Below are 70,826 nucleotides of genomic sequence, written 5' to 3' on the forward strand. Positions count from 1 at the left end.
GGGCCGTCTGGTAATCTGCTAGGGTACACTCCATATTTCGGGGGCCCTCTGCACAGGGTTTGGATACTTCCTATTTGAATGGAGGGCCTAACGCTCTTTTTGGGCATCTTCTGATAAGCTGTTGAGGTGCATTTCATCGTTCGGGGGCCATCTGCGTTGGGTATTGAGTGGTTCCTATTTGAATGGAGGGCCCTACGCTCTTGTTAGAAGCTCTATCTGTTAGACGTTCGGACACACTTTATCTTTCGGGGCCCCTCTTTATTGGGTCTTGAGGACTTTCTTTTGAATGGAGGTCCCTGGGCTCTTGACGGGGGCCCGATGTAATAACCTGCTCGGGAACTGGCCACGCGCTCATGTCGCCCCCCCCCCCCCCCCATATGCTACCTCCTCGGGCACACTCGATAAGGAGCTAAATAACTATCTAGTTAAATATATTGTCTCGAAGCATAAGTGTCCGGGGTGCGATGGGTGTCATATATGCATGCCTGGGTTTTAAGGGGTTTGCGCGAGAAGAAACATGGTTTACGAATTCAAGCGTAAACTGCGCGAAAAACATGGGAAGTACATGGGCTATGTTGAGAAGTCCATGCGTCCTACTCGTTTCATTTGTGATGAACACCTGCGAGATGCTCAAAACGAAACGGATGATAAAACGAACTCTTCGGCGACCGTCTTTTTGACAGAACACGCTAAGGTTAAAATCCAAGGAAGTACGGACCATTTCCCTTTAGAGCTCAAAGGTATCTTCAAAGTACGCGACCATCTAGACAGGAAAAATGGTGAACCTATTTTTATAAGAAGCTGGCGACCAGACTTCAGTGTACAGGACTCGTCATGAACGATTATTTGAATGTGACTAGTGTCTTGATGTGTTATGCATGCTGGCTTAAAATCGCCTTCATGTATCACTGTTGTCTGACGCTTGATACACGATGCCTGTTTAATTAAAATCGTTTGCGTGTAAAAGTGATGCGTGATGCGACGTGCCTGTTAACTTGAAATCACTTGCAGAGGTAAATGATGTGTTATGTGTGACGCCTGTTAACTTGAACTCATTTGCATATGCAGGTATTTTTCGCGCATTTTAATTCTCAGTTAGATGTCCACTGTATCGCAGAAATGACTGGCAATTGCTCCTTGTTTGATACCCTGCATGTTGGTGGTCTGTAAAAACTGTGTCTAGCTGGTTTTTTTTTTAAGGAAAAACCGAAACGTCGAGTAAAATCGGCAGATAAATTTGAATTTGCTATTCTTTTCGATAAACGCATGTAGCCGGAATATCACATTTATCTTCCCATTTTCCTCTTTCTTCTTTGAGAAATAAAGTGATTAATGTTGTTGTATCTATACGCATAATGTTCCTCACAAATGCACTTTACAATTTGCGAAGCGCTGCCATCATGTGGATAATGATGGCGGCATGCCTTCTACATAACAGTTTAAGCGTAATATCAAGATTTTGTCCGGTCACTAAGGTCAGTCTAGACCAAAGTCATGCCATAACGCCTGGTCGACTTCAGTTACAACTGCGTTGGGAGCTATGGCTAAATGCCTATCCTGTAAGTGAATCGTGTGCAGGGTTGATGTGTGGTCGTATATGCAACTCCTGCAACGGGAAGAGCGTTCATTGCAATTGTCGATGGATGGGACGGCCAGCATCGTCTCGCATAGGATTGCGTCGCCGAAGACTCGCCCCGCAGTAGAGTTTCTCTGTTGCCGGCGCAGTATCCCATGCCTGCCGCCGTCAGCAACTACAAAGCCCGCCCCTACAAACTCGAATTCAGTTAGTAGCCTGTGCCAGGGAACTCAGTTGAAATCGCCGGGCGTGACAGGGTCCGATACCTGCCAGTCAAACACGCGATTTCAAACAGCAAAACCAATGTGATGCAGATGACTTCGTGGACTGGAACATATATCAATTTGGTGTTTGGGAGTTGCCCTGTCGCCTACGCCATCTTTTTTCCTTTCTCCTCTCCTTCTTACCTTTCCGCCCACTTCCCCTAATCCCTGAGTCCCCCCCCCCCCCGCCGAATTCGCCGAATGTCACCAGCTTTGGCGCGGTGGCTGAGCGAATCGAAGAGGAATCTCACTAATACCATCTCAAGACCACACCGGCAGAAATCCGAAAACTGTGGACAAACGTAGCCATCCCTGTCCATGATCTAAATTACGTCACAAAATTGATCGAGGGCGATTGATATAATTCCAACAGAGCTATCAGCAAGAAATCAAAGAAAGACAGTAACACGGCAACGCCGTCACCGCGAAATTCAATAAGCTTCTCGATGTCGCGAAATGCGAGTGCAAGTCTCAGCGCAGCTTTGCATGCCCAGTTGTCTGCACAGTGTATCAAGAAGAGGCTGCCTTGAAGGACCAGTGCATGCGCCGGAAGCTTACCCTGGGGTCATATGACCGGGATACGACTGTGACTAGGGAGGCTCGCGAGGTGCGGAAGATGGCTAGACAACCGCTGGGGCGTCATGGCTCGGTCGCCAGTGGGGCGGTGTCTGCTGCTGAACCTGAGTCGCCCTCCCCGCCGACTGCTGAGCCCGCGCCGCCTGCTAAACCAGTCCTGACTGCTAGTGCTGAACTCAAGCCTGCTCCGGGACCAAGTGGTCTCAGCGCTGGCGACTCAGCCGAGAACACAGATTCCTGCACGGTTCCGCATATGGTAGAAGGTGGCGACTTCTTTTGTAGAACGTTGATTGTTCGTTCCTGTTGAAACCACTGTCACTGTAGATTGTAACGTTAACAATCTGACTAACACCGCTCAGGCGGCTGACAGCTACGGTGGCTCGAACCGGGCCGCTGCCGCTATCGTCAATGCCTTTCAACAAGACGGCAGAGACGGACTGGCTACATGAAACCAAATGTTATAGATCTTAACAAGACATGCTGGTTCGTCAAAATGCAGGAGCAATCCACGAATCAGGTTTGACCATCCTCGACTCCGACAGCCGCGAAGGCAGGAGCTACATGAGTCGCACGGAGCCAAGCGAATGCCTTCGAAAAACGCGTGGTTGTCTTCGCTGAGCCAGGCAGCCGCTACGTGAATCATTTTACGTCCGAGTTCGGCCGCGGCCGCAACTTTCTCAGCGAGCTACACTCCGTGAGCCTGCATTACGACGATCATATCAGTGTGCTCGGCTGCGATGGCACGGCCGTCAACACCGAGACGATAAGCGACGTGTTCCGGCTGCTTGAGCTGGCCACCGAGTCACCCGTGCAATGGTTCATCTGCCAGCTGCACGGCAACGAGCTGAATCTCCTCCATCTGCTGCTGAGCTTGAACGGCACGACCACGGGGTTGATTTTTTGGGGCCCATCAGCAAGACCTGCGCCGAAGAGGTTTGGGAGAGAGAGAGGGATGTTGTGACATTCAGGCCTATGCCGAAGCACGTGCCAAACCTGCCGGTAGACCTGATTCAGCAACTGAGCACCAACTAGCAGCTGCTCCACCTTCCGGCCTCCGGCGTTCAAAACGGCCCTGTCCGAAACGTGGCACCCCAGCGGCGAATCGGACCTCGAACCATGCCAGGTAAATATGACAAAGCATTTTCTTCGAATTTATAGCAATGAGTGTTTAAACTTCATCTAGTATCAAACGATATTTCATGTGCTCACTGTTGAAAATTTGCTTTTTATCATACCTTGCGCCGCATTATGTCGTATCATCTGCTCGTTGGTTCATGTTTACTAGTATATTTGTATATATATATATATATATATATACATATATATATATTCCGTCACATTTAAGGGCTCTGAATATTGGCATAATTACATGCACTTCAGAGGCGCAATAATTTGTGTATGATTTAATGCCCAGTTCGTAATAACTTGTTCCAATATATTCGCTTTTGCTTCCAGATGGTTGACACTGGCCGCTCGCCTGCTCCTAGTATACATCTCTATCAGCTCTCCATCTCCACATCTCTCCATCAGCGCCCTCGAGGGCCTCGCCCAGTGCGTGGTCGACCACTATGTGACGGCATGGTCCGCCGTCCGGCAGAACAGCAGCTGCGACTTTTGCTTTCGCAACTTGTTCCGGAGCATTGCGCTGCCCACCGAGCTGCCGCAGCAAACGTAGGCCACGGTGCAGCCAGTCCTCCAGCGTTACGGGTACTAGGTCACTCCGAAACAGCGCTGCTGGACATGGTGTGGTATGAGAACCGCATGGTCCGCGAACAGGTGGTTCCAATCGTCGCGCCGCTCGTGAGCAGCAAACCGAGGGTCTTCTTCTGCCCAGGGTCTCCGCCATCTCAGATTTAAACGTCGAGGCCGTGAGATACACCAACTTGATTCCCCTGGCACGGACCAGTTACAGCCTCCACTGCGAGACCCAGCTAATGCGAGCTGCGGAACAAAGTGCAGGCTCCACTGGCAATCTCGCCCTATCTGGTTCACACAAGGGGTGCAACCAGCACCGCACCGCCGAGGACGACTGGGCCTGGAGTTGGAGCTTCGACAATATGTGGAACCCAGTTTCGACGGTATTTCTGTTATCTGCGATCTCCGCCAACGCGCGTTTTGAGACTCGTCTGTGAGCAGCTGCTGTTTGGGCCGGTGCATCGAATACGCAGGCTTGCCAAGGAGCAAGATGTGCGTGGGGTCACCCTAACCCCCCCCCCCCCCCCCCCTCTCTGCGCCCGCGGTACAGGCCGCAGAACTTGCCATATGTGTTAAGTTGTACACCGGACAGTGTATTCTGAGTCATATGCTATGCATGGTTTTGTTTGCATCATGTGAGTTGTCTTAGAAAAGCGAAAGTCTAAAGCAATACTAAGCAGCATACTCGTACGAGTTCGTACTCCACAGCATATAAAGTTTCTGCCATAGGGCGATCAATTGGACAATGTCTGATCCGCACATTAGACCCTAGACCAGCACATTCTCGTACGACGGCTCAAGGAGCGCTCGATAGCATTGTTTCCATGCGCAGAAGTATTTTGTATCGCTTACCGCCCGGAGCTTGATGTTACCTGCGACAGCGGGCGCCGCCCAGTATAGAATGACTGCAATGCCGTGTGTCGGTTTATGGCGTTATCTCGATCGGCTCGCGCATCACGAATTTAAGTTTTTGGGAAGAACTTTTGCTATGCCGTGTACTTTTGGACTCCTGCGCCAAAGAATTTCCTTGTCTCACTTGGTTTTGTTACTGATGACGCACCCTAGTGCACATCATGAAAAGTTAAACTTACGTCTAGAATTTAAACTTGTCACTGAACTCACTATAAGTTGTAACTTCAAACGTGTGATGCCTTTTTGTCTAATACCATCACGATAACCGGGCGCTCTTCAACTAAAACCCAGCATTTTGCGCGCATACGTGTGTGTGCCAAGCAAACTTGTGTTTCATTATCGGATATGATTACCGGAGAGATAATAAACGTTGAATAATTTTCCCTGGAGCGAACGCGCCCTATACCCTGCGGCTTTTAGCACAGATTGGTACTTAATACCGGTCTACTCTTAGTAAAAATTAGTACTAAATATGCTCTAGGGTAAGTTGGCCGACTGCCGCAAAGTAGTGCCGTGTTGTCTGTGCGCTCTTTTTAAGATGCTTGAAACAATAGCGCCATTTTTGTAGCGAGCTTGGTCCGTAGACCATTTGGGGAGGTGTAGGGACACTGCCGATCATGTCAAATTAAATAGGAGATTACGCCTCTGGTCCTGGATCGAACATATCAAGGTGGGTATGATGTTGCCAAAACATCATAGTGACGCGTGGCGTATCAATCACAACGTTGCACGGATGTGCTCTGGGGAATTGTGTAGCAGGTGCGGTATACAGGCTTTAAAGCATTTGTTTCTATCTGCTCCGCAGTTGTCAAAGGTGCAGGATGTACGAATAATACGTATGTTGAAATGGTGGAACAAACATTTTTGTCACAGTTAAGAAGCCAGTGACTTTCAAGACTCCATGCTGCTGATTTATAATGCTTGTTGGCAGTCACTGAAATATGCCAGTGCCCAGTATTTGCTGTCAGCTGTTACCTAAGATTTATCCCACAGTGACAGTTGTGTACATGGTGCAAATTCACCAGGAATATCTTGTGCCCAGTATGTCTCACAATTTGGAATTTTTCCCACTCTTCAGGGGGAAAAACCAAATTTCAGGTGCGGATTTTGCTTTCATGTGAACTTAACTGAATTTATATATACAAATCAACACCCCGGATGAAGCCTGATACCTTCAGAATAGCAAGTTCTTGATTTTGTATATTTGTGGTTGTGTTTATCAATGTGGCTAGTCAGTGCTTTGCATTTGCTGTCACTTCTTCCACACAATGTTCCCACAGTGTCAGCTGTGTGCACAGTGCATGTTTCCTGGGGATATGTTTTGTTCTCACTTGAAGCCTCATTCACACAATTTTTCACTCCAGAAGGGCTAAAGCCTCTTATCACACACTGCTTGGAGGATTGGCAGAGTGCCTGCAATGTTTGCTGCTAAGATGTAATGTTATAAAGCAAACTGCCTCCATCCCACAGCCATGGCTGACATACATATGGAGCAGACCTATGAAAAGCAGCTGCCAGCAGAGGTCAGCAGCATGGTCTGGTCACCAAAGATGGATCTCATAGCCTTCTCTCTGGCAAGTGGTAAGGGAATTCACCAGTAGAAGTGGAAGTTGTGGCTCTGCATCAAGTGACATGTGGTGTATGGTCTGTATTTGATACACTCTGGCTCTGTATCAGACAATGCTGCATTTGGATGGTATTTCAGGTGGCATGATTAGAACACAATATTATCATTTTTTGAAGTGGCTCAGTTATTGTGCATTAATGATGCAGATGGCACATATATCAACAGAGATGTTGTTCTGTGTGTGTATGGTCCATTTTTCAGATGGTGTGGCTCTTTACCACATGATGTTACACTGTGTGTTCATGTTTCAGGTTGTGTGACTGCAGAGGATGACATTACACTGTATGTTCATGTTTCAGGCTGTATGGCTCTGTACTGGATGCCTTTACACTGTATGTCCATGTTTCAGGTTGTGTGGCTTTGTACTGGATGATGTTACACAGCATGTTCATGTTTCAGGTTGTGTGGCTATGTACTGCATGATGTTACACTGTATGCTCATGTTTCAGGTGGCTGGATCTATACTGTGTGATGTCACACTGTATTTTCATATTTCAGGTTGTGTGGCTCTGTACTGTATGATGTTACACTGTATGTTCATGTTTCAGGTTGTGTGACTCTGTACTGGATGATGTTATGCTGTACATTCATGTTTCAGGTTGTGTGGCTCTGTACTGTATGACAATACACTGTATTATCATGTTTCAGGTGGTGTGGCCCTGTACCGGATGACCCTACACCGTGTGTGGTCTGTGGACCCACCTGAAGAAGGTGTGTCGGTCAGCGCCCTCTGCTGGCGACCCGACGGCCGAGTGCTGGCCGTGGCATACACATCAGGTCAGTGACGTCGGGCCAAGCACTGCAAAGACTAGCGGCCTTGTGTCCTCTGGCTCTGTCCAGTTATGTCCAGCAACTGTGTGGGTCATGAAAACCCAAAGAGAATGCCGCTGACCGCGCTCGTGCCTGCTGGCGGCAGGCCTGCTGTCGTATCTGGACCTGGAGAGTGGCGAGACGGTGCACTCGGAGACGTTCGCGACCGTGGCCGTCTGCCTCAGCTGGGCTCAACGGCAGGAGCCGGCGCCAGACCCGCCTGATGGGAAGGTACGGCCGCCGCCCCCGACCCGGGCACGGCCGGGGAAGTGGCGGAGGAGGCCCGATATGTGCCGCTTCCTCCGAGGTGGCCGACGTCGAGTGCGCCGCTGATCACAGTAGGCTGGATAGATGCCGCTCCCTCCGGGTCAACCGACGTCGCGGACGCCGCTGATCAGAGTAGGCCGGATAGATGCCGCTCTCTCGGGATCGGCCGACGTCGAATGCGCCGCTGATCAGAATAGGCCGGATAGATGCTGCTCCCTCCGGGTCGGCCGACGTCGAGTACGCCGCTGATCATAGTAGGCCGGATAGATGCCGCTCCCTCCGGACCGGCCGACGTCGAATGCGCCGCTGATCAGAATAGGCCGGATAGATGCTGCTCCCTCCGGGTCGGCCGACGTCGAGTGCGCCGCTGATCAGAGTATGCCGGATAGATGCCTTTCCCTCCGGACCGGCCGACGTCGAGTGCGCCGCTGATCCGAGGAGGCCGGATAGATGTCGCTCCCTCCGGGTCGGCTGACGTCGAGTGCGCCGCTGATCAGAGTAGGCCGGATAGATGCCGCTCCCTCCGGACCGGCCGACGTCGAGTGCGCCGCTGATCAGAGTAGGCCGGATAGATGCCGCTCCCTCCAGGTCGGCCGACGTCAGGTGCGCCACTGATCCAGTGCCACCCATCCAATACTTTCTGAAGGCAAAAAAGCTCATCTTTGAACTGAAGATCTATTTGTGTCTTGTGGTACTAATATGCAGAAGTTGGGGCTTTCAGCTATTTTTCTTATAAGCGCAGTATAATTTAGTGATTATCACCGACCAATGGTTGGTCGAGCAGGTTCTCCTTCACGACAACCACGTCAGTTTCGTAATGGTTTAAGTTTTCCTTTGTCCTGTATTTCAGACAGAAGGCGAGGAGGACTCGTTTGACGAAGATGAAGACTTCCTGCCGCCGCTGCCCTCGCTCAGCAAACAGTACGGATCCGCGAACAGACACAGCGAGGAGGACCCACAGGACGTGCAGGGTATTGCCGACATGAAGTCTCTCACCGTTCTGGCCGTGGGTAAGACAATGCAGCTGGTGTCCTAGTTAATCGGGCTGTACGAGTATGCACCCAGCACGTGGTTGTGCCGAGCTGACTGTTCGTCTGTAACTGTCCGGCCTCCTCAGGCATATCGGGCAGATATTGTTATAGAACATTTGATTGACGCGGCCTGAGTCCTGCCTCAGGGACATGTAATACTAAGGATACCTTGTGTGAGACCCGTCGCCGGGGCCGGAACAGCCGTGTGACCCTGTACCGGATCCGGCGTCTGACCCGGGGCGACTACAGGCACGCAGGACGGCCAGGTGACGCTGCTGCTGCACGGTCTGCTGGTGTTCGGCCGGCACAGCTGCGGCGCTGGCGTCGCGCCACGCGCCATGGCCTTCTCGGCCGATCTGGCCCGCCTGATGGTGCTCTGCAGCGAGCAGGACGAGCCGGCCGCCGCCGCCGCTGCCGCCGCTGCCGCCGAGCCGTCGGCCGGCACCGCAGGTGGGAGGGCACCGGCGGGGACAGCGTCCCCCCGCTGCGGTCGGCGTGGGGAGGGAGGGAGCGCCAGCGGCGTACCCGGGGTGCAGCAGAAAGCCCGCTGCTAGGGGTGTCAGTCACGGGATGGGATCCCCAGACTTAGTCAATTATCCCGGGTTTCATAGCCATCCAATCCCGGTAATGGATATTAATAAAAAATACGTTAACATTTTAATTTTTTATTTGTCGCTTGTAATTTTGATAACTTTGTTTAAACCTCGAGAGCAGTGTGTTGTAAGATGGCAACTCCGGAGGGCAAGACTGCAGGTGTAGAGGAAGGTAGGCTTTTCGTTGGGCTGGCATTGGCGCGAAAAAGGCCAAGTGCCATGCTGCATGAACTGGGGATGTTTAAGCTGAGTGGACCTTATGCTGTCATAGCGGAGGGCGGCGACGCGCGGCTGCTGGAACCAGATCTGCCGGTGCTAAGCGAGCCGTCTGAGCAGCCGATCCTGTTACAGCAGAGGGCGGCGAGGCGTGGCTGCTGGAGCTGGACCTGTCGGTGCTGAGCGAGTCGTCTGAGCAGCCGATCCTGTTACAGCGGAGGGCGGCGAGGCGTGGCTGCTCGAGCTGGACCTGTCGGTGCTGAGCGAGTCTTCTGAGCAGCTGCGGCAGCTGGCCACGCTGTATGGCAGAATCACCAGCCACCTGCTGTACCTGGACCGCACCATCCAGGCCATCTGCGAGGCCTGGGAGACAGTGCTAGTCGAGATGGACTCGAAGATGGAGCGGTTTCAGGTGAGAGCCACTGGCGCGGAGGCGCAGCCCGGGCTCGCCTGTACATGCAGAGGCGCAGCCCGGGCGCGGCTGTACACGCCTGTGGGCTGTTACCATATTGTTTGTTGTTTAGATGTATACTGGCTTAGGCCGGCCTTGGTTTCCTTGGTGGCCGCTGCACAGTAAAGAACGGCATTTTTGTCTTTTGATGTGTTTTACGTGTTGTTTTGTAAAATCTTGTTTTTGTGATGTGTTTTACTTGTTGCTTTGTAAAACCAGATTGGTATCATGCTCTGCACAAAATATCACTTTATAGTTTACACACGATGCTTTTTGAGTAGCAAGGTAGCGATTTTTCTTGTGAAAGCCCATGCGTCTAAGTTCCAGTTTTTCGGCATAGCAGTCATTGAACTTTGGATTAGTGTTCTACACATCTGATTAATTAATGCTCTACTCGTGCCGAGCTGCTAGCAGCTAGGTATCAGATAACCTGCTTATGCCTCCTCGTGCTGCTCAGGCGTTGGTTGAGCTTCGCGCCTTCTTTATCGGGCCCGTCGCACGCGACTGCCGATCCGTGGAGGCAGGGCGCTGACCGCCGACTCCTCCGGTGTCCTCCCCCCCCCCCCCTCCCTGCCGGTCCCTGACTCCTCCCTACCTGTGATTCCTTCCCCAGCTGTGACTCCTTTCCCTTCCACCTTTGGCTCTTCCTCTCGCCCGTGACTCTCCCCCACCCGCAACTCCCCCTCCCCGGCTGTGACTCCGGCTACCCTGGTTCGGCCTTCAGGCGTCTCTGGGCGAGAACAGCTCGCTGTCGGTGGAGTTCCTGGAGCTGATGATGTTCGGTGTGCCGTCGCCGGAGATGGAGCAGTTCCTGCTCAGCGACCTGACCGACACGGGTCTGAAGAAGCTGCGCCACTCGATCGAGCTCAGCTACACCAACATACAGAGCCTGGTGTTGCGCCACCTGCAGTCGGTCGGCCTGCGCATCGCCGACCAGCTGGACCAGGTGAGCGCCGGGCGGCCCACGACTCGGTCGTCGTCAGGGGGCGGAGGAGGGAGCGGCGTCCAGGCCGGTGGTCCGATCGGCTCTCCCGGGCAGGGCGTGGATGTACAGCTGCATCGAGTTCAGTGTGTGCACGCAGCGCGGCACGGATTGCGATCCCAAGTGCCGGCAGGCTGCCGCTCCACATGCCCATCGATTGCAAGCCTTTTTGGTCTCGTAACTAATGGATGTGCTCGAGGTAGTGTAGATTTTGGACCAGCGGGCTCGATACGTGCTCGCACTTCCACAGGTGTGTTGGACGCATGACGTCATGACGTTCGCAATGGGACGTGCTCGCGCGGGACCCTTGCGCCGGGCTGACTCGATCTGGCCGAGGGTGGCGCGCCGGCCGCACTAACACCGCTCCCGGCCGCCAGGTGGCGGGCATGGCGCGTCACACGGAGCGGTTCGGCCACCTGGGTCTGAGCGGCGCGCGCGTGGCGGCGGCCCAGCAGGCGGCCGCCCTCTTCCTGATCAAGGCCACCGAACTGCAGCAGGTGATCGACAGCTCGACGCGCAACTTCAAGGCCTTCTTTCGCTGGCTGTACGTGGTGATGCTGCGTCTGGCCGAGGTGGCTGTACCGCCCGACTACGCCAAAGTATCGCAGAAGGAGCTCTCCTTCATCGCCGAGTTCATTGACACGAACCTGGGCGACAGCGTCACGGCGCGCGGCGTCCACCTGGAGCGCGTTGGCATGTACCTGCGCAGCGCCGAACTTGAGACGCCGCCCGCGCACGAGCGCAACGCCTGGCGCCGCCTGCTGGTGGACAGCGCCGAGCTGGCCGCCACGCCCGGTGTGGTGGCGCCCACGAATGGCGCTCGCTCGCTGCTGCAGGAGCGCGACGCGCTGCGGCGCGCCATCGCGCAGCTGTTCGCCGACACGGACGCAGCCGGCGCGCGCACGCTTCGCGCGGCCGCGCCGGCGTCGCTCGGCCGCAGCGGTGGCCGACTGGCGGCCGTGTCAGCGGTGGCGCCGGCCGAGCCGGCTGCCTTCCTGGCCGTACTGGCAGACGAGCGCTCAGCGCGCCTGACGCTGGCGGCGGGTGGCGGAGGCGCGGCGCCGCCGACGCCGCTCCACCTGTCGCTGGCCGAGCTGCTGCCGGCGCTGGGTCTGCCGTCACCGGCCGCCGCCGCGCCATGCCTCCGCCAGCTCCAGTTTTTCTCGGGGTCGGTGCTGTCGGCGCTGGTGACTGACGCTGGGCCGCCGGCCTACCTGCAGCTGGACGTGGCGGCCCTGCTGGGCGGCACGGGGCCGGCTGCATGCGGCGCCGCCCGCCAGCTGGAGAACATCGCCCCCGTCCGGCTAGCCGTCAGCGGTGCGCGTAACCTGGTGGCGGTGCTGTTCAAGGGCGGCCGGCGCGCGCGCGTTTACGACACGGCCGACGGCGAGGCGGAGGAGAGCACACTCGACACCACGCACGGTTCGGGCGGCGAGCTGATGGACGACAACAAGGAGAATCTTCTGTGAGCGAGGTCGGAACTAGGCTGGCGCGCCGCCCTTGTGAGAGGCGCCCGGTCGGTGGAAGGCGTGCTGAGAAGTGATATTTTCTTTGTGTGTATTTTTGTAGGCAGTGAGTGCTGCCAAATGAAATACAGGTGCTATGCTGTCCTTTGTCGCCTCGACGTATGGCTGCATCAATGGCAACGGTTCAAACCGCTGATTTATGGACAATTCAAGCTTAGGGAAGAGTGTCACGCTTCTGGAAGATGTTGAAAAATATATAACGAAGTGAAATTCTGACCACTATTGCTATACAGTGCGCCGTATCCCTGGAGGGCTATAATAATGGACAGTCTTGCAGCCTGCGAAATAGATTGAGACTAATTTTGCTTAAGACAAAACAATCGAATGCAGCAACAATCCTGTTACATCGGGTGCGTTTTGGAAACTTTTACGGTTCGATCCCTGTAGCACCACATGCCAGTCTCAACCTGAGGACTTGAAAGGCGGCACCGAGACATTAATTGGAATTCCTATGTTGCGGACAATAAGTGGAAGATTCCTGTGGGAGACCATCGTTAGCCATCCTGTGGGAGACCATCGTTAGCCATCCTGTGGGAGACCATCGTTAGCCATCCTGTGGGAGACCATCGTTAGCCATCCTGTGGGAGACCATCGAGAGCAGCACTCTTGCTCCAAGACTGACAACCTGACAGGTGCTTGAGTACCAGGCGCATATGCTAATGACTTCTTGAAACTGCAGGTGCACCGTGCGTTATTCGCGCCGACAGTAGCCCAGCCGACGGAGTTATCTAGAAGGGCATCCTACCTGTACACCTTTTTGGTTGGCATGCCATCCGACGGCACCGCTCATACGGGATCGCATGAAGGTGCACCGGCGTCGACGGCGCCTTCTGAACCCCTCATCTTGACATGTTCGGTGGAGGACCCTCCGGAGGCGCTTCATGAGGGGGCGCACTGCGTTTACTGACGGCTCGTTGACCAGATGAGATGGCATTCGACCAGCAGCCATGACTCACGTGGGCCACACCGAAAACTAGCCAGCGTAACTGCTGCCCAGCGTAACAAAAGATTCACCGTTGCAAATGTTCCCACAGCGTTAGCCAGCATTGGTGTAAACTGTGTGAATGAGGAAGCTGTGGAGTTAGTTTACTCTAGCGGAGTAAACAGCAGAGTGCTCAGGAGCCTTACTGGCATTGACTTCACATTGCCCGCGGTGACCCTTAGCCACCAAGACTGTCACTGGGCGTCGCCCCCCCCCCCCTCCCCCACCAAGTAACATTTGCGCATGTGTTGATGAGGAGGCCAGGGAGTTTAAGTTTGCGGCCACCCCTCACGAGGCTTGCTCGGCATTGACTTTGCATTACCCACGGCCATCAGAAGCTTAGCTCATCTGGGTTCCCCAACCGACGCATGCGTACAGCTGCGCCCCCACGTGCAGATGGGCAACACAGACATCGCGGCGCTGGCCGTGGTTAGCCAGTCACGCTAGAGATAATAGGCTGCAATCACGATCGCCGGATCATGACCGGTGAGCTTCAGAGCAGCTTTGATCGACGCTGCCATAGCACGCGCGGACCGGGGCCGATCTCGGCTTGGCCGTAACGACACGCACCCGCCCGCCCGCGTGGGCGTGTTGGAAGACTGCACCCTCGTCTGGAGTCCGGGCGCCGACCACCTGTCACGCCGCACTGCCTGTCCCCCGCCAGCTCCAGCTCCGCCGGCTCACGCCTCACGCCCCACTTGTAGGCACCCCCACAGGGCCGCCCATCGCTCACCCGCTCGCACTCACAGGCGCGGCGAGAATTCACTGAATCCGTGTATTGGCAATCGTAAATGTTCTAATCAAACATGTCACAATAACATTATCAAAGTCAAGCAGTCCGCCGGTTGAGTGTCGAGGGCCGGGGCGTACTTCAGCTTGCCTGCGCGGCCGTTAGATGCCGGGTCGGTCGCCTACTTGCGTGGCAGGTTGTATTTGACGTAGGGCACGTCCAGGTCCTCGCCTTCCGTGTCGTTGCAGACCATCTCCAGCACCAGCGCGCGCACGTGCGGCTCGATCTCCTTCTTGGAGACGGTGCGCACCACATCCGACATCTTCATGGCCATCCGCTCGGTCCGCTTGGCCGGCGGCATGAAGAACGAGTACAGCATCGACACGTTCTGGCTCAGCATAGAGATCTCCAGCTTGTGCTTCTCCTGGAAGTAGTCGATGAACTCCTTGAGGGTCATCTCGCCGTCGATGTCGAAGCGGTCCCAGAGTGTCCACTCATGGTCGTAGTACTTGTTCCGCGGACACGGGATCGGCTCGCTGAACGCGATGAACGGCAGCGCCAGGTTGGCGAACGCGTTCTTGTACAGCTCCAGCTTGGTGTGTCCCTGCGCCAACTTGATGAGCTCGAGGCAGACGAGGCCGGACACCATCGAGGTGGTGGTGGCGATGGCCGGGATGATCCTGCCAGCGATCCGCTTCGTCTCGTGCCGGTCGGCCGGCGCGATTTCGTAGTTCTCGGCGCGCAGGTTCGAGCAGGCCACCACGAAGTCGATGTGGAAGTTGGTGTCGTCGTCCTTCTCGAACTCGGCGGGCGTGACGGAGAGCGGGCGCAGCTCGGCCGGCGGCGGCAGCTCGGCGCGCAGCCGCTGCAGCACGTCGCCGTCCAGCTGGCCGGTCAGCGCCTCGGCCTCGGCCTCGGTGGTGGCGATGCGCACGCCCGACTGCGGCGTGAACTCCGGCACCTGCACCTGACGGACTAGCGCCACGACGGCGGCGCGGTCGCGACTCTGCGGCAGCCCGTACACGGCCGCCTTCAGGTTGGCCGCCGCCAGCACGTAGTCGACGTGCAGCGCGTTGCCGGCGTCAAACTCGATCGGGTGCGGACAGCGCTTGGGCGGCGACCAGAACGGCGTGCCGCTGCTGGTGACCTGGTCGGCAGGAAAGTTGAACAGCAGCTGGCGGATCTGGTTGCTGAACTGCTCCTGGAAGTGGCAGCGCGCCCAGGCCACACAGTCTTCGAACGAGCGCGGCCGCTCGTCCACCAGGCAGCGCTTCACCGCGTCCAGCGTGTCCAGCGGCTGCGAGCCGGGCAGCTTCAGCGCCTTCTCCACGAACTTGGGGTCGCTCAGGTAGAGTGACGCGCTCTCGGCGCTCACGCGGAACGAGCCCTCGAACATGTCGCGCGCCCACTGGATCGTGTGCTCGATGGCGTTGGGGAAGTTCTTGAGCGTGCAGATGGGAATGCTCTTCTCCTGGGGGTCCTGCGACGACGAGTACGACTCGGTGAGGTGCGGCAGCACCACCTGCACGTTGCCCTTGGTGCCGAGCGTGCCCGACTCCAGCAGCGGCTTGCGGTAGTAGACGCACCGGCGGTCCATGTACACGCGCGCCTGCACGTTGTCCAGCGCGTTGGCCACGCCGTCCAGCGCCTCGAAGAAGTCGTCGTCGAACACCGCCTCCGTCTCGGGGCCGACGCGGTCCAGCTTGTGCAGCACGTTGATCTGCGGCGCAGGGTCCGGTCAGCGGCGCGGCGGCACGTGACGTCGAGTCATCACGGCGAGCGGACGCGAGACCCGACGAGGAGCCGGGCACAGTCAGCTGGCCACGCTCATCGCATGACGCGAGGGGCGGCAACGCACAGAACGAATGACGCCGCGCCACTTGTCTGAATATGGCATGAAGCATCTGACACAGAACTGAAAGGCATTGTACGGGTGGCCTCAGGACACCGTGGCGCGGGCCCGAAAGGCCACAACTATTTTCGGTGCTAGGTCGATGCCGAACACATCGACCAGCAGGTTTCATCCACTCACCTTGGGGTTCATTTTCTTAACAGCCTCGGCAGCGCAGGCAGACTTGGGCTTGCCCACGTGCTCCTTGTGGAACAGGAACTGCCGATTCAGGTTGGACTTCTCGATCAGATCCATGTCGGTAAGTATCACGTGACCGGATCCTGGCAAGCGCAGAGAGCGAATGTAAGCGACATCGTAGGGCGGCGCCCATGCCACCAGCAATGGCAAGTCAAACGATATCAAAGCCAACAATACTCAAGAAAACGCGGCAATCCTTCTCATGAACTGCAATCTACGAGCATCTCAGAAACCTCTATCGCACATCGACATCCGACTCAGAAGCTCATGTCGTCGTGGCAGACTTAGCAGTGCACAGGTACGACATCTACCTCGGCCCTCACCAGCCACCACCCGCCACAGTCAGCCGAACAATAAGTCGCATCACCCCTACCGCCGGCGCCCCCTCCCCCCTACCCCTGCACCTTCCCCCTACCTGTGCCGACGCCGAGCATCGCCATGTTCTTGAGCAGCTCACAGCCGATGGCGCCGGCGCCAACCACGAAGAACTTGAGGTCGCCGAGCCGCTGCTGCAGGCGGTGCCCGAACACGGCCACCTGGCGGTCGTGGCGCGAGCCACGCGGCGCGCACTCCTCCTCCGTCAGCTGACTGCGGTCCTCGGGCAGACATTCAAGCGCGTCAAAGTACAGCCACTGGTTGATGGGCATGAACTTGCCGGAGCACGACTTCATCACCTCCTGCGCCACGATGCTGCCGATGACGCCGTTCACGGGGCACACGTCGCCGGCGCACACGCTGGCGAACACGCTCAGCAGCGGCTCGTCCAGCTCCTCCAGCCGCTCGCTCAGCTGGCCGTTGACCTCGGCGGCGAGCGCGACGAAAGCGCGCGCGTCGTCGGCCGACCACGGCGCCGGCGGCCGGCCGTGGCGCTTCTCGAACTCGTGCAGCGTCTGGAAGGCCAGGTGGTACTGGCCGGTGAGGTGCAGCTTGCCGAAGTCGGTCGGCACGGTCTCGGGCTGCTTGATGGCCTCGCGCAGCGGCTTGAAGGAGACCGTGACCGGCTGCTTGACCTGCGTCACCAGGCCGCCCGACACGTACTCGGAGTACGCCTCCGTGGAGCCGATGCTGAACGTGTAGGGGCCTGCCGGCGGGGCGCGCGCGCGCGGTCAGCATACGCGAAACTCCGAACGGAACATCAGCAAGGGGGCCGACGCCACGATCTGCCACGAACGGCGACCGGTGAGCACATCGGGGGAGTCATGATGATGATCACGTTTGGGGTTTTACGAGCGCAGCGACTACTTCCGAGAGCCAGCAAGCCACACACGCCAGGCCGGCCGGCAATACATCCACGCGTCGGCCTCAATGCAAATCCAAACATGGAGCGGCCCATTGGCGCCTCGTCACGTATCGACCCCGGCCCGACCGTGACGAGGCGGCGGCGCGCCTGGCGCGTGCCGTGTCGTCGCGGCCGGCGCGCCGAATCGACCTGGCATTCGCGACGGCGGTCATCGACGCCGCCGCACCTTGCCGAGTCGTCATGGAAACAGGTCGATAGGTGGCCTCTGGCCGTGCGAGGGAGCGTCGCCGAGCGCCGGCCGCCGCAGCCTCATGAACGCAATCACGCCCAGTCGCCGCCGCGCCGCCGGCCACAGTGGCTCACTCGGCACTAACGGCCGCGTGCGCGGCGTGGTGACGCCAGGTTGGCGGCGCAGCTCCGGGAGCACCTCCGCCGCTCCACACGCACGGGCGGACAGACTCGCGAGGGAGCCGCGACCGCCGCGTACGGCCGGCAGGCGCGGACACACACGACAAACGCAACACCCACCTGTAACCTTGATCTTGATGGGCGACGCGTCGTTGAGCTCGACCATGCCCTTGACCTCGGAGAAGGTGACGAGGTCGCCGTCCTCCAGGCCGTGGCGCGTCTCGTCCAGGCAGCTGACCGTGCCGTCGCGCGTGATGCCAGCCACCATGGCCGTCTGCGCGCTCTCGCCCGTGGCGTCGCGCACCACAAACTCGGGCCCGAAGTCGCAGAACACCTGGCCGAAGAGGCCGCGCGTGTCGGCGACGATCAGCGCCACGCCGTGGCGGCGGCACACCTCCGCGAGGCGCAGCTGCTCGTCCAGCGTGGCGCCGGTCAGCACGAGCGTGCTGAACTGGCGCAGCAGCGGCTCGTCAAGCTCGCCGGCGTGCACCTCCGTGTTCACGTACGGGTTGAGCTTGGCCAGCGGCACCAGGCTGGCGTCGGCGCGGCCGCGGCCCACGTCTGCCTCCGTGAGGAAGAACTGCGAGCCCAGGTCAGCCACCTCGACGGTGCCCGGGTCGTGCAGCGTCACGCGCTTCACGCCAGACAGGATCACGTTCTTAGCGATCTCGACGCCGAGGCCGCGCAGGCCCGAGATGAGGATGTTAGAGGCGGCCATGCGCTGCATGGCGTCGCGGCCGAGCACGTACAGCTGGCGCGAGTAGAGGCCCTCGTCCAGCTGGCCGTCGGCGCCGTCGCCGGACATGGCGCGTCCGCCGCCCGCCATCTGGCCGTTCCCCGAGCCGTTCTGAGCAGTCATCCCCTGTGGGCAGAGCGCAGATCACGCGGTCAGCGTCAGGGTCAGGGGCGGGTCACAAGGGGTCAGAACGGACACGCACGCACACGCCAGCGGCTCGCGTGCACGCACCTGTTCGGCGGTGCGCCTCGGTGACCGGCCGGCCAGGCGGTCAACAAGGACGTCGAAGCAGGAGGGGTCAACGGCGCCCTGCGGCAGGGGTCAGGCACCGAGGTCAGAGGTCAGGTCAGAGGTCACGCTTCAGGTCAGGCCACGGCCGACGGGCGGGGCCGGTCGGCTAGCGGAGGCCCCTGCGGCACGCTGAGGCACAAAGACATCAGCGGGCGCACAAAGGATGACCGGTGCATACCACGGCGAGGCTGGACAACACCCAGAAAGGTCAAGATCCCGACCACGCCACAAAAACCACGACAAAGCACAAGGCCCGCACGCCCCACGTCATCGCCGCCGCCGCCTGGACGCGCCACATCAACCATTCGCGCCAAATCCGCTGACTTATTTTCCCGCACTGCAGTTATGCAGGTCACCAGCGCAGCGCATTTACCACTAGCATCTGCAAGCTGCACTGAGCACAGGCCGGCGGACAGAAGCCAAGCGAGCCCCTGCCTGCTGAAGCGCGGAGTGAATCAGAGCGTGGACGGGGCAGCGCCTCTCCGCGGCAAGCTGCCGGTCACCGCCAGCCGGACGGGCGGCGCGACAGGGGCGCGGCCGGCAGCGGTCAGCCGGCGGCGAGGCGATGCCCCGGACACGGCCGCCGGCCAAGCAATCGATGCACTGGCCGCCGCTTCTGGGAACCGAGCCGCCGCCGCCACCGCCGCCGCCGTCGACGCAAGGCGTCTGGCGAACGCCGCCCCGCGAGGTCACCAGGTGTCGCCCCGCGGAGGCCTGCCGGCGCCGGCGGCAGCGCCAGGTCGGAGCCGGCGCTCACCGCGGCTGGCGGGTGACGCCAGCACCGGCGCAGACCGCGCGGAGACGCCCGCTGACCCACTTTCCGTCCAGCGGAGCAGACGGCCGGCCCGCGCAAACAGGCCCACGTGATTCACGTCAGGGTCGGCATCTTGGTACATTCAGGTCAGCCCTGCCCTCACCACAAAATACGAGCATACTGCAATTAATACTACCTACAAGTATCATATGACTTTACCCGCACGCTGCACTTCTTAGGCATCATAACATCATATCTTTTCTTACTATACGACGGCTTTAAGGGCCGAGAACCAGTTGGCGACCACCACGGGACCAGTGGTGTGCAGCGGCCCAACATCCACGTACCACCCATCGCGCCCGCGCATGGTGACGGTCTCGCTCGGACACCGATGCGCCACGCTCCCTCGCCCCGGTCCGGTACCGGCACGCCGGCGGACGCTCGACGGGGCGCCGCAAGGCGACCACACAAGAGGCAGCGCACGCCGCAGCGAAGGTCGATGCCAGTCCGCGGAGAGGGGGGGGGGGGGGGGGGGGCGTGCGGGGAAGCACCGGCGGCCGCGGATATGACTGACTCCCCCCCGAGTGCTACTGCGGCGAGGAGCTGGCCGCGTCAGCCGCGTCAACGACGGGAAACACCGGTCCCGAGCGGCGGTGCGACACATTCCGTGCCGTGCGTCCGGGTGCACGTGACGAGCTGCCAAGCGCGCGCCGCGCCGACAGCGGTGGCAGTGGCAGAGGCAGTGGGGAGGGGCGGGCGTTAACGGGCGGCCTGCCCCTCTGGCCGGAGCGGTGGGCGGTGCTGCGGACAGCGCGGGGTGAGCGTGCGTGCGCCACCCGCGACAGGCGTGAAGCGTCAGGCCAAATGCGGTGCGGCTTTACCTCCAGGCACGTGTCGGAGCCGTCCTTGGGCACCTTCTGTCCCGAGCAGGCGCCACCCATCTACGGGAACAGGACGTGTTAGGATAGGAGGCTACGGAAGTGAAGCGGCGAGCGAACGGCGCGGGGTACGATCACGCACCGGAGCTGCCAGTGGCCTCCACGTGGACGGCACGGTCCACCCTCGGGCTCCAGCAACTCAGCTATCTCAGCCCGCTCAGGTGAGAGCGGCACCGCATCCCGGTCTGTTCGGGTGGTAACCCAGCCGCGGGGTGCCGATCTGCTGCCGCGTAGCGCATGCCAGGGCCGGTTCTGCCCCGGTCCGTCCACTGCAGCGTCTCAGCCCGTGCAGGTCGCAGCAGCCGAAGCAGCGTGTCTCCCGGATCCATGTCGGCGTCCGTCAGGCCTGCATGCGGGTCACGAGGTTCGCCTGCGTCCGAGGACTGATGCCGTGGCTCGCTCGGCCGGCGCACTCGCCGATGAGGCCCGCCGGCTCCTGGCCGCTGCCATCGCCGCCATGGCGAACCCGGCGCCCGTCGTGAGACTGGCCCAGCTCGGCGCGGCGTCGGCGGGTCGGCGACCGGCGAACGGCGCCCGGCCGCGTGACGGCACGCCACGGTTCACAGGGGCACCTGCAGCGGGCCGGCGAGCGGGCGCGCCACGGCGGCGGGGGCGGCCGGCCCGGCGGCGCGCTCACTGCAGGCGCGCCAACGACAACACACGAGCGGTAGGGCCGCCGCCGCGGGACGAGGCCGCTTCACCGCCGCACGCGCCGCCCGCATGGGATGGCACGGCTCGTCCGCCCACGTCGGCACTCGCATGGGAATCGGCCGCGCGATACGGGTTCTAATGACACACCCGCGTCACGTGGCCGCGGCTGGTGCTACGGCCTGCGGAGCAACGAACTGCCCACCACCACGCGCTCGAGCCAGCTGGATTTCTCCAGGCATACATGTCGGGCTTTCCCACCAGCATTCGATAAGCACAGGGCGAAACGCAACTCGATATTGAGGACTCGTTAGCATGACTGAACGGGTTAAGCTTCGTATATCTGGATATAGCGCTGGGCAGAGGTCCAGTAAGCTCGTTTCGGAGGCGTTCCTCGCCCCTCTTTGTGCACAATCCAAGATTCAACACAAAAACGGCATCAGAACCCGCTGGCTGCCGCCAACCAGCCGCACCCCGCCATGTCACTAGGCAGAGCACACGTGCCGTCTTCTGCCGCTGACGGCACGGACAAAGCCGCGGCTGCGCCAGGGCGCCAGCTCCGCGCCGGCCGCTGCAGCCGCCGCCCCCGCAGTCAGTGGCCGCGTCACCACCGGGCGCGCGCGCGCGCTACAAAGGTGACCTTGCCCGCGTGCGCGGCGCGGCGCGGCGCGGCCGACGCACACGGGAGCAGCGGCCGCGTCGGCCGCGTCCAGCCGTGACGTCAGCCAGTGACCCCGCGGCCGGAAGCGGCGTCGGCCGCGTCGACCGCCGTTTTTGTGCCGCGGCAGAGGAGCGGCCGCCGCCGCCGCCGCCGCCGGCGCCTGGCGGCCGAACAAAGCGTGCCGCGGCGGACAAAGCGCGCCGGCCGGGCCGTCACCTGGCGGCCAGAAGGCCGGCAATGTCACCTGCGGACCGGACGGCGACGACCGCTGCGTCCGGCCGAGAGCTGACTACTCGGGCCGCCCCGCCCTGTGCGGTCTCTGCCGCGCAGAGCGCACCGGCGGCCACCGGCGCGGCGGGAGAGCGGCGACCCGCATCCAGCTGGCAGCCGGCCATCCAGCGGGACGGCTTCATTGGCGGCGGCGTGTGGCGGCGGCGGAGGCGGTGGCGCGCGCACATGCCACGCTGTAACGCATGGGTCGGCACGGCCGCTGCGCGCCCCCGGCCATTGTTCACCGTCGGACGGAGCCGCCGTGCGCGACCATACCAAGCGCTTGAGCGGATCACGGGTCATGACGCTGGCATCGCAAGTGCAGGCCTGCGCACAGCGACGGCGGCAGGACATGGAAGCGATCTGGACCGATCGGTCAGCTTTCCCCCCATCCAATGGGCCAATGGGTTGTGTCCACGAGTCGTGAATGTATCGATGTCAACGTGAGCACGCTTGAAGGTCACGGAAATCCCCAGCGCCTACCTGCTGATGCATGAGCGGCACCTCAGACACTCTTTGACCCAGCGACTGCCAGCTGACTGCCGCATACATCAGCCTTATCGAGATCTCCCGCTCGGCCAGGTACGCGAGCAAACCACCGCAACTGTCAGAGCGACGGCGCGACCGGCCACTGCCGCCATATGCGAGGCGCCGGCCGGCGGAGCGCGCCGGCCGCGGCGAGCTGCGCCCATCTGGCAGCCGGGCGGCCGGCGCGGCCCGTCTGGCACTGCCGCCAGAGGCCGGCCGGGCGCCACTCGCTCGAGTACGAGAGCGGCGCGTAGCGCGTGGGCCGGCCGATCAATACGGACGGACACGGGCGGCACGGCCGAGCCCGAGGCGCCGGGGCGCCGCACCGCGCCGCTGCGGGCAGCGTGGCCGGGCCCCGGCCGCAGTGGCCGACTCGGACCGTCCGGCACCAGTTTCCAACCGCTCGCGCTCCACACGGACGCGCGAGAGCGCGCCGGCAGGTCGGCTGCCCGACCGCGCGGCCGCGGACTAGCCCAACACGGCTCTGCTGACGGCTCGGCGGTGACGTCACCGCCGGCGGCTGACGGAAGCGGAGACGCCCTGGCCTGAGCCGGGCGGCGCGGCCAGCGATGGACACGGCGCTGAGACAGTGACATCCGCGCCGACGGGCCACGTCACTCGCCGCGCGGCCAGCGGCCGACAGACGCCCAGCAGGCGCGGCCTCAGCGGGCGGCCATTCTGCGACCGCACGGGTGCACAGGCCGCAATGGCGCGGGGAGGGAACAACGCCATGCGCCAACAGCGGTGCCGACCAGCCACGGCCGGCCAGCGAGACGGAGCGAGAGCGAGTCGTGGGCGGAAAGTGAGAGCGCGCCAACGGGCCGGCCCAGCCGGCCGGGCCGGATCCGCCGCTGGCGTCGGTGGTCGTGAGTCAGCGGCCCATATGACGTCACGGCCGCGGCCCAGTGACACCGGCCGAGCCCGCGGCGGCCGCGCTGGCACCGATGTGCCACGGCGCGACGCCACCGGCACGCCGGAGCCCAGCCCGACGCGGTCCGGCGCGCTGCGCCACGCGAGGGCCGACCGACGGAAAATGAAATCACGGTCTGCCGTCACGCCTGAGTCACCGCCCACGGCCGGCCGCCAGGAGACAAGCCGCCGGACGGGAGGCAATGAGACTGGGCACCCCCGGCGGCGTGCCCGGCCCGGGAGCCTGGCGCGGCTCGGGCGCGGGACGGACAGACTCACTCCGCTGCACGTCCCGACGTGCCGCAACACGCCGCCGATCGAGACGCCATCCTGGGCCGGGCCGCCGCGGACGTGACGTGACGGCAGCGAGGCCAGCCGGGCAGTCACGCCGAGCCGGGACCGAACCCTTCCCGGTACAGGGTAATGTCACGACGGACAGCAACACCGTGGCGCCAAGCCCTTGCCTGTCTTCCGTGGCACGGCCCGGTTCTGAACGGAGTGTGACGCTCATGGCTGGTCCGCCAGCCCGTCCGGCGGCGGACGGGACAGGGCGCAGTCGACGCCGGCGTAACGCCTGCGTCATCGCCGCCGCCGCCGCCGCCGCCGCACGCACGGCCGGCCACCAGCCAGCCGCGGCGCACCTGCGCGACGCCATCTTTAAACGCCGGCCGACCCAGTGAGCCGGGCCGGCGGCGCCCGGACGGCGACCTTTGGCCCGGCGCACCGGCCGCCGTGGGAGTCGTGCCGCCCCAGCCCGGTCAGGCCGCGGCGACCCCGCCGGATCGGCTACGTCGGTGGGAGGAGAGGGGGGGGGGGGGTGGCACGCGCCCCTATGGTCACTTCTCCGAGTGGCGCGGCGCCGCCGCAGGGTGTGTCCGATTGCAGCACGGTGTGACGACCCCATATCGGCCGCTTATCAGCGCGGGATGACCGGTTGCGTGCTCGGACTCTGAGCCAGCCACCGCGCGCAGCGGCGACGCCAGCAGACCGACCGGGCGACGGCCCAAAACGACTTCAGACGGCGGTAAGTGGATGAACTCCGCTTTTTGTCCCCATTCATTTCCACATGCATGCCTTGCACGGGCCGGCCCGACTCTTTGTTTCGCTCTTCAACTTCGCCGACGGCAGACGTTATCGCTCGCAGCGTGATAACGGCCCAATCTGACATGGTGACCCCGTCGGTCGAACGTCACGGCTCCCCGCGGACCAGCAGCCCCTCTCACCAAGCCAGCTGGCAGCAGTCGGAGCCGGCCCCGTCAGCGGTCACTCGGCTCATTCCAAGACATGCACACGTGACGGCCCGGTACCGTAACACGATTATCACGATCAACACACGGCCGAGGCGTACGGCGGCCAAATATTTACAGCCCGGCTGCGCCCCTTGAACCATGACTCTCTAGCGCCGGACAGGGCGACGTCACTGTCGGCCAGGGACGAGTCCAGCGGCCGGAGCTGGAGGCGAGGAGCTGGCCCGCTGCGCGCACCAGTCGACACGCCGCTGACCACCGCCAGCGTGCGCCGGTCGGCCGGACGGGCCAGCGGAGCGGAGCGCGGTCCGCTCGCCTCTGGCGCCCGGCTGGCGGCCGGGTCGGCCCAGCCGCGCATCACACAAAGCCGAAGCGGGTATGGCGGCGGCCGGCGCCGAGCGGGCGGCGTCCGGCGTCCGGCGGCCCCACACGGACCGGGCACGGCGGGCGCGGCGCGTCCGGCGGCGCCACAGAGAACGGCCGAGCGCGCCGCGCCGCGCCTCGCCTCGCCTCTCACCTTAGTCTATGTGCAGTCTACGCGCGCGGCCGGTGGCGTCACGTGGACGCGCGTGGCATGGCCGGTGGCGCGGCCGTGCTGCCGCGGCGGCGGCGCCTCTCCTCCGGTCTGCTCGACGTTCGGCGCGTCCGCTGTCGGTCCCGGTCCGCCCGCGCCGCCCCGCCAACATCGATCGACTGTTTACGCCGGCCGGGCGGCCGGCGGCCGGCTGGCAGCCGGCCAGATCTGGCATCGCGCTGCCAGGCGGTCGGCAGGGGCGGCGCCAGGGGCGCGGCGGCGGCGGCGGCTGACGTGGCGCCGCCGCGCCGCGCCGCGTAAACCGAGCCGGCCGCGGCCGCCGAAAATATCGGCCCGACCGGACCGCATCGACGCGGCGGCGAAGCGCCCGCGCGCTCAGAACGGAGGCGTCCAGAGCGGGCCACGGAGAGCCCGACGCTCCCACTCCGTGCCGACCGCAGCTGCTGCAGGGCGCTGGATTTACCCTCGGGCTGTTCCGCCGGGCATAGAAGCCTGCCGCGCCTTTGTTGCCCACACACAGCACGACGGAGTTTGGCGGACAACGGACATGAACTCATCATGACCCATTCAGAAGAACTGCCGCATTTCTTGACGAACAAAGCCCAGAACGGCGGCCGTCGGCCGACAAGAGCTTGCCATCCGGTCTGTCAAGCCTTCACTCGTATTTTATATAGGACTCTTTCTGAAAGGTCAACAGCCACTCGCAACGCAAACTGCATGCCTTCCGGTTGGATACTTTCGGTGAAGCATCCGAACAGTTGGGCTCTTCTCAACTATCTATCAACCATAAACAACCCCCGGGTCATTGACCAACATCGTGACACGTGACCAAGCGACACAAGTGTCACAAGCCGACCCGTCGCGCAGGGACCGCCTTGCCTCTTCCGTTTTCGTGACCACGAACGTCCGCCCACGCCCGTTACAGCCCTCAGAGGCGCCTCTCCCACTCGCCAATGTGCTCCGCCGCCGGACGCTGGACGTGCTCCCTGGCCCAAACACGTGCGCGGCCGGCACGCAGCGGCCCACCCGTCGCGCGTTACGCAGCGCGTCCCGTGGCATGCCACGTGCCGTCGCAGCGTGCCGTCGCAGGCCGGCGGACGACGACCAGGTCGGCGGGGGCTGCAGGTGATCGGCCTCACACCAACACCTGCTGACCAGCGCGCGGCGGTCGTCAGATCGACGGCACGACTACGCCACGGCGCCACCGGCACCCGCCGAGAGAGCTCGCCGCTACGAAATCCCACAAAGTCACGTCCAAAGTCGCCTGCACTGCGTGTTCAGGCCTAGAGACAAACGGCTGGTGACACGAGACCACTCGACTCGTGACACCGCAGCGAACCGCCCGTCCGCCCGCACTGCCCACGTCTCGCCGGCATGCGTCGGCTGCTGGGGCGCGAGTGCGAGTCAACGCCCCTGTCTGCGACTGGTGAGCCGCTCCGGGCTCGGCGCGCACGCGGCAGGGAAGGCACTACGACACGGACCATCCGCCAGCCCGGCGCCGTGGAGCCCGAGGCGACGGCGGCATCGCGCTCTTGTTCCTAGGTCACGGAGCGACGACGTCCGACGCTCGTCGTCGTCACACCCGGCGGATGTCACGTGGTATGCGTGCCAGCGAATGGCCTTCCCCCACCATAAGCCGATTGCCCTTGCCGAAATATGCGGCTCAAATATATTAATGTTTCTGTGGGGTGCGACAACGCTTTTTGGGATACAAATTTTCTTCTCAGTGTAAGACAAATAAAATCGGGAAGCCATTTAAGCACAGCCTTACACTCTTGAGGTCTTCGATACGTCAAAGCAGCTTTCAGAACTCCAGCCTAACCTTCTAAGGCATCTTCAAGGTCATAAGTTCAAAGTACTGTAGTTGTTACTTGACATGGTTCAAACACAGAGGATCATGTAGTACTGTGCAGATACAAATACCATGGTAAAAGATCGGACGATACACCTTTTAAACCTTTTTGAAGGTAAAAGCTGATAATGACTTACGAACAGAAGCGAAAGCGATTGGTGCAACCCATCGACGTCATCTATTCATCTCTGTATGGAGGCCTTTAAACAGAACTGCCGAGTGACCACAATACCGTAAGCATGATTGTCTTTGGCAAGAATCTGCCGTCTCTTGTGACGGCCCTCGAGCGTGCGTGCGTGCAATTATGCGCCACAGCACAATCAGCCGCGCGACGCCTCTCGGCACCAAACAGATGCAAACGCTGTCATTACGGTGGCACACAGGGCCACGTCATATGTCGGACCGCGACACCGGGCTGGTTACACATGGTTCATCTCCCACGCGACTACCACCGTCTCAATCATGACCGCCCGCTCCCGCCATTTGACACCACTCACTGTGCGCAAGCTGACGCGGCGGGCCTCCGGCTTCGAAGCGGAATCCGAAGCCCCAAGGCAATGTCATCCGACCAAAGTCCAAGCTGAAGCCAGAGGCTTCCTATTTTTAAAACGTGAAGCCAAATCTGGAGCCGGTGGTTTCGAACTCACCACACGCGGAGCCCAAATCACACTTTGAGCTTGAGAGATACGATATCAGTCATTCAATAAGTTTAAAATCACCAGACTGAAAACGAATCTGAAGCGTTGTTTTGCGAAACCAAAACGACCTTTGCGCCTAGTAGAACATCATCGGTTGATGTTAAACCTCATCAAAACCTCATCAGCAAACATCATCAGCTCTTTAAGAAGTTACTCAGATGGGGTGTTAGCATTACGGAAGTACGTTTTTTTTTCTCAAATATTATCCTGGCTTTGTGTGTTAGTACATGGACAACGTTTTGGAGAGTTAGTTTCTGTCTGTGCTTGTGTTCTGGCTGGTGCTTGGTTTTCAAAATGACCTGTTTTGATTTTCCACAAGCAAGCATCACAGCCTTGAAAATTGAGCCTCATAGAGAGGTGATGGGACGAACAAGACGTTTTGTGATATTAGATCACAACTGCAGGGAAAAAAACAATCACGACACAGCCGAAGTAACTTCAAAAACGCATAAAGCCACAATTCGCCACAATTCAAAACAAAATTTGAAGCCGAATGCGTAGCCGGAGCGAATTTTCCAAAATGGCACAGCGCCGAAGCCGAACCCGGCCGTTTAGAAATGGCGCGAAACCGAAGCCGCAACCCAATCCAACCGTGGACGATAGCTCACAGCCGAAGCCGAAACAATTCGAGGAAAACCGCGGTTTTACGAAGCCGAAGCAGGCTTTCCCCTTTGCCTGACTTCCAGAACGTCTCTCGCATAGAACCAGACGAAATCACTAGTACTGGCGACGGATAGGGGGCTGAGACTTCTACCTTGACCATACAAACCACCCCAGAAAGCCAACGCTCCGTACACGTTCATCGTGCAGAGCACTTTTTACCCGAGTATGTTCATGACACCACTCACACACCCCTTCTCACTCCCTGGCCGAGAGCACGTTCAAACGTGTGCACGGTTTTAATAACACCAAATAGAATTTGATTACGGATAAGCAATCATTTTTGAACAATCGTACATTTTCCAACCAAAAAACAGACCCCACGGCAAGGAAAATACAGAAATAAGTGTGACAAGGTATTACTGAACTGAACACCGTGCCAAAACATTTATGCCATGGTACGCGAAGAAGTATCATGTGGGTTTAAATGTGAACGGATCCATTCGCATATCATCCACGACGAGGGATGATGATGATGATGATGACTTGGGGTTTTAGAGCGCATCGACTGCTGTAGGTCATGCAACGCCACGAGGAAGGAGGCGTCACGGCAGGCGACAGTCCCGTGACCTCTGCGACGCGTGATAGGCCCGGCGACGAGCCCAGCTCAAGGACTGCGGCGAAACAGCCCCATACTCCGGCACGACACCCGAGCGGCGAGCAAGGGTCAGGAGAAGCCATTCCAATTCGGACAGGACCAATTCCAATGCTCACTGAAGTGCCGCCACTTCAAAAGGCCAAAGTGCGTTCTTAATGAGGAAACGTGACTGTCCTGTGGAGGATTAATTTGTCCTAAGATTTGGAATATCCTCAACTTAATGACTTCATCAACTGAGAAAGCATACTCACCAAGGTCAACAATCAAAGCCGTTTCATTGGGCGCGAACGACCTCTGGCCCCACGCCCGCCTGTCCAGTCAGTGTCCGCCCGGCCCGTGTGCGACCGTGTAACCGACGGTGCGCACCGCACGCGGCAGATGGCAGCACTCACCGTGCCGTCGGCGCTGTGCCCCGTCTTCGAGTCGGCAGTCGCGTGCAGGCGTCGCTTCTTGGCCGCCGGAGGGGAGACGCTAGAGCTCGGGACGCTGCTTGTTGCCGCCTCGGAGCCCGATCCGGACATCTATAGTCACTGTAGCCACACTGGACACGCAGCACTGGCTCCCTCCAGGATGGATGTGGACCTGGTGGCGCGCAGGTGCCGTCAGCCGGACACCAGTTCGGCGGACGTCAGCGTGTGCACTGGCTTCATGTCGGACATTTATCATGGCGCTGCGTGACTGGCGCCCAATGCGAAGCAATAGCACATCATATGGGACAGTGAAGGGTAGTTCAACAGCAGCTGCCTGTAATGCCCTCAACACAGCAGCTGCTCGTAAATAGCTTTTTAGACTTCTACAAATAAAAGCACACAAAAATAAATGCATGTAAAATGCTTTAATGTCTGATGATGTAAATAAGTATATCTTACACTTGCAACGCACTTTCTTTCTACACATTATTTTGAGGATCTTTCCAAAAAAGTTAGTTGACCACAGACATTACCAAATCACATGTAATATTTCACCCATGGACATATTCTGGGGCGACAACATAACATCCCCAGGGACTTGACATGTGAGCCGCAATAACAGAGATCCAGCTGGTGTGAAGTCATGTCATGACAGGCTTCACTAGCTTTGAACAACAGCTTGTATTTGCACTTTGCAGCTGTCCTCCCAACCATGTGACACATAAATGAGGAAGGTCCTCAGGGACATAGCAAAGAGAGGGGCTAGTGCCCTGCCTTTCCTGCTGCTGGAGTCAGGAGTTTAACCATACATATTGGGTGATTTGCAGACATTTGCTCCAAACTTGCAGGATTTTAAAAGGCATTAGTCCTCTCACCAGAAAAAAATTGGACAACATACCTCAGGAGCCATAACATGTGCGCATGCGACCCTGAGAACAATTTTTTACATCATTTCCTCTGAATAAACAGCATGCATCTCTGGCAATATGTTCTTAATGCACATGGGAATGAGCACCTTGCAAGATGACTGATTTTGGGCTCCTTGGCATCAGACTGGATGCAGAATGGAGTGGCACGACAATAAACCACTCTTGCATTGCCTCCTGACAACATCAACAGCTCTGACTCTAGCCAGATGCTCATATCCTCTGCACATCCCAATGCAATATCTTCAATATCAATGGTCACTGATCAATTCCCCTCTTGATCTACTGTGGCATGGCTACCATTTCTTAGTGTATCACACTGCTCAATGCTTTTACAATCAGCAGTACTAAACACACTTGAATGTACCAAAGCGCAACACTTGTTTGCTGATTGCCAGCAGCCTAAACACTGAATTCATAAAGTTTGACATGCCATGAAGATAACTGCTCACCAAGTAAAACTTAACAATGTTGACTTGAGCATTCACAATAGCATGTTTGACATTCTGACCTTGGAACTACAACTGTTCATCTTCACCACAATAAAATATTAAAAACTTTAAAAAATTCTAGAATGTCATGAAAAACTAGCAATTTTAGCCTAACTTCAAAGTCTAGCCTCATATCAAGTACCATCAAAGATCAACAACTCCAATAACTTGCTTAGAAGATCATGAAAAAATGGCATCTTGATTAATTCATAGCCAGTACCTAGGTGCATATGATCCATGAATCACAGCATCCCACCCTAATCCCCTGCAAAACTTACACCATGTGGCATCACTCATCAAGCCTGGCTGGTATGACCAGGGTCTGCACCCATTTTCATGGCATCCTCCAACTCAGCCAGTCTGTTATGAGCAGTGCCACGTGTTTACGGCGGGAACGAGCGTCATCACCCTTGTGACGACCCCAGGACCCGAAATTATGATAAATCCAGACCAAAGACTGGACAATTAGAACCAACAATGACTTATCAGCACACCACTCAAGGCCTACTGTGCATATGGGGCACTGCCATTGAGACAAAACACATGCGTGGGACCATTTACAGGTCAACCTGGACATCCTCACTGAAAATATCACATGTGAATGATATCAGACTCAAACCATCACAATGTGCATCAGTGGTATCTCCTCAAGTCATGCACTCAAGACAAGAAGGGGAGCACAGGAAAATTGCATGATTATTTTGTGCAGGCATCCACACATGTGCCATACCTGAATTATACATTAAGCACTTGGTGAATTAGCAGTCAACACTAGACAATCTAACTTGCTTTGTGGCCTGATAACAAATGTTCAGAACACTGACTTTTATGAAGTGAGCAGACAAAAAAACACACAGAGGTAATAAAGGTAATGAAGCAAAGGTAACATAATGGAACATAATAAAGGTAACATAGCAGGAGGCAATAAAGGTAATGAATGACTATGTGCAGGTTATCACTAATGATAAAGATAACTAACGATAATGATAAATGATAATGTAATGATAAAGGTAATGATTAATATTCATCTTCATTAGCCAAACAAGATAGACACATAGCAGAAGGCAATAAAGGTAATGAATTACCATATACAGGTTATCACTAAGGTAATGATAAAGGTAACAATTAATATTCAGCTTCATTAGCCAAATAAGATAGACAATCTGTTTTTGTGAGCACATTTTACTCCTTTACATTTAACACACATGGCTTTAGTGTACAAAATGTACACATATCTAAGCAGCAATGCTACTTTTGGACCTGGTGGTCAAGCATACAACACAATGCTGAGTGAGTGTAATTCTTTTCAGCTAGCATGCTTGCTGCACTTTCCAAGTCTGTTTAAATGAATGATGACCCCATCTTGACTGTGACTGCATGCCTAATCCTTTGACAACATTTCTGGATGGAGCTGGCTTTGTCCATTATATCTAACCTCGCCCTGATGGAGGTAATGGGAGGCCACGCATCTCTCGTGGTCTTCACAATTGTTTCTTTGTGGTAAAATCGTGCCAAAAAGTTCAGTGAACTCTGGAGCATTCTTTGCATGTGTTTTAACAACAATTATGTGTCTCCAGCTTTTTGGGTTTCAGATCAGGAGACCTTGTTGAAACATCGCGCGGCACAACAGCGGTGCGGGCGGCAGAGCGGACTCGGACGAACTTGTCCACTTTATTTGAATAAAATATCTTAAGAACAGATTGGCCACTTGAAACAAAGCTCCATATTGTGCAACATCTCCCCAGTGTGTAGATCAACACTCACATATGTATGTGTGACACTTATCCACGTACTTCACCCAGCCCGAGATCGCGCGATCGAACGGCCGTCGGCAGCCCGCCAAGCCGCCTACCTCCTGCGCCAGCACCGCTGCGTCCATGAAAGCCCTACAACAATACTTCACCCAGCCCGGGATCGCGCGATCGAACGGCCGTCGGCAGCCCGCCAAGCCGCCCACTTCCTGCGGCAGCACCTCTGCGTCCATGAAAGCCCTGCAACAATACTTCACCCAGCCCGGGATCGCGCGATCGAACGGCCGTCGGCAGCCCGCCAAGCCGCCTATTTCCTGCGACGGGATGACACGCTGCATCCATGGAAGCTCTACAACGACATTTACCGAAATCATTAAAAAGCCCGTCAGTTTCCTGCTAACTGAACAAGGCACAAGCCTTGCACCAACTGCACGTCGCGAAATTGCGATAAAAAGGTAAAAAGCTGCGGTATCGTAAATGCTGGTGTGAGAAACTGAACTATACCAATTTTTGGGAAAAATCCACCTTGCCCACCTTAAACAAGTCAATTATTGACCTATCAGTACACAAATTGCTTCTGAAATTGTAACTGATGACAAAATCTCTCTGAGGTCAATCCAATGCTTTTCCACTGAAATCTGTCATCCTAAGTTTGAAAATGACAGGGATATGAATTGACCTCGCTGTTTTATTAGCTTGTGTTACAAAAGTGACAACAGTGAATTCAGCTAATTCAATACACAACAGTGAATTTGGGCAAATGTAAATGCTTCCCACAATGGCCAACACCATTACTCCATATTGTAATGTCTCAGGTAAATCTATGCCAGAAATGGTTACCTGGTTGTTTTGCTGTTGTTCATTGGAGTTTTCAGGCATGTTGACTGCAGTGGTCACTTTGCCCCCATGGTTACCTGGTTGCAATTTACATGGAATTATAGCTGTGATCATCCCCATCTAGTGACATAGTATCTGAACTGCACTCTGCATCTATACCAACACACCAGACAAGGATGATTGCCAACACCATAATTCCAAACCTGGTGCATAATTTTTATCAGTGTAATGGCAGTCCTTGCAACTTGACAGCTACCACATTGTCACTGGCTTCTTGACCACTGACACAACTCCAATCTAATGCCAGAAATTCTGCCTGAGTGGCAACACACAGGATTGACTTTGAGCAGCTCAGACCAAGGCTGAGCTATGATCTGAACTTAGGGATATTTAGCTCATATTTGATATCAATTCAAGTGGAACCAACTCCATTTATAACACAGTAGATAGTCCACTATATTGGCTTTATAAAAGCCTACATGGGACACTGATTTGGCAACAACACAGTTGCATATGACCATACTCTACCAAGTGGAAATATACCCTGTTACTGGGATCTATACTTAGGCTAGCTCAGCACTGACTTTGTTCATCAAACCCAGACTCACAAAAGAAACAAAAAAGCAATTAATTTTACATTTACCCTATACAAAGTTAGTCTACTCCAGAGCTGCTTATTGCTTCACTCAGTCAGACACAACCTTGTCAGACACTCTATTGCAGGGAAATTATTATATACCTTACTCACTGCATTTGAACAAACCTACTTAAAATGGAATTAATTTTTTATAGCATTTTTATAAAATGTGAAGACAGATCATAAAACTGAGCCTTTACAGCCCAGATACATATTGGATTTTTGGGTTAAGCCCCTTAATTGAAGAACACAAGCTTTATCACATTAAATTTTGATTGACATGTTCTAAACACACCCTGTCAGGTACTATCATCTGAAAACTGACAGCACTGCTCAAATTAGTTTGATGTAGCACCTGATTTGAAAATTGTACTGTGACAGGGTGGGTTCTACTCACAAGTCAAGAGTGCTCCTCTGAGAAAGTGGATGGGCTGCAGTGGTAGAGGTTGATGCACAAATCAAGCAATTGGTGTGCTGAACCTTGCTTTCTCATGTGCTGAATTTTAGCATGACTAATTCATAAAATTTTATTTTTTGCATGAAAAAATGATTTTTTGAGCATACATACCTAAAATTAGTCTTGTAACATCATAATTCCTTGAAACATTTGGTCTCCTGGAATTGAAAATGATGGTGACTGTGCCATGAACCCTGATAGCTCAGATTTACAAAGTACACATGCTGCAATTGCTTCTCCAATGCCACGGCTACCCCAGACATGTTAAGAACATGTTTATGAGGTAGCACATATTTTTGGCATTCTGAGAATGCCCAATACATGCCTATTCTGGGTATTTATTCTTTGCATTGCACAGTCACATAACAAATCCTTCTTAGCATGACATCTGATCCCATAAATCCATACAACACATGCAGACTAAACCCAAATAAATAATGTAAAAATCCTAAGGATAACAAGATAAAAAATTCAGATGATGAAAATCAAGATGGCCATTCTTACAAACTTGCTGTCACCATAAAGGTAAAACCACAAATTATATTGTCAATCGATTACACATCTGCCTGTGACTTAAATAATGACAGCATATCAGGAAAATCCACGATAATTATAGCTCACCAAAGGTAGGCTACATAAATTGGAAGGACAAGCCCAGAATTGTTGATAAGTTGTGAGGAAATTGGAGTTGATGTGTCACATCCTATCAGTGTTTTCAAAAGCTGAGTTACTCAATATAGCAGAAAAATGCAAATGGTTGATGAGTTACTCACGCTCTTATTCCAACAAACGACGAATACTCTGGATCAAAACGAAGATGGGCACGTCCGGATTTCACGCCTCGGCCTGCAAAGAAAGGTATGTGGTTTAAAGCATGGACAAGAATCATTAGAACATGCCACCAGACAACGTCATTTCCGACATGCTTCTCACAAAAAAATCGTCGCAGAATGGAAATAGAGCAAAAAAAACCATCATCAATGCCACCCCATCCTTACCCCCGAAGCCGCTTCCAAAAAGGTCCCTCCGCGGGTGGCGTTGAGACGAATCCAAAGCAGTCGTTGCATGCTTCGAGCTCGAGGGCACGGTGCATGACACATTTGTGTTTTTCTTAGTATTTTACATATGACGTCATATACAATAAAACCTACCGATATTAAACAAAATTAAGTTATATGAGCTTAGGTTTCATCTTTTCCACTTTTATTAAAACAAGCAGCCAATAATTATGCTACTCAATAAAATAATACGTAATGGGACCAGCTATCCCAAGTATTACCCACCGGTCATCAAATCTCACCGTGATGGTCACGAACACTATGCACCATGAATGCGAACAGTGGTGGTTCCAGCCATTTACAATTTTTTGAACGTATGTTTTGGTGTGAGTTGCTGATGCTGTGGGTGGAGGTCTTGGACTCCGCGGGGGTGGCGCCGCGGATTTTCTTAGGATGAAAACAGAGTATTCACAGCCTGTCAGACCCCCAAATTCAGGTATGTCCTCTTCAGGTGGCACGTACAGATTCTAGCTGTCTGGGCTGAGGGCAGAGAGCGTGTAAACATGATATTGTCCTCTGGCATAGTAACTACCTGCATTCCGATAATTATAGTAACTACCCGCATTCCATTACACTGGACTTGGTTAAATTCAGTATTTTGGGTGAATATAGCAATATGAATATGGACAAATATGGACAATTCCATTTTTCCACTCCTTGGAATACTTAGTATTTGATTCATGGAAAGATAGGTTGTTCCTCATGATGGTCTTCTGAAGGCTTTGGGAAAGACTTTTGTACCTATCCTTCATCTCTTCTCAAAGGACTCTGACACATATGTGCATACCAGCATGTTAAAACAAACAAATAAGACCAAGGGATGACAAAATGATATGGATGATACAAACTTCTATAATTTTCTAAATAACATAGATGATTATAGAGGTGAAATGGAATAAAGTGGTGTAATCATTCTATATTGAAGTCAAGGGATCTTTCAAGTCATCAGCCTTATGTGCCAATAGCCATAGTGATTACACTTCTGCCGCTTAATGCTTTGTTGCATTTGTATTAGCAATTGCCACTGCAATGTGGTGAACATTATGATTTGAAGCTCACTTGTTATAATAAAGGAACACATCATTGTGCAGTGATTGTTGGTGTTGTTATTCCGAAGTAGTGGTTTTAAACAGAGCTCATTTTGTTGCATAGACATGCAATGCATACCTATGCAATGCATACCATTTTTTATCACTGATAATTCCATTAAGGTAAGGGATATGATACTCAGACATCAGATGTGTGCCATCTATCTCTGTGCTGTTGCTAATAAATATATTTAAGCGAAGGGTTGGTGACACATACTTTTTGTTGTAAGAACATAGAGTGCTGAGCACTTGGCTTCTGATTGTCACTGATTTTAGCTTTGTGCTGATGCTGTTTGTTTTGTGCAGGTCCTGAACTCATCCTGTCATGTTGTCATATTGCAGCAGCCTTGTTCTGCATGGTGCATGGTGCCTGACATTCATGCATAACTTTGTTTGCAGGGATGACACCACCTGAGGACAGGCTGCAGGAGGAGCAGGATCACCCCAGCATCCCAGTCCTGGGGTGTCGCTGGGGACTGGGTGAGGGCATCAGCCCTGCAGTGTTCAAGCCTATTCCAATTCCACCACATCTCCTGCATGAGCAGGTGAGTTGGCTTGATATCAGAGCAAGTGCCAGAGCATGATTTGCATGCTTTGTTTTAGAGGGGGAAGGTTTCCCTGCTCATTTGTTGCTGCAATATTCATTGTTGTTGAATGGTAATCCTCAAACTTAACATGCACAGACTTGTTCAGGGATGCAAACAAAAATCTAGCACTTATTTGACATGTATCATCTATATATCATCATCAATATATCATTATATATCATGTTATGATATGAAAAGCACTGCTGCACCTCACTTCATCAGCCATCAGCCTGGCACCATGCCCCATGACTGCCTGGGACCTGGTCCACTGTTGGTGTGCTCAATCCGACCAGTTCAAGCGACGCATGTACCCTGACAGGGCCAGCTGGAGCCTGGCGCGCCGCACGTGGGGTCGCGGCCGTGCCGCCGGCCTCACAAGCCATGACGACCCGCTGCCGTCGCCCGGCCGGCTGTCCAGCGTCGGCGTCACCGGCCTCCCCATCTGCGAGCAGATCAGCCGGGTGAGCTCCTGTCCCCTCTGGCTAAGCTCCTGCCCCCAGTCAGGTGAGCTCCTGCCCCCATTCCAGTGGGCTTCCGTCCCCAGCTGGGTGAGCTCCCATCCTCAGCAGAGTGAGCTCCCATCCCCAGCCGGGTTAGCTCCCGTCCCCAGCGGACTGAGCTCCCGCCCCAGTCGGTTGAGCGTCCACCGTCGACGAGGCGAGCTGTCGTTCGCAGCGGAGTGGGCCATCCGCAGCTGGTCGAACCCCTGTCCCCAGCCAGACGAGGTGGGGCCGCCGAGGCTGAGACTTGGAGATGTGCGTGGCCCTTTATAGTAGACCATGGTAGCAGCGTTCAGTCATTCTCATCACATGCACTGCATGCTCAAATGGTCGCTGAAATCTCAGGGATCCTCAAGAGTGGGGATGCACCATGAGCATTCAGCATGTAACTGGTACGTGACGCTTCCATACACCACTCCTGGCTGTGCAGGCAGACTCAGCTGAGCAGTGATCTGTTGTGTGCTGGCGTGAGATGCGCTCCTGGCTGGCTGTCGGACGCCACGTCCGCCGCGCGTGCTCCCTGGTGCGGTGTCGCCGCTGTGCCGCGAGTGTGACCGCCTCCCGCCGCCGGCGGTGCTGGCAGGTGGACGTGGCCATCCAACAGGCGCCGTGCAACTTCAACGACTACATCATCCCCCGCTCGCCGGACGAAGACGCCTCCGCCCCGCCGGCTGCACCAGCTCCGCAGCACCGGTGAGTGGGGACCCTGATACGTCACCTAACGCCGGACGAGGACGGTCCCGCCCCGTCGGCTGCACCAGCGTGGCACCAGCGATGGGTGATCCTGACACCTCATCTAACGCCGGACACCGAACCCGGCCGGCTGCACCGTCGATTACATGGATACTTCAGCGCGCTCATTTGATCGGGCTTTCTTGACATCTGCGCCTTCAAGCAGTGATTGAGTGGTGCCGTTTCACCTCGTCAGGCGTCGTTCCACGCTGTCCTATGGCGTCCACCAAACCCTTCACTTCGAACACACTTCGGCGCTTCTGAACATTAGCCGGATTGATTTGTTTTATTTTGTGGAAGAAATTTGTTCTATTCTGCCTCTCCAGCTCGTGGCACGCTAAAGTAATACGGAATCGACGCCAAGGGTCAGTAACAGCCTGCACCCCGTGTGGTCGTCCGCGTGAGCTGGGCTGACGGTGCGCGGCCGCCGGCAGACTGCCCGAGATGCGCAGCTGGGCGTCCCGGCGGCAGCCCGACTGGGCCGACGCGCTCGAGCCCTATGGCGACGTGGAGGCGGTGGACGCGGCGCAGCTGCCCACCAACATGCGGCACGCGCAGACCGCCGGTAGGTGGCGGCTCGCTGGTGAGGTGACTGCTGGCTGTGGCCGGCAGGGGACGTGGACTCTGTGTCCGTGCTGGTGCCGACAGGCTGGGCGCGCTGGCGATGGCCCGTCACGCTGTGGCCGTCAGCTGGCTTCCCGTGCTGGACCGGTGTCGCTTTGTTTCGTGTGCTGGGCTGGCGCACATCGTGCGTCCAAACGGTGCGCCGGTCGGGGTCGCGGCCGGCACGGTGGCCGCTTCAGCAGGTGTGACCGTGTGACTGACGCCGGGCGTGGGCCGCCAGGCGGCGGCGACGCCGGCCTGCGAGCGCTGCAGCGGCTCAACAGGTCCAGTGACTCGGAGCTCGACCTGCTGGAGGAGTGCACCAACTCGTCCGACATGTCGAACGGTGAGAGTCCGCCTGCGCCGGGCCGTCGGGGGACGCTGTGGCGGCTGGCGTATCCGTGTAACTGTACCGCGAGCGGCCCAGCGTAGTCCGCCAGAATTTGAGCATTGTCCACAAAATTTATGGTGTGAAATGTAGCCGGGCCGGCTTCGGATTCTGCCCGTGTGAGGTGTGTTTATTTTGAGGCACTTATTGAAACTCATTCGTGGAGATCAGCTACACGACGTTGGTGTGAATATGTCGAGTGCACCATTGTTGGAAGAATAGTCTCTTGCTCGATTTTCTCCGCCCAGAAAATGTTACTGGCGGCCCTTTGCTGTGCAATTGCACGCTACTTTTGACGTGTCATGCTTCATCATACTAACTTGACGGCTGCTGATAGAGGTAACAGCCGTTGGCTGTGCGCACTAATTTGATAAAGGGTGGCAATGACGTTTGTGAGTTCTTAGGCTTTTGCGAATATGACTCGTTCTGTTTCACGTTCTTAACACGCGCCCGGGTGGCCGGCTAGATACCCTTCGCTCGGGTGGAGCGATTGTAACCCCGAGATCTCGGGAACTAAGAGAGCTAGTGACACCAAATTCATAGGGTGTGTTGACCTGTACGTGATCTCACTCAGGTCAAAGTTTGAGGTTCCTAGGTCATCTCCGTCTGGTTAAATAAGGTCAAACAAGGTCGAGTTTAGGTTGGTCTCCAAAGTGCCCTCAGAGCCTAGGATAACTGCTTCTAAGTAAAAGGCCGCATGCTCATTTAATTTAAGGTCAGGTTTCCATTTTTGACCTTTTGAAGGTCGTTGGCGACCAAAATCATACATGAGTGTTCTGAGTTTTGCATTTGAATAAGTGACAAAGATTGCGCTAGGCAGCATGTTTCTAAAATTAAATAATGACCTGGGTCATTTTAGCTCAATGACCAATTTGACCTCTAAGAGGTCCATGGAAGATGTATAATGCGGCTCCTGCCATCAATAAATTCGAAATGAGCACCAGAAACTGTCCCATTCAGCCTGCCATAGAGTAATAAAACAAGTCGATTTTGACATTGGTCCGACCGTCATACCTGACCTTAGGTCAACGTGATTTACTCATTCAATATCTGTGTTGCCTAATAAAGCATCTCAGATGTATGGCTTCCTCTAGCACTCCGTTGTTGCACCAGACTGAACGATTCCCTAGAAATTGACTTCGCCGAAACCGTGGCCCGATTTTGAGCTGCCACAGGCCAGCGACCTTACAAGGTACATCTACCTTTTTGATGCCAAACGATCCGCCATTTAATTGTCTACAGCTAGTTGAAATGTGGCGCGGCTACGCTGCGCTATTCGGAAACCGTTCCAAAAAAACTTCGGGTAGGGGTCAATTGGGCCCTCCACCCGAGCGCGTCTTAAGGCGCGAAATGTGTCCTCTTCAATACACTACCCCACCCCCGGGTGTCCGATCCAGTATCCCAACCAAATCCATCGCTGGACTGAGGTCATGCCAATATGTGAACATCGTCGAGATCAACACCGGTACCAGGTGACCAGCCCACGCGGCTAATGACCACTACTGCCCGGTGAAGCTGGTGCCGAGCTCACTCGTTCGGGTTCGATTGGTGCATGCGGTACAGTTCACGTCAAACAGACATGCAACACCAATCACCACACGGACACTGTCACGCCCGACACACTCAGCATGTTACGAATGGACAAACAGACGCTGCCCTCACAACCTCAAAAAAATGCTCTCCGTAGAATAACCAAGGGAATGGAGAGACAGATGTGATATTTCGGCTACATGTCCAACTATTTTTGTTGATCTGGCCAAGCTGTGTGTCGTCACGAACGCATGGTGCCGCCTTGCTGCCGGCGTGTCGACTCCCCCTGACCCGGCTGGACCCAACCCGACCGGCAGAGTGGGGGCGGACGGAGCTGGCGTCCGCGGGCGCCGCAGCTGACCCGAGGACAGCTTCCCGCCGCTGCCGGGCTCCACCGCCTCGTCGTCGGTCGGTGGCGACCGCTGCCGGCCGCCGGCGCCGGCGGCTGACCGCTCGCCGTCCTGGGCCGACCGCTCCTCGTCCGGCAGCCGGGCGGCCGCCCAGCCCAAACCCGGCCGCGGCCAGCCGAAACCCGCCGGGTTTGAACCGAAACGCGACAGGCCCCGACCGAAACCGGCTGGAAACCGGCCGAAACCGGCGAGGGTGCAGCAGGCGGCTGGTGAGGCCGGAGGCCCACAGCAGCCGAGGGCGGCCGGTGAGGCCGCGCCGGCGGCGGCTGTGGTGACGGCGCCGACGACCCCGCCCGTGACCGGTCAGGCGGCTACCGGCCGACGAGGCGGACAGTAAGGAGGTGCGCGTGATCGGCGTCACCGACGACAACTGGGACCTGATCGGGATGTTCGCCGAGCAGTACGGCACCGTGGCCGGCCGGCGACGCGACTCCGACGGCACCGGTGAGCGCTGCTCGCCAGAGAACGGCTGCCATAGTTAGCAGGCACCACTGGTAGGGTGTTCGCAACGACAATAAAGGATGGTGCTTCCCTGCGACAGAGCAAAACCCGGGACAATGTAGTGGGTAGGGTAATCATACATACTCCTTGCTTTGCCATCGTTCTCTCATGGACAGTATTATCGGCCAGGGACCAGATTGTTATACATCTGGTTGTTCGGCTGCTCCTCGGGCTGGTAGTTGTGTGTCCGGCCCCTGCCGTCATCAGCCGGTGTTTTCCGACGCTGTCCGTGGCGCCTCGGCAGGCTGGATCACCATGTCGCCGCCGGAGACGGCCGAGTGGCTAGCTGTCGGTGCAGAAGCACACAGCCCTGCGACATCCCTGGCGTCAAGTTCGCGCTGCCCGACGGTGGCGGCGCGTGAGGCATCTCTTCGCTTTCCGGTCGGCCGCCGTCGTCTCACTGCGGCAGGGTCACCGCGGGCGGCAGGCGGCGCTCTGTCCTCCCCCTGCGCACGAGGGGAGCCGTCCCTTCCCGGCCGGTGCTGTCACACCGCGGGGACCAGCGCTGACCGCGGGCGGGTACAGCGTGGCAGCGTCTGGCGCCTGGCCACTGTTCACCAGGCGGTGGCGGCTGGTTCAGCCACTCACGCCAGCTCTCCGAGACTCTCCGGCGAGTGGTCAGCACACGGTAAATTCGCTGCGCCGGAGAATACACGTGAGCCATGTGTGGCCGCCCCGGTACCCGCTGCCAGGGTGATGCACGTGTATTTGGTAAGGACTGGAGCGGCTTTTAAAGGCAGACACATCGCTGAAGCGCAGGTGTATCTCATCCCGCTCAGCGTGTTCTGCAAGGTTTGTGAAGGGCAAGCTAGTTGGATTAAAAATAGTCATTGTTCGGTACTGGGCAGAACTGCACCATATTTACATAGTGTTTTCGGGCAGAGCTGCCACAGATGACTTCAAATGGTGCCTCACTTGCTGAGGATATAGTCCAACGAGCGTCATTCGCTCTTCGAGGTCTGTCCAAACAACAGGAAGAGATTGCCTGGCCATGACCACCAGCTCAGTCACCATCTCGGATAGATGCTTTGGCTGAAGCCCTACCAGCGCTCAGATTGTCGTGGATATGCGGACTTGTCGACCGCGGCTGTGGACGGTGTGGCTCTGAACCTTTTAACCTTTCTGCACCGATGGCTCACCCTTTTTCCGTTTTAAGAGCTCAACGCTTGCCATCAAGCGAAACTCGACATCTGCAATGCAAGTTATCATACTTAATTTATGCCGTAATGCTACTGCATGCTGGCAAAGCAATGTCAGAACATATAAGCCCCCACTGAATAGTGGTTGCTGGACTTCCTCTTCAGTAGGTCCTGGATCAGTTTTCAAGTACCAGATTCAATATTTTCGTCCCGCATGTCGCCATTGTTCGGTGACATTGCGGCATGATTCAAATTTGTGCCTGATTAGCCTTCAGCTACAATAAACATTTCATGCCGTCAATGAGTGCCTCCTCAATAATTGCCGAACTTGCCTAAGGTGATACTCACTTGTACACTCCACTCCTCGTGGGAATGTGGTGACGTTTGCAAGGCGCGCCATGACCTAGCGCACGCGAGAAGCCTATTGTGACAGCTGTCGACCATATCTTCTGCGCGCGTGTTCTTGCGTCTGATGGAGCCGTCCCGCACTGCGTTGTGACGCTCGCGAATTACGCTGAGTGACTGCGGACCACACGTCAGGGAGTCACGAACCCGTGTGACGGTCGTGTCTGTGATACAGCATTCCCTCGGCGTACGATGCAATGGCGCAAATGTATCCCTTGAGATGAGCTCTGAATCCTCACCTCGTGAGCGGGTCTCATCAGCGGGTGCAGAGGGAGGCACCTCAGTGCCTCCTGACCAGTGCCGGTCGCGCCGCTTTGGGGGGATTGCAGAAACCTGATCGCAATGACATTATGGGGCTAACGGGACATGATCGCCACTGCTGGATGACCGTGTTGGTTTTTAGTTTGTGATAACTTTGTCGACGGATGCCTGTTGGCAGCGTCGACATCGATCGCGGGGGCGAAGCTGGTTAAATGTCTTCCTCGCGCGGCGTCCCGGGCTGTGTCTGCGCGTGCGTGATGGCCTCCAACACCAGGACACTGTGGACTGCTCGCTCGTGCTGGTTGATCCGGCACGTGCCCGGACCATGACGCGACGTGGTCGGTTGCTGGGGCTGCGAGTATGACCGCGTGAGCCGTGACAGCTCCGTCGCATGGAGATGAGCTCTTACGGCCCATGCCATGTCTGTCGGTGCGTGATCATGTTGGCTTTAAATTGTTCGATTGGTGTGAAGGGCGCATACAAGAGCCTGACCTGCATGTTTTTGTGATTGTCGTAGCGCGTGTGGCTCCACGTGGTATTTCGTGAATACACTGTCGGGAAGAAAAAACAACCTTGTGCTGATTTTTGGAAGCTGGGCTGTGACATATCGGTCCACATTAAAAGAACAAGATGCGTTACTTTCAGTGCAAACGTTTATCTCCGATGTAGCGCGATGCAACGCCATACCATCCCAGGAATACACGCGCAACCATTCGTACTACACATCTTCCGTGCCTTGCCCTCCGGGCTACGATCAATTTCCGCACCACGCGTGCGACATGGAGATAAAGCAGCCGCAGTGCGCTGCGAGTGTTGTCAGCGGCGCCTCTCCGAGCGGTCTCATGCCGCGCTTGCGCATCCGAAACGGTACAACTGATGACACGTCAGTGTTGAAAATAAACAGCCTTCAACGTTCCAGTGGGTAATGGTTGAGAAAAGCTATGAAGCAGGCAACGAAATGTGACATGGCGAAGCTACGTGATTTAGTTATACAGTTAGTCATAGTCATACGTTTCCGAACTTTCTCGGTTATAAAAGAGATATGATAATGCTTACTCGGAATCTTATGGATCTTCATGAATCGGGAATGCAGAGACATTCCCTTGTGTGTGATCTTACGGATCACGTATGGATCGGAAATACAGAGGCACTCCCGATCTAGCAAAGAGCCTCCCTACCTCCAGACTGGGCCTGAACCTTCTGATGCATAAACGAGCCTCTTCATTCAGAACAGGATCCTAGCAATTGCAAAATGGGGCCTCCAAATCTGGCAAAGGACCTCATCCCAAACCATGGAGTCCTGATGCGGAGCAATGGCCTTGGTATACATGAGAGAGGGCCTCCTGGTCAACCAGAGGCATCCTGGCCTAGAATAGGGGCCTCCTCATGCAAAGGGAGCCCTCTTGCCCAGAGCAGGAGACTTTAGCTCGTAACGAACCCTGCCCAAGCCAGCAGAGGCCCTTAACACGAAATTGGGCCTTCTGATTCCAAAAAGAGCTCCTTTCACCGATTTTAGAGAGCGGCACCCCTGCGCAGAGGAGACTGATAACATGGTGTGTGCATTTTGTACACAATAGCCAGCAGTGTTTAACCTAGTGTAGCCACAGAAACCTTCATCATTACCAGGCAAGGTATCTGTATTACCTTTTGATTCCTCTGTGACAGGAGCTATGTGTGTAGGAACAAGACGGGGGGGGGGGGGGGGCTAGGGGTGCTATGGCCCTCCCACTTGTCAAGGGGGGGGGCAGGAGTGTTAACTGCCCCCCCCCCACACACACACTTTTCAGAAGGTTGCGTTCAGCTCCCTTTTGCACTACATTAAACATACTGCTGATTTGTCAGTTCACCAGCCATCTTCCTCAAGATGGCCTTCAAGATGCGCGAAATTGCCCGAGCGAGTAGGCACTCTGGTTCATTGAGGAGGTGTCTGCCCCCACAGGGCAGATGTCAAAATACGGCCTGGACATAGACTGGTGAGAATTTTGGAAGTGAATTGCTAGCCCACAGTGCAACAGCTTTTTCATGCGTCTTCATTTCGCTGGCTGTTTTTCAAAAGATAGGACTTGGCTCAGCATTGTAGGCGGAAATAAATTCAGAAGCTCGTAGCTAGCAAAAATGTGGCAAAAGCTATGAAACTGGATATTCTCCTTAAAAATCAAGCCACAGAATGAAGGCCCTTCTGTCACATATTCCTTATCTGGGCCCTGCTCCGGTCCACCGTCGGGTTCACTACCCTGGCCCGGCTGCCTCCCGCATGACCGACTGCGAACTGACCGTAGGGCTGCTTTGTTGCATATTTATGGATCAGCGTTACTTATAATTGGTGTGTAAAACGTATGTTGAACACCTGCAGCAGTATCCCGAACTATTTTCCCTTACGCCACACCACTGCAGAAAAAAACCTCCGGGAAGCTGCCTGCTTTAGCCATAAATTGGTCTTACGGACAGTCATCTGCCCGTCTTTGAACGTAGCCGACTTGATTTGTTCTTGAGGGTAGGCAGGGGCGTAGCCAGAGCCTTGCCAAAGGGGAACACGGGGTTGACAAAAGTTTCTCTTGTGGTGAGCCGCCCCCCCCCCAAAAAAAATCGGAGATAGCTTACTTGTTAACAAGGAAGACGATTTTTTCGTTTCGTTGTTGATTTTACAATGTAACCAGAACAGAAACCAGAAGCTACCGTGAAACCAATTTTGTTTGTATTTTGAAGTCAATAAACGGCAGAAATCAGGCAGCGAACCACCGCAAGGAATAAATCACTGGCACCCTCAATATATAAAGGTTTAGTGGATTCTTTCTAAACCGATAAAATTCAGAAGCTTTGTCAATTTTTGTCTGGGTTTTACAGACATTAAAGACATCGCGAATGTAGATCGTGGATCGATATGTTTGATTGAAATTTGAACATGAAAATCTGATCGCAGGTCGAGTGCTGAGCAATGTGGAAATGGAAATGTTCAACATTCAGTTAGAACCGATCAGTGATTCAGGTTATCTTACGTGGTTTTCAACAAGCGAGCTCGCAAATCTCAGCAGGCAAAAACCTCGACACCTGACGTTGCAGTCTCCATCGACTGCAGAGCGTTAGCCCAGTGGCCTCCATGCACTTAAATTGATTAGTGATAACAGTTACGTGACGCAGTTTTGAGCATGTGCACTCGCAAATCTTCGCAACACAAATATCGACAACAGGCGTTGCAATCTCCGCAGACCGCGCGGCTTCGGCCCAGCAGCTAATATTGAGCCGTGGCTAGCGGGTGGACGAAAAATGATTACGCTTCTGAAAGAAGTACTTTTGAACGCTTCAGGATATCAAATATTGCATGCAGAAGGCAGTCTGGGCGCATATTTCACGTGTGCGATTTTTTAACTCATGATAGGAACAGATTGCCCTTTCAAGCACCGGGAAGTGGTGCTGGAATCTGGTTGCCGAAATGGAAGAGTAAAGGTAGAGCCAGAAGACAGATTAACACGGCGCCCGTCGTCTGGTGGCGCTTGCAGTGGCCGAATCCGTTCGGTTTTACGGAGGCCGCAACCCAGGCCATCCCTGACCTTGCTCTCGAGGTTGCGAGCGAGCATGTTCAAACCTTTTGATATAATTTGCTTCACTAATCTATTCTGAAAGAAATGGGCGTGCTTAGGCAAGCCGTTGGATAGCCCTGTTCCTTTTTTATACTAATTTCGACCTTCTTTATTAAACAATGATGAGACCCCACTCTATTCAACAATGTTGGGACCATTCGTTTCCTTCCGGAGAATACCTTCCCTTGAATACAACACCAGCGACAGATGACCGTTTCCGGTCGAGTGCTATTGGGTCATTCCGTCCCATCGCGAAGTGTCTTCAGGCTGCCATTCTGATGACACAAAGCGGAATCTCCTGGTCGATCCGGAGACCCTTAGAAGGATACATCAGATCACATTGTTCCCGTCCCTGACACGGGAGGCTTTCTGACCCGTGCAGTCGACCCCAGATCAGCACATGAGCCCTCGTTGACGTGACAACACCCTGATCGCTGCAGGTGATCCACTAATTGTCACATTAACTCCAGTTCCACCTTTTTATGTGTTCTTCAAAATTATTGAGGACTCCCTGATCGTCGATTGTAGATGGAATGGGGTTCCGAATTTGCATTAACATGGCTAATCCATGTTTATCTGAAAATTTCCAGGACTCAGTGAGGATTGATTACCGATAAAAAACTACGTAATGAAATTTTGAACATTTGCGCTCGCAAGTCATGAAACAACAGCCTTGACGCCCGGCGTTGCAATCTCCATAGGCCGCGCGGCGTCGGTCCTGCGGCTGTGACATTAAGCGATGGCCAATAAGCAAACCAAAGAGATGATGCATCTTGAGCAAGATGGTTGGTGAAGTAGGTAAATCAGGATGTATGTTTAATGTAGTGCAAAAGCAAACTAAACACAACTGCGTCTAAAATGGGCGGGGGCAGTTAAAACTGCTGGCTCCCCCACCTTAGAAAGTGTGTGGGGGGGGGGGGACATGGCCCACCTGCTTCCCTCCCCCACTGTTCCTACACCCATGACAACCCCAAACCAACGCCGCGCGGCCTATGGAGACTGCAACGCCGGGCGCCAAGGCTGTTGCTGCTGTGACTTGCGAGCGCGCATGTTCAAAACCATATAACATAGCTTTTTATCAGTAAAAAAATTCCCACTGAATCTTGGACATTTTAAGACGAACATTGATTAGCATTGTTAATACAAATTTGGGACCCCATTCCACCTACAATCTACGTTCGGGGAGTCCTCAATATCTCTGAAGAACACAGAAAATACGGAACGGAACTGTAGTCTCTGTGACAATTATTGGACCACCTGCGGCGATCAAGCATGTTGTTGCGACACTGAGGGCTCCTATACTGATCCGGGGCTAACCGCGCTTATCAGAAGACCTCCCGTGTCAGTTAGGTGAACAATGAAGTGCGATACATACTTCCACTGGCCTCCGGATCGACCAGGAAATCCCGTCCCGTGTCGCCAGAATGACAGCGAGAAGACACTTCGCGATGGGACGGAGTGGCCCTTCAGCCCTTGACCGGAACCGATAACCTGAAACCTGATGTTTTACTCAAGGGGCCCGTTGCCCGGAACGAAATAAGGGTTCTGATTATTGTTGAGTATCATTGTTTAATAAAGTGGGTCGAAATGAAGTGTAAAGAGCGAACAAGGTCATCCCATGTTTGCCTGAGAACGATCATTTTCTTATAATGGGTTAGTGAAACAAATTACATCAAAAGGTTTGAACATGCTCGCCCGCAACCTCGAAAGCAGGGCCAGCGATGGCCTCGGTTGCAGCTTCCGTAAAACCGAACGGCGTCGGCCACTGCAAGTGTCACCAGACGACGGGCGCCGTGCTAATCTGTCTTCTGGACAGATAAATGGTTACAAAAAAAGCACGAGAAATAGGAATTCTACCTTTATTTTTCGAGTTCCACCACCATATTCCAGCACCACTTCGCGGTGTTTTAAGGGCCGATCCGTTCTTATCGGTCTGAAAATCGCACACGTGAAATATGTGCCCCAGACTGCCTTCTTCATGTAGGATTTAATATCTTCAAACGTTCAAGTGCACTTCTTTCAGAAGCGTCATCTTTTTCATCCACCCGTCGGTCACAGCTCAGTATCAGCTCCGTGCCGACGCTGTGCGGCCCACGGAGACTGCAACGCCTGGCGTCGAGGTTTTCGAATTTGCGAGCGCGCATGATAAAAAATCACGTTGCATAAATTGTACCACTAATCAATTCCGACTGAATGTTAAATAATCCCAGACAAACATGGCATGGCCACGTTATTACACATTGTTGACCACTCAATTTACAATCAAATTTTGATCTTCAAATTTCGATCAAACATATCTGTCTACAATCGACCTTCGCGAATCCCTTAATGTCTGTCGAACCAAGAAAAAAACATTCCGACAAAGCTTCTGAATTATATCACTTTACAAAGAGTGCACACACACCATTGTAAATAATGGGCATCGGTTATTTATTCCATGTGGTCGTTCAATGCCTGATTTCTGGAGTTAATTTATTTCAAAACACAAACAAAATTGATATCAAGGTAGCGTCTGGTTTCTGTTCTGGTTGCAAGGTAAACACAACAATGAAGCGATGAAAGTCGTATTCCATGTGAACAAGTAAGCTATATCCGGGGATTTTTGGTGGGGTCACTATAAGAGGGGCTTTTGTCAACACTATGATCCCCTTAGCAAGGCTCTGGCTACGCCCCTGGCTACACACAAAAGCAGATCAAGTCTTCTGCCCTTGATGATAGCAATTAAATGTTCGTTGGGCCGATTCAAACCTAAGACAGGCATCTCCTCGGGAGCCTTTTTTCTGGAGTGGTGTGGTGTAAGGGAGGATAATTCGGAAAAAGATACTGTTGCAGGTGTCGAACATGTTTTACACACCAATTAATAGCAATGCTGATCCAGAAATATGCAAAAAAGCAGCCATGCGATCAATTCACATCGCCCTCCCCCCCCCCCCCCCCACCTTTTGAAGCGTTCCCTACGCCTATGACAGGAGCTTTCTTTCCCTTGACCATGAAAAGCTCCTCTCGGTATTGACGATGCCACGCTCTTACTCATGAAATAGGGCACCGAAGAGGAAAGGGAGGCTGAAAAAAGGCTGCCTAACGACATCACGCTAAAATGTTCATCATGAGGAGCACGAACCTCAACCGATCATTATGATTGCGGTGCATGTTAGAACATCATCTCAGTCATGGCAGGAGTTTCCTGCCGTAGATTGATTCTCCATAAAACAACCTTGCATTGTAGGGGGGGGGGGGGGGGAGGCGTGTGCAGCATAATTCTCAACAGCACAATTCTCTGGCTACTAAATTTAGTCCTAAGTGTGCCATGGTTTGATACCGTCATGATACCTTGCACAACATTGATTGAGAGCCGGCTGGCAGCCGTTATACCATTCCCACTTTCGCGGGCGTGTAGCTCAGAAGCTGGAGCGGTCAGGTCTTAAGGACAGGATTGTGAACAGCGCCGAAATGCCTTCGAGATGGCTATTTCAATTTAAAACCCCATATATATGTGGAGCACTCCCTCAAATATACTCGCCCCATGAGACCACTTCTCAATGACGGGGCCTCCCGCAGCGATGTCAGTACCGAACATAGCAGATCATTTTAGACCCGCTGTGTCATTTGGAATTCCGCCCAAAATTCGAGCATGAGAAAGCTTACTCACTCACTTCCTCACGCAAGAATGCTTACTCACTCACTCTGACGCTGAGGTGAGTGATGTCCCATCCTGTCCATTTGGTGTCCCTCCCCCCCCCCCCCCCCTCCTGCGTCCCAGATGTGAAGCTCGCGGTTATCTTGGCAGTAAAATTGGGAGATTCTCGGAGAGGGACTCAACGGCCGACCAAACCTTTTGACAACTCCATGCTCCGAGCCTATGGCGCAGATCGACACCAAACTTCACCATTTGATACGGCTTGTTCGATTACGTATCCTTTCCAGACAAAGGTGACTTTGAATCAGGTCAAGTCACACACATTTTAAAAGCGGAAAATAGGGCTACAGACAATCCTATGCCCCGAGCGCATGCAACCGACCAGCATCAAACCTTCACCAACCGATGCGCCATAGTCGATGTCCAGTTTCTCCAGAACATGTTGACAATAGGTCAGGTCAAAGGTCACAAAAATGTCCTAAACCACCAAAACTGACTACCGACAACCCCATGCTTTGAGCCTATGGGAACGATTAGGATGAAACCTTCACCAATTGATGTGCTCAGTTCGATATCCTATCCTTTCCAGAATAACCTGACCTGCTGGCATCTCCATGCTCAACAACCCCAATCCCTTCTCCAGCCCTGTTTTGGGTTTTAAGCGTTTAAGGCGACCTTTGACCTGACCCAAGGTTACCATGTTCTGGACAGGATGTCATATCGACTATGGCACATCGAGCGGTGAAAGTTTAATGCTGATTGGGGTCATAGGCTTGGAGCATGGGTTATCTGCAGCCCTACTTTTACGTTTTTTGTATTTTTGGTGACCTTTGGCCTGGACCAAGGCCACCATATTCTTAGCAGGTTAGACTTTCTACCACGAGGCATCGAATGGTGAATGTCCATCAGTGCCACAAGCTTGGAGCACTGGGCCGTCAGCAGATTCGGTTGGCCGTTTCGTGCCTCCCGATTTTCGGCGTAAACGTGGCGGTGTGGACTGTTCGGAGTCTGGCAACACACAGCGTCCCGGTCGAGTGGTAGCTGTAGCTGTGTCACGACTGGTAGCTGTGTCACGACGCAAGGTGTAATGGAGAGGTGGGACCACCCCAACCCACACCAGTGCGCGCGGAGCGTCGATGCGGGGGTGTGGCCGCCCGTCGCGCGGAAGAGGGATGGAAGAGTCCACGGCGATTGGTCTGCGTCTGGAGCGTCAGTGTTCGCGAGCCGGGCACCGGAAATGCCTAGGCCTAATGCCTCAGCGAGTAAGGGATGCCGTTCACGGCATTTCGTGGCCTCTGGGGGCACGATGCTCATGGCTATCCCATACCAACGTGGTGTCCTGTCATCCCATACCAACGTGGTGTCCCCTCATCCCATACAAACGCGGTGTTCCATCATCCCATACCAACGTGGTGTCCCGTCATCCCATACCAACGTAGTGTCCCGTCAGGGTTGTGGGTTTGCAAATGAGTCGGGAGAGGGGGCTTAACATTGAAAAATGACGAAAGCTACCCACAAAATAGTCAACAAACTAGTTTCTCTGCAATGTGCCCCCTTTCCTCTCAAGGTTAGGGGAGCTCAAGATGAGACGGGGGCGGGGACTAGTGCCTGTGAACCTAACTTTAAACATGGAGCCTGGTGAAACCTGCGCTCAACATACACCAACAAACAGGTTTCTGCCGTGTTTAACCCACTTCTCATAGTTAGGGGAAGGGGGCTGCAACCCTGCCACTGAAAAGGAAATTATACCCTTGTGCCCCATGTATGATTAAGAAAAGTCAGTCCACAGCTGGACTTCCGTTAAATTAAGTCCGTTAAATCGCTTAAGAATTAAATTGATCTTAAAGAGAATCCGTAAACCCATTAACATTTCAATTGCTTTACAGGATATCAGCTGTGGGGGTCTTAAATCCTCGGAAAGATGAAAATAACTGAATTGTATCGTTTGGTGTCCAATCATAGCAGTGCAGTTCCTCTATGTTAAGCTATGAGTGTGCGTGCATTTCGCAATCATGGTGCTGTCCTGGAAGGTTGTGAGCTTGTGTTGAAGATTCACTGAAATTTGGACTCGAATTCCAAAGTGCATTTAGGTGGGACTTGCATTCAGATTTGGGGCTCGAATAGACAACTAGATTCAAATGTGTTGAGATTTTTGCATCTAGATATTGAGACTATAATGGTCTCAATTACAGCCGAAGAATTCGCACTCTCAAACCGAAAATGACGAATATTCGTCTTCATCATAAGGTCTGACCATGCAACAAGGATTCAGCTGCGAGTCCAGTTCGAACATATTCTGCAAGAAACATTGCAATTTTGCGAAGGGGCCGCCAAACTAGCGTTTTATCGATCATTGGTATTGAGCAGCCCTCTCTTAAGTTGTTTCTACAAAACGATTGACTCTTTTGTTAAGTGTGGAAGTGCCTCCTCACTTAAAATGGCTGTTGGGTAATACATGATTGGCCGCTGTGGCAAGTCCAGTTGGCAGGTGTATGTCATGTCCCAAACAAAGAGTGGTATTGCGGAGGCGGCCTCGCAGCTAGCATTACGCGGTGGCCAACGGGAGGACAAGACGATGGCGTATCTGAAAGAAACTCCTTCGAACGTTTTATGGATCAGTCCGTAGGTTCAGAAGGCAGTTCTAGTCATTTATTTCACCTGTGCGACTTGCGGTTTTTAGCCCCAATCATCATCAGACGCGTCATGGGAGCAGATCATCATTTCCAGCAATACTAAATTTTAACGTAGTGACGAAACCTCTATTTTGGATGTCCTGTAGCTGTAGACAGGACAAAAAAGCAGAAAAACATACTCCTTGCCTAAATTTTGAAAGACCGCTCATAGCCTTATTCCTCGAAGAACAGTCAGGAGAGTGGAAGGATAGATGCTGTGATATTTCGGCTACATGTCTTTATCGAAATGACTATCAGTGGTAAATTTAAAATAACCTGCCGATGCTTCTCGATTGTTCACATTTTTAAGCGCGCCACAGTTTTTACAGGTCACCAACATTCAGAGGATTAAAAACGAGCACTGGTCAACCCTTGCTACAATATAAATGCTACAGGCATATCCAACCCAGAAGTAAAACACACGAAAAATCGTGTAGATGGAAACGAACTCAAGTAAACGGGCATCACGCATTACGCATCATTCAAACATGCCAGCGATATCCAGAAAGCTGGCATCACGCATCACATATCACTCACATATGCGAACGATTTCAATTCAACGGGCATCGCGATTAATGCGTCAGGCTTCACTCACACATGTCAATGATTTCATGCTAGCATGAATCACACATCAAGGCGCTGATCACATTAGTAAAACCGGCCATGACTAGCCCTGTTAGTTAAGGTCTGGTCGCCGACTTCTTGTAAGAATGTACTTGTTTTCCTGTCTGGATGGTCCTGTGCTCTGCAGATGACTTTGAGCTCTCAAAGGGGTATGGGGTCTATATACCTCCCTGGATTTCAGCCTAAGTGTTTTCTGTCAAAACATGTCGTCGAAAGTCGAATTCCTCTGTCTTGTTTTAAGCCTCTCGCAGGTGTTCATTATATCTCATACGAATAGGGCGTATTGGCTCCGTGACATAGACAGTGATCTTCCATGCTCTTCGAACAGTTTACGCTTACTTTCGTAAGCCACGTTTTTGTTGCGTGCAGCCCCCTTGAAGCCCAGACTTGCATAGATAACACCTATTGCCCCCCCCCCCCCCCCGGGCAGTCAAGCTTCGAGACAGAAGATTTCACCAGATGCTTTTTTTGCTTATTGCTGTGTTTCCAAGCTATGTGTGCACACAGTTTCATTGTCTAATACTGCCTGTTATTTTCCAAAGCAAGTGCTCATCTATGTAAGGTAGTGTTTAGAATATGTTTTCCGACAGGGCGTGTTTCCGTTTCCTTCCACCCATCCCCTCACGTGCTCCGTTTTTTTTTTTAACCTCTTCCAACATTCTACCAGTGGTCGTCGTCGACTCAATCGAGTCGGCGTCGATTTCATCGTATATCGTCGAAGTCGAAGCAAATACCCATTGCCCAACAGCAAAGTCCATATTTTGTTTCTGCCACTTTTGTCTTGTTCACTACTTGATGAGCTGTCTAGGGCCCTACGGTAAATGTTTAGAATTATGTTGCCTTAGTGGAAGTTAGACACACAGATTCGCACCCGAGTGCATCACTACATACTACATACATCACTACATTCGCACTACCTAGCAGAGTTAGTGGGCTTGTCAAAAGGCTCCGTTTCTAGTGTTGTACGGTTGTTTTTCCGTTTTTACCGTCAGCACTGTATCCAATTATGGAATCCTCTTTCCGATCCCTGCATGCTCTATGCTATGTTATGTAGCTCTATATGCTACTCTATGCTATGTAGCTCAAAGGCTACATAGGGACGGTAATGGTTAATCAACTTGACAAGTTCTTGAAGGTCACACTGTGCGTCCATTCCCCAGCATAACCATTGATGTATCTAGCCACAAAATTTAATTTTTAAGAGTTTAGCGGCCAACCCCTTCGTTTCAAATTAGCCTAAAAATGTCGTCGCCAGAGGAGGAGCGCACGAGTTCCAAATTGCTATGCATAGCGTAGCTATGCTCGCCCATTGAAAACAACTTATTTGGGTAGATGCATCGATGATTACGCTTGAATATGGACGCACGGACAGCGTGCCCTTGAACCATTTTTGGAGCCCATGAACAACCAGCATCCAAATTCAGCCTGTACAATGGTGCATACAGGGGATGGAAATGGGACCCCAAGTTGGATACACTAGCGACGGTATTAAGGAGGAACAATAGTACAACATTATAAGTGGGGCTCCTTTTCAAGACCACCAGCTCTGGTATAATTTTGCACTGCGGATCTGCGCATCCAAGTTCTACTAAACACTATACAACTCGTAGCATGTTCCATAAGACCCAAAACAACTCATCAAGTGGTGAAAAAGAAAAGATCATAATCAAAATATGGACTCCGCTGTCGGGCAAGGTATGCTTTTGGGCAACGGATGTTCTCCACGACTTAAAGACAGAATGTCGGAAAAGGTAAAACGTATAGAGCACGTGGGCGGATGGGCGCCAGCACGCTTACGGCAGTAAGAAACAGCAAACACCCTGTCGAACGACGAGTTCTTACCACTATCTTACATGAATGAGCACTTGCTTTGGAAAATCAAACACATCGTTAGAAAATCAAAACTGCGCGTACGGTTAGCTTGGAAGAACGAAAATAAGCTTAAAAGTCTCTGGTGAAATGTGTTGTGTCGAAGCCTTAGCGCCCGGAGGCAATAGATGACATTTATGCAAGCATGGATTTCGCGAGGTTTGCATGCAAAAAGCGTAGTTTACGAAATTAAGTGTGAACTGTGTGAAGAGCATAGTAGGAACATAGACAAAAAGCAATGTTCATGTCCGGGAGTCCATGCGCCTTATCCATTTGAATATAGTGGACACCTGCGAGACGGTTAAAACAAAATAGAAATGCTCGTTTCAGCAACTATTTTTTGACACGGCACATTCAGGCTGAAATCCAGGAAGATACAGACCCTATGCCCTTTTAGATATCAAAATCATCTTCGGAACACAGGACTATCCAGACCGGAAAACAGGCGAATCCATTTTTTAAAAAAAGAAGTCGGCGACCAGACCTTAACGTGCAGGGCTCATCATTGCCGATTATGCGAATGTGCTTAATGTCTTGATGTGTAATGTGTGCTAGCTTACAATCGTTTACATGTGTGAGTGAAGCCTGACGCGTGATGTGCGATGCCCGTTTAACTGAAATTGATTGCGTGTGTCAGTGATATGTGATGCGTGATGTCAGTTTCCTTGCACTCGTGTGCGTGGAAAAGTGATGTGTGACGCCTCTTTACTTGAATTCCTTTGCATGTACAATATTTTTTTCGCGTATTTTAGTGTTTTATTGGATATGCACTGTCTTGTAGTAAAAACTGGCAATTGCTTTTTCTTTAATCCCTGCGCGTTGATGACCTGTGAGAACTGTAGCTCGCTGCTAAAAAAAACGTGAAAAATCGAGTGGGTTCGGGCGGCAATATTCAACCTACTGCTGATATACGTCTTGAAAAAGGCTTATAGCCGAAAAATCTGTGCGTTTGTCTCTCCATTCTCCTAGTTACTATTCAACAAGCAATAAGGCTTTTAGCAGTGTGTTATCTATATGCATAATGTCTCTCGCAAATGCGTTTAACCTCCGAAATTTTGGAAAGTCACGAAATTATTTTGAAAGACTTTCGAAAGCATGAGAGCACGAGACATGGTCGTCCTCGCTTGCCCGTCGCCCGCCGCGTGGAGTTAACTGCAGCGGCAAACGCTTGGTGTGACGAAAGCTGCGATCCCAGACACCGATGCTTAACTTCGAAAGATTGTGAACGACCTAGCTCGAATTCGGGTGATACAATTGGTTTCAGCCGTCGATTCTGGAAAAGGATAGACTTTCTCAGGCCAACAGGGTCGGTCACAGATCCTACAATGTCCTACAGATCCGTGACCCTTTTGGATACGAAGTGGGCTCTTGCCTTTCCTGGGCCAAGGGCTCCGTCTGCAGAACACTGAGGCCCCATTTACCTTTCACGGTCAGGAGCTGAGGAATTCTTCCGTCCCAGCCGTGGGTACCTTTCGACTATCATTTTGACGGGACGGGGCCGGTGCCCCCCGATCGATCCGAAGGTCCTCAGAGGGAAAATGATTAAGTACTGTACTCCCAGTGATCACAGCGACACCAGATCGGTTTATCGGGCGTCTAAAGAATTGTGGCTGATGACGCCCTTCGGTACTGGCCGCTGACTGATATAGGGTCTTTCCATTGCCTCACTGTGGGCTCTTTCACCGTGAGTTATGGACTTTTCACCGGCTAAAGGTCGGGTGTCGCCCGCGCTGGGCTGTAGACAGAAAGACTGCCGGGCGACGTCGGCTGCGTTCCCACAATCCATTTTTTTCCCAAATTGTCTCCGACTTTGCCGGCAGGCCCCGCGGCGGTTTTCTCCATGCTAGAATTGGTCTAGATTTTAAAGGCACATCTTCTATTGTTGCTGCATTGTACCTCAAGTTATGAAAATTGTACACGATGCCTAACTCCACACTCGGTACTGGCGTGTCTAGCGTGTCCGTGTTTATATGTGTCCGTTAATGTATGGAACTTCGGCACGTCTAGTTCACCACGTTTGTTGTCCTCATGGGAGCAGCGAGAGCTCAAGTTTAAATAGTACTTAAATCACCCACTGGTCGTACGTTGATCCGCCCCGTCGTTCCGCACTCCTGCCGTGCACAGGATCTATATAATGGAAGAATGGATGAAATTAAAAAGTGTTGAGAGTTGGTGGTCGCCTGAACAAATCAATGATTCGAAAATAGCTTTTAAACATGAAACGAGTTTGGTGGGACTCGTGTGGAATTGGCCAGGCGTCAACCGGGTAGTTTAGGTCTGGTCAAAGCTCCGATCACGCCGTTTAGGTCTGGTCAAAGCTCCGATCACGCCGTTGACAGGAGAAGGACAAGCAAAAAGACGACCCCTCGTACACTATACTGAAAACCACACACGTGTCGATTTTAATCCTCCGGGGGCAGCTGCCCCAAAGATGCAGAATGAGCTGACGCCGGGCCCAGGGATCAACGCAGCTCACCCTCCTGGGGGCAGATCAGTTGAAGGCCCAGCACCAGATGGTGGAACCGGGCTGCATCGCGGCGCAGCCACTATTCTACTTTGTCCGCTCGGCGCCGCAGGGCCCGGAGGGCAACTTCGTTCCGTCGGGCCGCATGCAATGCAGCCTGAAACAAGCCGACATCTTGTCTTGTAACGTACCGCCACGCCTGATAAACAGAACCAACAACGTATAATTCGGGACGGGGGGGGGGGAGGACGGATTGCTTGAGCGCTGCATAAATCTTAAGGAAATGCTCTTCACACGGACAGTGCAGAGGGGACAAATTGCTTAGACTCAGCTAGTCTCTAGGAAGTACTCTTCACTCTGTAATTCCAGAGCGGAGGAATAACATCGTGCGAAGAGCACTCGGTGCATCATCGGTATGCAATACCTAATACAACTGAAACCGTGCTGAGCATAACGGCAAGGGCGAGACCCGTGCTCACCTCTAGCTGCCAATTCGCTGCCCGGAGGCCGCTTACCTTTGGCCCGGCGGCGGCGAGGTCCTCCCGAAGCCTCATAACTCCATACGGCCTTCCTCGGGCCCCCCGCTGCCGTACTCAGCACTATTCGAGGGTGACAGGAGGCTTGAGATCTTCGGCATGGGGTAATAGCATGCCTCCCCCCCCCCATGGACGCCGCATTTGTATCGAGTGTGCGGTCCGGACCGCGTAGCCAAGCAGCTTCGACCAGTCAGGACCCCAGTAAAGACATTAAATCTTGTCGCCAGACCGGGGGGGGGGGGAGGGGAGGGGGTACATCTCTTGGTGCGTGGGGCAGCACCCGCAAACGCACAGAGCCTCGCGTGCGGGACCGACACTACGGTAGGCCCGCATCCATGGCCAAGCCGACGCTTACCTAACGGGATGCGGAGTCCCTCTAGCGGAGATACCCACAAATAGAGGTGGGCGACACGGCCACGCTTGAAATCGTAGGCCTCAACTAGAACAAGCAGTGTTACCTAGCGACTGAGCTGAAAACGACAGTTCTGGTAACGGTACCACATAATATGGAGTTCGCCTCCATGGAGCGTAGCTTCCACTGAACTTTTTCACGGCGGAAGGGCTGGAGGGAGCTGAAATTTTCAGATATAGGAACAGCAGTTAGACGAGGCCAGTACACCGTTCTAATCCCCCCATACTTGCATAAGCAAACACGTATGAATGACTCACTTTAGGCTTGGACGGGTTATCGAGGTATAGCAGGAAGGTATGCGGGGATGAAGTGTTTATTGAATATGCATAGAATGGGCTGAGAGATGTGAACACCGATCAGGAGTTGCAAGGAAGGGAAAAGTTTTGACCTATTGTACATCAAAAGGAATGGGGAACAACATCCTAGCAATAACAACCATTGCTTCTACAGTTTTCATCACCCCTTTCACAACCAAGCTGATCGGGACAACGCATTTGGTGTCGTCAAGGAAAACCTACATCAGAATGGGATTAGTGATGCGAGGATATGGTCACTTAAAGTTTATTTTTCTTCCCTTCCGCAGCTTCATATCAAATAAAATAGATCCATCATCCCTGACCATAATTTTCAGCGAGCCTTTGGCTAGTCATCCAGTTACTGACGGGTCGAGGCATGCATTTTACAGTACGTCTACGTCAAGAGCTGCGTGTGCTGCAAACAAAGCACTGCGTTTTAACTAGCAAAGTCCATCTTCAAACTAATTATTGCGTAAAGACTCGCGCAGCCTACGAATTTGCTGATGCATCGTATCTGGATCTAGATACTTACACCACGTCCATTCCTCGCCTGAATTCTCGCTTCCCCGCTTAAATCCACCACCTGCTCAGAAGCCTTATGTATTAAAATATAATATATATTCGCGCCTTTATGCACGCGACGTTAATCTACATGCGCGCAATACACCTGTCCGCGATAGTTCAAATAGCATAATTTTGCATGTATTGCGACCAGCCACCGGTTTCATACCACTGCTCAATCCCATTATACCCTGCGCACCCGCTGCCTACTAACGCGCGGCCATCTCGCTCCGAAACGGTCCACTACTGGATAATTTACATAGCGCCACGCACCGGACTCACAATCTTGCAGAATGCGCCACAGAGCAAGGAGTGTACGTCGAAGGAAAGGGAGGTGGGGGGGGTGGGGGATGGGGCTTGGTAACAGGATACGAACACAGGAGAGTAGACATTTGCTGTTCAAAGTTTCTGTTTTTGGACTAACATTTGGGTGTCTTGTCACTTGAAAAGAGTCAAGCGCTGCCGGAAGCCAACAGGAGTGCTCTGGTCAGGGGCACGTGTCGAGCTGGTCTCCTCCTCGAGCTGGTCTCCTCGTCGAGCTGGTCTCTCCGTCGATCTGCCCCCCCCCCTCCCCTCCGACGCGCTACGGTTCCCTCGTTTTCACCAATTGTCAGTTCCGCCCACTAGACTCTGGGCTGGTCCCTTCGTCGCAATCCCTCCCATTCTTTTCCTATTGCCTCCAAAGTGCTATGTTAATTTCTGACATTTCTTTCGTCAGCAGTTGCATGTCGACGTTGTGCCGACAGCTGGCGCCCTGCTCTCCAGAGCATCCACCTCTCGGCTCTCGGCCGGGAATTCTCAGGTCCGTCGGTCGGCTGTCCCGCGAGCCCAAAGGCGGGCACTGGAGGAACCGCGTTCGCAGTACACATGCATGTGCCCAGCCGTACCGAGGTGCATTCTCTGACACCCTGTGCGCAGAGATGGTTCTGCTGTGCTTTTACCTCTCCGCAGCCGCCTGTCGAGCCCGTGCGATCCTTAGTGTCTGGGCTTGATTTCTGAGCGTCGGCTAACATCTCTGTGGGTGTTACAGGGGCGCTTATGTATAGGTATATCCATGCATAGGTACTTTGAATTAGAATGTCTTTTCTGTATTTTGGCGCGCAATCATGTAAGCAAGACAAAATGTAGGCTCCACTTTACATTTCAAAACCCTCCTCCACCAGTCGCGTTTTGGGCGCAACATGACCTCAGAAGTCAGCGCGCCCTAAAACCCCAATCGCCATCAGCATCATCCACTAGGCGTATCCTCGCGACCCTGATTTACATTCTAACCTTGACGGTTTTCCAATTGCACTCGACGCCAATAATGACCCATTCACACTCCACTACGCCCTGGCAGTCCTTGTCATTACTTTATAGCCATGTACCACTACTACCTGTTGCATGGGTCTATTCCTCAGACCCTATACTTCACATCCCTCCTTGTACAATTCCCATCTGATTGGCAGGCTTGTGATTTCGCCAATTACAGTGCCGCACACTTACTACGCCATAGCAACGCTTGACCATATGCTGGACCTATAAATCCCTAATACCTACTGCATGTGCCACTTCCCGCGCCTCATACGTCACATTATTCTTCTCACATGTACACTTTCGTAGTAGACCGTTCATGCCTGTCATGCTCCACGGCGTCTTCACCAGGCGCGCTCCGTCTGCGGGCATCGTCTCCCCCCATTTTTGATGCTCTCGCGGCTAGCCTCCTCGTGACCTGGCGGACTTCGTTTTGTTGACAAAAGCATACGGCAGACGGACGGCAGCTCTTCCGATGACCTCTCGCCGCTCAGTGATCCTGTTGCGCTGTTTCTCGCCTCACAGCGACATGTTGCGTTCGACCCGCGGCTTCATATATGGCTGCACGGGCTGGTGTGGTTAGACGGAACGGGCGTCAGTGGCATGTACACTCTCATGATTCAATGAACGATCGACTACGTTTTCTTGGAAGGGATTTGCAAGGAACGTGAATGCGATAAAAAATCACCAAGCTACAGTCAACAGGAAGATTACACGAATGACTAGCACTCAGGTGCCAGTAGTTACCATAAGAGCCCATTTGGTCGGACGAAAAGTTGATCTCGCCGGCCCGGTAACGCAGGCCTCCGAGTCTCCTTGGACATTTGTTTTCCCCACAGCTCTCTCCGGGCACTAGCAGGACTCATGTGATAAACAGAATTGCCTAAAACATGAGTAAGAGGGCGCTGTTCTGTCATTCACATGATCAGTGTGCAGTCTTTGCAGACCTTTCTGCGTTCTTTACTGGATTCAGATGGGATCTTCTGGGGAGCTAGATCGGCTGTCATTCTATTGCAATTCACTGCCACCCACTTCCTGCAGGTTCCTCTCGCAAACTTTATCCATCGGCGTCTTCGTGGTGCTCCTTTTTGTTCGTCACATATGTGTCGGATACCTTTATTCCTTTGGCCGCTCTTGATTTAACCCATCATTGGTCTTGATAAGCCTATGTCGTTCTGCTCGAACGCGCATTTTTCTTTGTTTTGGCTCGCACTCCCACAGCCATAACAATCTGTAGTATCAATAGACTTGTTGGCTTTTTCTATGGTCTGGCCCGATACAGCTGAGGGCTTCTTTTTCTCAGAAAGCCATCACTAGCATTTGCTGTCCTCTGTCACCGCCACGGCTTTGTCCAATGTTTCAGTCTCGAACCGAGTGATCCGTTTTTGAGGAGACGCTGATATCATCGCTTCTTTCATACTGTTTGTAACCGGCTCTTTTGCAGTACCCTTCATATTAATACGTACATTGACCATCTCCTCTGGTCTGATCTGCCCAACGGCCTCTCCGCCCTTCTCTCTGAGTTCCAGTTTTGCAGACCTAGCCTTGCATTCGTTATTGCAACCTGCGAAATCGGGCGCCTTTTTGCAGCATATGCACGCACTCGTCCAGCATATATTGACCGTCGTAAATACTCGGTGTTCAGGCCATTCTGAGGTGTTCCATGTTCAGTCTGCAATGAGCTGCGACGCTAGTCAGTGATTGAGTGGTTCTGCCATCTTTTTTGCATTTGGTGTCATCTCTTCGCCGGCTCGGCACCATGCATCGGTCTGCCGGCTTTATGTCCACAGGAATGGCATTTCCCCCACCGTTGGGCGCCACTGTAGCGGTGCAATGCAAGTTTTTTTTCCATCAAATCAATATAAAAACTGTGCACATTGCAAGCAAGTATCTGCATGCCTATGAAAATTCACAGCTCGAATTATTCGTAATGACGCATGCTATTTCCCAAATGACTGACCAAAGACACAGGAGGCGTTGACCAAGAAAGGGCCGACCAAGCCGCCGGCCCGAATGAGGCGAAAGATAAGTCACGCCTCGTGCGATCGGTCAACTCTCCGAAACCCGGGCCAATCAATGCCCATGAGTCCATCCTCATGGCATTGCTGGCGGTGTTGCCATTTCATTCTGGAAATGGGCCAGCTTGTCCTGCATTGTCGCGTAATGTACACACCAAAGCCTCGTGCAGTTTTATCAAGAAAAAAAAAACAACGAGCACGCACACAAGTGGTGCCCCTGCTCCGGGGGCAACTGCCCCATCTCGGCGGCCCGGGCCGCCGCTGGGCCAAAGGCCCAGTGAACCTCGATGGCCGACGGGCCGCCCATACCAACGTCCAGCACCAGGTGCCAGGGTCGGCAAGCGTCCGGGCGCAGCGTCTCCTCGGTGGCTATGGCCCAGTGTTACCGGCCCCGGACGGCCAGCTACGCCCACCGAGCAGGGTGGAATGCCGACATGACAAACAAACGCCTGTCATGTAACCTACCCTCCCGCCTGATAAACGGTCAAACACCTTGTCATGTAGCCTACTCTCCCGCCTGATAAACAAACGCCTGCCATGTAACCTACTCTCCCGCCTGATAAACAGACAAAAACCTTGTCATGTAACCTACTCTCCCGCCTGATAAACAAACACCTGTCATGTAACCTACCCTCCCGCCTGATAAATGGAACAACGCGCGCCTTATTCGATGGAGGGCAGGGGCAACGGACTGATTGAACTTTGCACCATTCTCAACGGGATGCTCTCCCCACAGACGTTAAAAAGGGGACACATGATTGAGACCCAGCCTATGTTACAGAGGCAATCTACACACGGTTGGTCCAGAGGAAAGTAACAACGGGGCGAGAAACGGAAGACACGGCGCATAATCACGGCATACGAACTGGTGGCGCCCAGCCGCGCTAAGCATAACGGAAAGAGCGAGATTCGTACTCACCTCTAGTTCTCGATTCGCGGCCTGGAGGTTGCTTACCTTTGGCGCGGCGGCGACAAGCTCCTCCCGGCGCCTTCGTAGCTCCATGCGGTCCTCCTCGGGCCCCTCACTGCGGCACTCGGCACTCGTCGAGGGCGATCTCCGACATGGCGGAATAACATGCCCCCCATGGACGCCGTATTTGTATCGAGTGTGCGGTCCGGACCGCGTGGCCAAGCAGCTTCGACCAGCTAGGACCCCAGTGAAGACATTAAATCTCGTCGCCAGACCGGGGAGGGGAGAGGGTACATCTCCTGGTTCGTGGGGCAGTATCTGCAGGCGTCCAGAGCCTCGCGTACGGAACCGACACTACGGCGGGCCCGCATCCATGACCAAGCCAACGCTTGCCTAACGGAGTGTGGTGTCACTCTGGCGGAGATTACTACAAATAGAAGTGGGCGACCCGGCCACGCTTGATATGGCTGGGCGTCAACTAGAACAAGCAGTGTCATCTAGCGACTGAGCTGAAAACGACAGGGCTGGTAACGGCCGCACAGAATCTGGTGGCTGTCCTTATGAACCCTAATTTCCACTGGGCTCTGTAATGGCGGAAGGGCCAGGAAGTGAGCTGACATTTTCAGATAAGGGAACACAGTTTAATGAGACCAGCACAGGGTTTCCATTCCTGTTACTTGCACCACTTGTGTAGGCACACAAGTATGAATGGCTGTTTCAACTACAGGTTTGGACCAGTTACCACGGTATAATAGGTGTGTATGCAGGGACAGAGGTCATAGAGGTCACATAGAGGATGCAGTATGTATGCAGGGTCTTCTAAATATGCAATAAAATGGCTAGGAAATATGAACATTCACCAGGAGTTTGAAGCTAGGGAAAAAGCTGGACTTATCATACACTCAGGGAGTAACATCGTAGCACCAACAACCAATGCAGCTACACTCTGCATCACCCCTTTCACAACCAAACCGATTGGAGCCGCGCATGTGTGTGGTGGAAAATCTGCGTTCAGAATGATATGAACAGTCACAGGATATGGTCATGCATAGTTAACTGTTCTTTCCTGTCGGGCATGGTCACATGTAGTTGTCACGCGCGGTTTTCTCCATTCAGTATATCGTCGTTAGGTTTTTTGAATGTTTTCGGTTCTTTTATTCATAGGCGGTACCTCGGCCACACTGAGTACTGTTATGTTACGCATAGGATATTTTCCATTCAATGTATATCGTTATTTAGTTTCTGATTTTTTTCTCGCGTCTTTTGTCCTTGGCGGCATCTCCCGTACTGGCCACCATTATGGTATGGGAACTTTCTGATAAAGTATATCTGTTAGCGAGCAAACGGGCCGTCGCTGCCGGCGCGGCGGCGGCGGCTCCGCGAGGGTGTGAGCGGCCCCTCTGCCGATTGGTTCCCACCATCTGGAGCCCATAAACCCACGTGGGTTTATGGGGACACGCGGGCGGGGACGCACGGTCCCTGTCGAGCAGTCCACGTTCAGACTCCGCCGGCGCGGCTCGACGCGAGCCGCGACAGCGTTTACGATGACGACGACGACGACGACGACTTCGGAGCGTGCGACGCCGCCCTTCCAAATTCACGTTCAGGCTCCCCCGGCGCGGCTCGACGCGAGCCGCGACAGCTTTTACGACGACGACGTTGACGACTACGGAATGTGCGACGCCGCCCTTCCATCCCCTCTCTCACCTTTGCCTTGCAACTCTTTGGCTAATAGAGACTCTTTCCTTTCAACGTCTCAAGTCAATGGTCCTCAGGAAGACTAACGAAATCTTTCGCACGAACAATATCGTTATTCAAGCTTCATGATTTTTCTCCACCTTAAGCCCAGCTTCTTCCATACTGGCCACCATTTTATGTTACGCGCGGCTTTTCTCATTATCGTGTCGTTATTTCCTTCAACTTTATTTTTGCCGTCCGCTTAACTAGGCTCCCCATTTTTCGGCAATATTGTTTTGCTTACCCGACGGATTTCTCGCCGACACCATGCGGCAATCACGTGGTTCCCAAAGCCCAGCTTCCATAAAAGCAACAAGCGCCGTGACTGACTCAACTTAGATGAAGTTTCTGTATGGCTTTTGAAGGTACGTGCTTGCACACGACGTGTAATGCATAATGCTATGAATACCTTTTTAGAGATAGTGGCTGTACTCACGAATAGTGAACCTTCCGACAGAAAAAAGAAACAGCTCTTAGGTGGTAATATGTCTATGGCCAATATCATGTTTGCCAAGGTTACTTATACCTGTTGTTGATAACGGCTGTTGGTTAATTGGCCCACACTATTGATCTGCAGATAATTACCACGTAGGCAATCATAAACCGACTGGCAGGGGCGACTGCGAATGGTTGCGAAACAGTGAAACAGTGATCGTATGCCCATGATGGTTTCTCGTCCTCTAAATTGACGTGACACCTAAGCAGTTGACAATTCCTTATCATGACGCTGTCATTGTGAAACTTTCTGCTTGTTAACCATGGCGTCTGTGGGATAAAGGCGGGGTGTGATGCCCTCCCAGCCTATTTTCACCTTGGCATATCCGACGACGGCGTTCATTCTGTCGCTCCTTATTTCCCACGTCACCAGCTTGCCAGGTGGTTCCTGAGCTGAGGACGTAGCTCCCCCCTGTCCGTTTGTGTGCAGCGTGTATCTCCTGCTGCCAGCTCTTGTTTCCCACGTCATCAGTTAGGTGGCCGAGGATTCGGACTCCTCAGCGCTGAGATCCCCTCATATGTCCAGTGGTCGGTGATGGAATGCACCTCTCTCCTCAGCAGATTACTTCAAAAATGGTAACATGCATAAATCAAAGCTAGCGTCTCCATCTCCGCTGACGAATATGCTCTCTTTTCACATAATTTTTACGGCTTTGCACCTTCCAAATAGTCTGTAATGAATGGTGCGATTTCCCTGCGGTAAGCATCGCTGCTTTCTTCATGTGTTCTATGACGAAACCTGGTAGACTCAAAAAGTGGAATCATTCTTCCGCCAGCTGACCGATTCTCATGTGCCCTTTTCCCGAAGACTTTGTTTCTGTCTCGTCTTTTTCCGAGCATTTGGACTACTGTCACTTATACTTCATTCACGTCGGCATTTCCTTCGGCTGGACGCTCATGGAGTTCTAAACATCATCTTGCCTTGCCTCAGTGTTCAAGCTTCCTTCGCTATGTACCGACTCAACCGTCTCATCAAATTTTGCACAGGCATTATATCAAGTCGCCTGACATAAATATGGTTTTTATCCTTTGAAATAAATACTTAATTCTCTGATATAGTCTGGACTTCGCCGTGTTCGGTTCCTTCGCCTTTCCATTTGTTTCTCATATTGTTAATTCGCTGCAATTCATGTCATGGGCTCGGCACGATGCTTGGAGCGACAATGGAAATCAATGTGATTGCATCTCTTTCTTGCTGATGGCTTCTTTTTTAATCAACACCCCTCCCCCCCCCCATAGTGGCCACCATTTGTATTATGCGTTGAATATTTTCAACTGATTCTACTATGTTTTTTTAGGTTTTTCATTTTTCTCGCTTCGCGCAACTAGTAGCACTGGCTTCTCATTTTTTCCGCCATATTGTCATGCTCACCCGACGGATTTCTCACCGACACCATACGGCAATCACGCGATTCCCAAAGCCAGCTCGCATAAAAGCAACAAGCGCCGTGACTGACTCAATTTAGATAAAGTTCCTGTGTGGTTTCTGAAGATACGTGCTTGCACGTGACGTTGGGTAACGCATAATGTTATGAATACCCCTGTAGAGACAGTGCCTGTGCTCACGAATACTGAACTTCCCGAAAAAGCGACTGTTTGGTAGTAATGTGTCTACGGGCAATAATCATACTTGCTGATATAAATTGTACACGTTGCTGAGGGCAGCTGTTGGTTAACTGTCCCACAACGCTGATCTGCAGATAACTACCACGGAGGCCATTCCCTGCCATAAACCGACAAGCAGGGGGCGGCTGCGGATGGTTGCGAAACATTGGCGCACCGACATTATATGAGCTTTTACAAAATAGATGCTTTCGTCCTAACATGGGCAGCAAACGTCACTTTGTCTCGTCACAGAACAGTGCCGGAATCCCTAATCGGCTTATTTGATATATATATATATATATATATATATATATATATATATATATATATAAATTACATATTTTATCAGACTGTTCACTGCAGTCGCTGAAATTACACCTCGGCACGCCGGAATCCCTCATCGGCTCTGAGGAGTCATAACGCAAGGCATCGGTGACGCATTTACACGCTGTGTGACACGTTGTGATAAAAATGGCCTTCCATGACACTCGTGAAAAATCCACAGTCACCCCAAGCTGTACGCAGTATATGAGCCATGCAAGAAAATTAATTTTGATATATAAACATAGATCCCATCACATCGCGTCCTCTCGCATGGCACAAAATGCGGGCCGCACGTGATTCATCAATCTGCTGTTTTTTCTAGACTGTCCACTGCAGCGCCTAGAGAAATAACAGGCGTGGTCGGCACGCCATACATGGGTGTAGGAAGAAGGGGGGGGGGGCAGGGGCCCATGCCCCCCACTTTTCAAGGTGGGGGGGGGGTCAGCAGTGTTAGCTGCCCCCCCTTCTTTTCTGATTAAGGCTGTGTTTAGCTTAGTTTTGCACCACATTTAGCATGCATGCCGATTTATTTGGCTCATCAGCCATCTTCCTCAAGATGCGTCATCCTTTTCGTTTGCTTATTGGCCATCACTTAATGTCACAACCGCACGCCGACGCCACGCGGCCCATGGAGACTGCAACGCCGGGCGTCCAGCCTACTGTTGCTATGACTTGCGAGCGCGTATGTTCAAAACCATATTATAGTTTTTATCAGTAGTATATTCTGACTGAAACTTGAACATCTTAACACGAACATATGTAAGCCATGTCAGTACCAGCTTAGGACCCCATTTCATCCACAATCCACGTTCAGATATTCCTCAATATCTCCGAAGAACACAGAACAACACGGAACTGAAGCCTGTGTGATAATTATTGGACCACCTTTGGCGATCAAGGATAGTGTTGCGTCAGGGAGATACAAACACATTGCTTCCGTCAAAGAAATCCGTCATTAATTGTGTCGTAAATTCCTACAAACTTATGTGGCAAAACAACACAACAACCTTGAAAGTGGACTTGGTGCGTTTTCCCCGCCATTATTCATGATATCACTAACGCAACTGGAATCGCAAAAGCAGCGTATTCTCAGCTAGCTCGGGGACTAATTTAAGTTGGGAGTGATGCTGGTAAATATATTTTTGGTGTCAGCACGGAGACATATATCAAAAACGTTAACGAAAAAATCAACGCCTTGGTAAGGCAGGCGGACAATTTTACACATCTTGCCTACCAGCAATTTACCCATACCAAGGAAATGGCCACGCAGGCACTTCAAAATGGAAAGTGCATTAAGGAAGGCAGTCGTGACTGGGGGTCAGAGTTCTGCTGGTCTGCCACCCGCCATCTCCCGCATCATATAAGATGTAGTCCTTAGGCTCTCTGACGACGAGGCGCCCGGGCTCTGTCAGGGAGCCCCATTTGTCCTCTGGTTTTCAGCTCAGCCCAACTCTCAATGCCAAGGAAACCATGCGACGTTTCAGACTTGTTCTGGTGTGACATCAGTGACAAAGTAGGCTAAGTGCTTGTTCTAGTTCGGCCTGATCTTAACTTATGCCAAAGTTGTTCGGTCCATCGTAATGTAGCCCAACATTTCGGTGAGGCTAAATCTATCAGATGGCTTGCCAAGTCCGTCTTGCGATTTCAAGCTAACTGACGGAAGATGGTTGATCTCCGGCTAGCTTGATTTGATTCGCCACCGAAATTGCCAGTCTACAAAGCGTAACGATTCAACTTACTCGACGCTTTAATTACCCGCGTTCTGATTTTCTATCATCCAAGTTG

General features: G+C 53.7%; 3 protein-coding genes across 8 annotated transcripts; 2 read left to right on the forward strand and 1 right to left on the reverse strand.

The window, feature by feature from the left end:
• Positions 1–5,604: 5,604 nt before the first annotated feature.
• Positions 5,605–12,468, forward strand: APC4 (anaphase-promoting complex subunit 4). The gene is made up of 10 exons (XM_037215405.1): positions 5,605–5,692; positions 6,493–6,603; positions 7,298–7,426; positions 7,566–7,690; positions 8,577–8,736; positions 9,007–9,155; positions 9,787–9,978; positions 10,742–10,963; positions 11,377–11,889; positions 12,391–12,468. The coding sequence occupies exons 2-10, from the start codon at positions 6,495–6,497 to the stop codon at positions 12,466–12,468; spliced, it is 1,677 nt and encodes a 558-aa protein (XP_037071300.1). The 5' UTR covers positions 5,605–5,692; positions 6,493–6,494.
• A 1,795-nt stretch (positions 12,469–14,263) lies between these two features.
• On the reverse strand, positions 14,264–35,887 carry Uba1 (ubiquitin-like activating enzyme 1). 6 transcript variants are annotated; one of them, XM_037214005.1, is made up of 9 exons: positions 35,807–35,887; positions 35,582–35,654; positions 29,692–29,881; positions 20,637–20,696; positions 18,942–19,019; positions 18,095–18,836; positions 16,742–17,407; positions 16,270–16,409; positions 14,264–15,957 (listed from the first exon to the last, which is right to left on the reverse strand). In XM_037214005.1, the coding sequence occupies exons 3-9, from the start codon at positions 29,818–29,820 to the stop codon at positions 14,419–14,421; spliced, it is 3,354 nt and encodes a 1,117-aa protein (XP_037069900.1). In that variant the 5' UTR covers positions 29,821–29,881; positions 35,582–35,654; positions 35,807–35,887; the 3' UTR covers positions 14,264–14,418. The 6 variants fall into 6 exon arrangements, with proteins under 6 accessions (XP_037069900.1, XP_037069901.1, XP_037069903.1 ...); XM_037214006.1 differs by lacking the exon at positions 18,942–19,019; XM_037214008.1 differs by lacking the exons at positions 18,942–19,019; positions 20,637–20,696.
• A 268-nt stretch (positions 35,888–36,155) lies between these two features.
• On the forward strand, positions 36,156–39,808 carry LOC119092445 (uncharacterized). Its single transcript, XM_037215406.1, has 6 exons — positions 36,156–36,302; positions 37,354–37,499; positions 37,861–38,002; positions 38,625–38,734; positions 39,208–39,338; positions 39,618–39,808. The coding sequence occupies exons 2-6, from the start codon at positions 37,492–37,494 to the stop codon at positions 39,806–39,808; spliced, it is 582 nt and encodes a 193-aa protein (XP_037071301.1). The 5' UTR covers positions 36,156–36,302; positions 37,354–37,491.
• The last annotated feature ends 31,018 nt before the right edge of the window (positions 39,809–70,826 follow it).

The sequence above is a fragment of the Pollicipes pollicipes genome, unplaced genomic scaffold, assembly GCF_011947565.3.
Source record: "Pollicipes pollicipes isolate AB1234 unplaced genomic scaffold, Ppol_2.1 Scaffold_3447;HRSCAF=4054_pilon_pilon_pilon, whole genome shotgun sequence".
Classification (NCBI taxonomy): Eukaryota; Metazoa; Arthropoda; class Thecostraca; order Pollicipedomorpha; family Pollicipedidae; genus Pollicipes; species Pollicipes pollicipes.

Bases quoted from the DNA above. Each gene is read 5' to 3' on its own strand.
- Uba1 (XM_037214005.1), bottom strand. From the start codon at position 29,820: ATGTCCGGATCGGGCTCCGAGGCGGCAACAAGCAGCGTCCCGAGCTCT. The intron at 19,020-20,636 runs GTAAAGCCGCAC...CCCCTGCCGCAG, and splicing joins GCTCCGACACGTGCCTGGAG to GGCGCCGTTGACCCCTCCTG. The intron at 17,408-18,094 runs GTGGGTGTTGCG...CCCCGCCGGCAG, and splicing joins CATCAAGATCAAGGTTACAG to GCCCCTACACGTTCAGCATC.
- APC4 (XM_037215405.1), top strand. From the start codon at position 6,495: ATGGCTGACATACATATGGAGCAGACCTATGAAAAGCAGCTGCCAGCA. The intron at 9,979-10,741 runs GTGAGAGCCACT...TTCGGCCTTCAG, and splicing joins CGAAGATGGAGCGGTTTCAG to GCGTCTCTGGGCGAGAACAG. The intron at 10,964-11,376 runs GTGAGCGCCGGG...CCCGGCCGCCAG, and splicing joins TCGCCGACCAGCTGGACCAG to GTGGCGGGCATGGCGCGTCA.
- LOC119092445 (XM_037215406.1), top strand. The intron at 38,003-38,624 runs GTGAGCTCCTGT...CGGTGCTGGCAG, and splicing joins TCTGCGAGCAGATCAGCCGG to GTGGACGTGGCCATCCAACA. The intron at 39,339-39,617 runs GTAGGTGGCGGC...GTGGGCCGCCAG, and splicing joins GCGGCACGCGCAGACCGCCG to GCGGCGGCGACGCCGGCCTG.